Source organism: Bidens hawaiensis, unplaced genomic scaffold (genome assembly GCF_021521415.1).
Source record: "Bidens hawaiensis isolate Kalapana, Puna unplaced genomic scaffold, B.hawaiensis_p1.1 tig00002617_1, whole genome shotgun sequence".
NCBI lineage: Eukaryota > Viridiplantae > Streptophyta > Magnoliopsida > Asterales > Asteraceae > Bidens > Bidens hawaiensis.
In genome coordinates this window covers 2,010,224-2,082,312 of record NW_027491142.1, presented here as the reverse complement: position 1 = coordinate 2,082,312, position 72,089 = coordinate 2,010,224, and the positions used below count along the sequence as shown (strand labels likewise).

General features: G+C 36.8%; 1 protein-coding gene and 1 pseudogene across 1 annotated transcript; both read right to left on the bottom strand.

The window, feature by feature from the left end:
• Positions 1-22,144: 22,144 nt before the first annotated feature.
• LOC143620613 (uncharacterized) lies at positions 22,145-43,691 on the bottom strand. Its single transcript, XM_077092270.1, has 4 exons — positions 43,209-43,691; positions 42,839-43,178; positions 22,956-23,284; positions 22,145-22,201 (listed from the first exon to the last, which is right to left on the bottom strand). Exons 1-4 carry the CDS (start codon positions 43,683-43,685, stop codon positions 22,145-22,147), a joined length of 1,203 nt encoding a protein of 400 aa, XP_076948385.1. The 5' UTR covers positions 43,686-43,691.
• An 18,563-nt stretch (positions 43,692-62,254) lies between these two features.
• LOC143620573 (putative flavin-containing monooxygenase 1) lies at positions 62,255-66,833 on the bottom strand (annotated as a pseudogene).
• Between the last annotated feature and the right edge of the window lie 5,256 nt (positions 66,834-72,089).

The following is a 72,089-nucleotide window of genomic DNA, read 5'->3' as shown; positions in this document are numbered from 1 at the left end:
AACTGACCGAAATGTGAGGAAACAACTGACAACGAAACCAAATCATTGACCCAAACAAATTTAATACATTTTGAAAATGACTAGTTTTAGCCCAAGCCCGTTTTCTTTCGAGCCTAATTAATATTCTTTTTCAAGAAAACCTATTTTGACCCAAACCAAATTGATACACTTTTAAAACGACATGTATTGATTCAAAGTAATATTGCTTAAAATCCGTATTAACCTGAACCCGTATTGATCCGAACCATATTCATATTGTTTTCAAAAAATAGACTACTTTGACCTAAACCAAATAGTTACAATTTTTAAATGATCTGATTTGAACCATATCAAACAAAAATACTTTTAACACCACCCCTATTGACCCGAACCAAATTCATACTTAAAGAAAACATTTTGACCTAAACCAAATAATTACATTTTTATAGAGATCTGTTTTGGCCAAAATCAAACAAACACATTTTTAATAATGTAGTAAATACTAGCAGAGACAACTTTCTAGAATTGATTTGCTACTAAATATCTCCAATGATCACTTAGAGAGAGAGAGAGAGAGAGTATTCTTTTGTATAAATTGCGATGATCATGAATTGCACCATTAACATCTATATGCTAGCATAGTATGCAATGTAAGCAACAATAAACATGGTTAATAAGATTATTATCCTATAAAGTTTTAAAATTCTACCTTAGCCGACTCTTGACACTCAGAAAGATAGCAAAAAACAATCTCTAACGATAACATAAAATAATTATCATTCAAATTTTTAAAGTTTGGAACTTTAATTTAATCCGAACTGATTTAAAACTCTATACATATTGTTAAATAGCCCATAAATATAAACCATATAATTATATCTTTAAATAATTTCAACTTTCTAAAACATACATTTCAATCAATTAACCAAAAGCAACATATACCTGTTGGATTGTTTTCCTCCTGTTATATCCAGAAACAACATCATCAAGATTGACAATCTTCTGAATATTCATTTGCATATCATGGACCAGCTTAGATTGATCACCGTTCGCAAAAGAGCAAGAATGATCTCATTTATGCAATCGTTTAGAACCTTCTCATCGATAATTGTGGGATTACTCATCTGCAGGAAACCACGTGAGATGCTCTACTAACACCATCTTCGATGATCATTGAAATCAACATATGTAGCAATTAGGTTTGTGGCACCACAAAAAGGATTCTTTATAAAAATCAAATACTCACCTTTTAGATATAACCTACAATTTTCTTTCCTTGAAGTCGGCCACACAATTCGATACCTTCCTCTATCAATCAAATGCATATATGTCGATCTTGTTTCTCTTGAGGATTTGGTTCGGAGGAAGAGAATGATGAATGAGATCAGTACATGTCGATTAATGGTTTGAGATATAGGATTGAGTTTGCAATTGTAAAGATTAGGGTTTACAAAATAAAAGGAGGGGGATTTGAGAATTGGTATGCTGTTATTTATGAACATTTAAGGATATCCGGATTTGAGACTCATGTCCCGATTAAATCGATGAGAGGCCCCTACTCAGAATTCAAGCATTGGTGGCTTTAGAGGAGGTAGAGAGCGAAACGTAGGATTTTACGGTAGGAAATTATATAGATTGTTAGATATATATATATATGTGTGTGTGTAGATTGCTCCATTAATATATTTCTTGATGAACCTTATGTACATAAAAAAAATCACACAGAATGATAATAATATAAGATTAAAATCTATATCTAAATAAAATTTGAAAATAATAATACGTAGGCGTCAAGTTTTAATAGTATAATTATATCATTTATACACAGTTTAACTAGAAACATTTACCATTTCATATACGACCCAACTGAAATTGACATTCATTAAAACCCAACAAAAAGATATATAAAGTGATGAAAATATTTATATAAATTGGTATATAATTTAGACCACATTAATAAGATATGCCATGTCATGTAAACGTGAGGTACAAAAGAGCACCTGCTAAGTTGAGATAAAATGTACTGTTTGACAAAATTATATTTAGAACTCATGTCGACTGGGTTGTGGCATAGATTGCAAGCCGTCATGGAAATACCAAGGAAGTGATGCAAAATATCCTGTGCATATTGAGCTTGTGACAACGTCAGATCCTGATTATCCCGTCTAATCGAAATACCAAGGAAGTGATGGAGAGGCCCTAAATTTTTCATTGGAAACTCGCCACATAAGCGTACAATGATGCAATCGCGAAGGGTTTTTTTGGAAGTTGTAAGTAGAATGTCATCCACATAAAGTAATAAGAAAGCCATTCAGTCCCCATGGTGGTAAACAAATAAAGTGTTGTAGTCAATATTCTACGCAAGAGACAATTAAAATGAGGATACCCGGTTATACCAAGCCATAGGGGGTTGTTTCGGCCCTTAGAGAGACTTATTTAATTTGCACACATGATTAGAAAACTTTGAATTAACGAATACCGGAGGCTGCTGAACGAACATGGTTTCATGTAATTGACTATTTAAAAAAGCATTATTGGTGTCCAACTGATGTATAGGCCAGTCTCGTGAGACGGCTAAGGATAAAACTGAATGAACGATGTCGATTTAACAACTGGGCTAAAAGTCTTGGTACAATCAATCCCAACTATATGAGATTTGCCAATGCAAACCTAACGAGCTTTATATATCTCCAATGATCCGTCAACTTTAAATTTATGATGAAATAGCCACATGGATCGAATGACTAGCTTGTTCGTCGGACGAGGAATCAAATTCCATGTGTGATTACCCTTCAAAAAAACTAAATTCATTGTTCATGGCACACAATTAATTAGGATCAGATAAGGCTTTAAGGTAAGATGTGGGTAGCACCGTACAAGTGAGATATTGGTGGTGGTTGCAAGCTTATATTTGGGATTTGGCATAACATTTCCAGCTTTGGCACGATTGTTCATGGGATCAGCATTGGTTTGGGATATAGTTTGGGTAAGAGTGTTGGGTTGAGGTTGGGGCAGTGGATTGGTGTTGTTCTAAACAGGTGTCGTATGATAAATACGAGGGTGGATGTATTGTTAGTGTTAATTAATGAGGGAGGTGGTGTGTGTACTTGGTTAGATGATGGGTGGGCTTCGAGTATGGGAGTGGTTCGTTGGGCCAAGTTGGTGTTGTGGGGTTGAGATGGTGGGAATTGGAGATTGATGGCGGCAGTGGGGAGTAGTGTCACACCCTAATTTAGGGCCTGGAAGTGTGACACTCGTTGGTATCTGTTTTGTAAATATATCAGAGTTGCGGGTTTGTTTTAGCGGGAGACTTATTTATAATAAAATATTAATTTTCATTGAAAATCTCTCGAGGATTAATACTCGAGTCAATTTTTACAAAATATTTCTTATTTTACAAGGATTTTAGTAATCAAAATTGAGCCATCTTCGTGTAGCGGGAATCTAATTCCATCCGTAACTCCTAATTATTGTATAAGCATCATAACTTTGTAACCTGAAATGTGAGGGAAAATACGCCAATGATATGCTGGTGAAACGTTTGACTCTAAAATCTTTTAAATTATTGTTACAATAAAATTACAGTTTTCTGTACAAGTTCAACGGAAACACCTTTTATTTTCAGGACTTGTACCACTGCCATACACACACAATTCAAAGGTTCTTCGTGAGCTGATGCCCGACTGGTAATAGCTTGCCTGCTTGATTAGTTATGTTTGGATCCAGACATTTGTGAAATCGGTATAAGTTGCTTTCATTTTCTATTTTGTGTTATAATGATTTTAGAGATCATGTAATCTCATGTAAACGTTTGACTGACTCTTTAATAAAATAACCCGTTCATCTTATAGATTATAAATCAGTTTTGATTGTCTGTAAGGATTAACGTATTCACCTATACCGTCTTCGGTTCGTTTGAATATGTTCGTGAATGTATGATGTTAACCTATAATAAAATAGGTTTACATAAAACGTGGATCGTATCTCTTAATCCAGCTACAGACCGCACTGTCCTAGTTTTATCGTTTTAAACCTCATTTATAAAGAATGTTCAGTTTATAGGTTCAAAGTATAATTTCCTTCAAAATGATAAATTTTAGTTTGAGACAGGCCGTATCATAAATGAGGCAGTCCGTATATGTGTGACATGCTGTCACAAGTAAAATCTTGACATGTATCAAAATTTTTGGATGAGACGAATTGTATAATGATTAGACGGTCCGTCTAATCTCACTGTTTGCCTTGTTAAAGCTAAGAATGAATTTGACATCTTTCCGACGTCCGTTGATGTATTCTATGATCTTAAACATGAATGAAAACACGTATACTACTTATATAAATCATTTTGACTGAGGTTCCACCGATAATAGCTTGGATACTTTCTTAAACATAATAAACAAACTTAAACGAGTGATAAAACATGCCTACCTTATTTTCAACGTATATCAGAATCTAAGGATGATTGAGAATGGCTGCTAATACTTCTAGAATCCTAGATCACAACTCTTAATCGACCATAACCTTTTACTTTGGCTTGTTCTTGCCTAAACACAATTCAAACGATTAAACACTAGTTTAACATACTTTGAGAGTGTGAGAATGATTTAGGGAAGTGTTGTGCATGAAATGGACGTGATATGCTCTCCTTATATAGGCCATATCGCTTAGATGAGCCAACAATCAAGTTGTGACTCGTCGGGGTCGTGTTTTGACACCTCTTGTTGAGCTGGGTGGTGAGACGAAACGTTACAAAATGAGATGGTTTGTTTCATCCATTGTAGGCAGATAAGGCCACCCCTTCACAAAATAGTTGGCGTTTGTGACACCCTGTCACAAATGAAAACTTAATACCCATGTTAGGTTTGAGATGGGCCACTAGAAAATGAAATGGTCCGTCTCATCTAAAATTTGAAAAATTATAGATTTGACCCTGGACTTTAAGTTTAGAATAATGACCAAATGGTCCCTGAACTTTGAAAATTGGCAAAAATGGCACGATAGTTTTAGGAATGTTACAATTGGTTTGTCTAAGAAAGAGTAGGATGTTTGAGGAGGTAATGGTGGTGAAAGAGAAAGAGTTTTCCTCGAATTTAACATCACGTGATATGTGGACACGTCATATGTAATTTGTTTAATTGTCTATTAGAACCATGTAATATTCATAGCCAAAATTACTATGATTGGGGTTGTCAATAGGTTGTAGAGGTACAATACCAAACGATCTAATAGTGATGGACAAATACTCGATAAACGGAAAATTCTTTCTATTATAATTATGATAAGACGAACAAAATAGGGAATCAACTGTTTTATGACATTTGAAATTGGAAAAACGACTGAGATAATCTAACATGGTCGTATTGGTGTGCCTGAGACAATCATGCCTCGGAATAGTGGAGGACAAAGTCAGCAACGTAAACACGGGTGGGGTGAATGGGTACCATTTGTCGGAACTATTCTAACAAGAATGGAGGTGTACATCCTTGAGATCCTTGAGGGTCAAATTCAATAAAAACTTGGTTATCGATACTAAATTTGTGAAGTGGATTATATGGTTTAATTTGTAGGTTTTATTCAGGAGGATATGAAAGCCGTTACCGGATCCATTAGTTTGCAAACACTGGATATTACAAACAAAAATAGTGTGAGAGGATAATGAGAAAGGAGAAGTGATTTTACCAGCGTCTGTAGTAATATGATATGAAGCTCTTGTATCCTTGTTCCAGTATGGTTCTCTGATATCAAATTCTTGTTATAGTGCAGTCCTATTGACATTGGGGCTGAGTCCATTTAGATAGGATGTTCCAAATCTTGGTGACATGTATTGGGCCGATGTCATGTGGGGTTGGTGAGGAGATGGGAAGGGGGGGGGGGGGGGGGCAAAGGGTATGGTGTGGGTGGGGGATTCCACTTTTGGTTTTGGTAATATTGGGCTTGAGGAGAAGTAAAACCTAGTTGGTTGTCCATACGAACCAGGGAAACCAGAATGATATTGACCCAAGAATCCCTATATCTGCCATATATATCCCCACGGTTGCCTCTGCCACTGAATCAGCCACTGTCGCCGCGTCCCGTACCGCCGCTTTTCCTGCCACAAAAAGTAGGGTCATAGTTATTGCCCCGGTAGTTTGAATTCGATGGTGGGTGGGAAGATTAGTTCTGGTTAGGACCATCAGTGGGAGATTAAGAGGTGAGAAGAAGTGATTCACGGGAAGAATCGATCGTATTTCCAGTCCGAGCAGCCTGGCATTTTTGTTCCTTCTATACTATTTATTTGCTTTATCTCAAGTTGGACAACCATTGTTTATGATGGTGCCAATAGAGTCTAATTCCACCGGTAGCCCGCGAACCATTTGCATATCTAATTGAGTCGCACTAACCGGTTGTTCCAAATCTCCCAATTGAAAGGATATTTCTTTGAGTTTCTTATTGTAGTATACAAGGGTTGTAGCGGTGAAGTCAGAATCAAGGGCATCAACCCTAGATTGTCTGTCACACATGAAGATGTCATGGATTTTTGCGCATGCTTTGTGTGTTTGTGGGCGGTATCATTGTTTTCAATAATAGAAGAGAGTAGGTGTCTCGATATTTTACTATAGATCCATTGGAACCAATGAATCGATTTATGATCATTGCAGGATAGACGGGTCGTTTTAATCGGGTGGACAGGTTCTTTCAATGTGGTCAAGGACTGTATATGATTTGGCATTGAGTTTGAAGAGTTTGATCCAGGACGAGTATGTGATGTCGGTTCCATCAAGGGTAAGCATTTTTTTAATATTAGTAACTGTGTATGCAAGGTGTAGGGTAGGTTTCTTTCACAGGTCGATTGGTTGGAAGTATCGTCATCATCACCGGCCATGATGATATGATTAGGATTGTGTAAGAAAAACATTGTACTTAGAACCGAAGCTCTGGTACCATGAAATTTGGTGATTGTGTAATTCTCATTGTCCATAATTATTACAATTGTGAGATATATAAATTACAACAAAGTATGATTTCACAAATATCTTCTAATTTAAATAGCATATCTTCTGTTAATATAATTTGTATTAGCTTCTTCTTTATTACCTCAGTTTGGATGTTTGAGAGCGCAGTTGAGTTTTGCATGCATCCTTATAGTTTAGTGAAACTAGTCCTTGCATGTATTTTGGTTTAGAGTTCACAAAGTGATACGATAGCCGGTCGCCCCGTGTGATTTTTGTTATTATAGTGTAAAAATCCAAAACGACCCGTCTGAGTATATAGTGATAGTCAAGTAAGAAAATTTTTGACCTTTGTGAGAAAGTTTCTTCGTTCACCTTTTGTTTCGCTAGTAAGCCTATTTTTATTGATAGGAAGCTTAAGCTAACACTCTTCTCCAATTACAAGTAACATACAACTGAGCTCTTAGTTAAAAACAATGTGTCCAACGGCTACTGGTAGGACGAGGGTAAACCATTCCTATCACACCCCGACTTAGGGTGTCACAACCCAACCTAAGATGGAAATGCCGTGGCGCGAATTGATTGTTCACAACTCTCAAGTTACTATCATGAAATATTCAAAAATAACAATATCTATTAAATTAATTTAAGTATCCAATATTTCAAATAAACAAGTACATATTTTGGAAATAAAAACAACAATATAATCAAGTTTAAATTCAAATTTAACGTAAATCTTGATAATTTCCTAGCTTAAAGTATCAATAAATCTTCACCAATCTTGCAATCAGTTCAATCTAAAACCTACATATACGTATAAAATAAAAAACGATTTGTCAACACAAGGTTGAGTGAGTAAAACACCAGTCAGTTAGATACAATATAATATAAAAAGAGCAAAAATTGTCCTTATGAGATATACAATTAAGCCAATGAGAAATTAATCAGTGTCGGTATAACCATCGCCTTGCGAAGTGGGTTTTGGCTACTATGATGGTCGTATGATCATACTAATAGTGTGAATATGTGGACCTATCCGAATGTGTTCAAATAAACAAATTAACATATAGCCAGTTAGGAAAATAATTGATAGCACACAAGGTTCACAGTTTGCCAATGAGAATACTAATAATATATATAAATAATGTAAGATACGCATATGTCCCCAAAACATTTAAAATGAGTAAAATAGGGGAATGATTTACTCACCTTAAATAAGCAAAGTAATGAGTTTGATAAGAATGATCAATAAGCGTCTCGATCGTCGAGAAATATCAACAGAAAATCCTAAGTAAGAGTAATGACAGAAATAACTATAAATTAAAATATAAATTCCCTACAGATTTAAGATTGATCGGGTGTTTATGAAATAGTATAAGTTATTTTACTTATTTTATAAAGGTTATTTTTTAATTAAAATTACAATAATAACATATGACTATTTATATAAATAAATCCATTTATAAAATACTTAAATAAATAATTATATTTTAGCATGTTAAATAATAAGATATGTTCTAATTTATTTTACATTAAAGAAACTCTATTATAATTTATGTTGTTAAATCCTTAATACTTATTATTTACATATACATACATATATATATATACATATAAGTAATCTTATCAAAGTGCGGAAGAACAAATATCTAATAAGCCGGTTATGTTTAAATATTGATTATTTATTATATTTATATGATTTATAATGTATTTTTAATAATTAAAATAAATAATATATTACTCAAAAGATTCCAAAAATAACAGAACCCAAAATGGGTAGGAAGGCTCAAACCCACGCCCCCATGTTATCCAGACACAGAACACAAACACCCAACCAGCTGAACTGGGGTGTCAGTAGATTAAAACATAATAATAATAATAATTCTTAAACACACAGTCACAAACCCCAGTTCAAATAAGAACCCTAATAGTTCAATCGGGCAAATCGTTAATCGTTTGGCTGATTAACCATGGGGTTAATGTTCCTGACATTATGACGAACAGAAATATATAAAAAATTACCTTAAAAAATGTTAAAACGAGGGTCAATTTGATCAATATGCATACGGCAAGAACGAGGATCAAAACTAGTATAAGAAGGTTATAATAATAAAATTGATTATGGGGCTTCTATTCTCGAGGTCACAGGGACGAGGCGGGAACGATTAATTGAGTTAATATGATATCTAGATGTTATAATACCTAATATGATAATGACGATTTGTATAAAATGGTAAACGAGATCGTTTTGATCGATATTCTATAATTAAAACGCCGGTGTGATTGCTAAAGGTATTATAATGATCCGCAATTGATCAATTCCATGATTAGCACGAAGATTATAGTTTCAACACATCAACTGGACCGCGGGTTTGGTTCATACAGGTTGAAGGGTTGTATATAGTATTTGGGCAGGATTTCATTTTAGCCCATGGAATATAGGTGAGGATGCATAATAGGTTAAAACTTAGTTTAGGGTGTAATTTGAATATAATTCAATGTTATTTCTAATAAATTAATTAAATATAATAAACAAATAGTAATAAAATATTAATAAATTGGTAAATGCGATAATTTATTGATTAAATTACCCAATCTTACAAACGGGTCAGGTAACGGTTAACAAAATAATCAATGAAAAATCTGAGTTGTTACATAGGTTCTGGAAGTGTGCCCTGTAGTTGGTACCTATTTTGTAAATATATCCGACGTGCGGGTTGTTTTGGTGAATACGTCGTTTAATAATAAAATATTTATTTCAAAAACTTCTTGGATATTAAATACACGAGTGTTTGATTAACAACTTCTGTTTAAACTGTTACAATATTTTAATAATTAAAAGTTGAGCCATTTTCATATAGCGAGCATATAACTCCATGAGTTACTCTATTTCCTTGCTACATGTACTAAACTTGTTTCCCTTAAATTTTGGGAAAAATACGTCATCGATATGCTTGTGAATAGTTGACTCTACAATCATTTAACAAATCTTTAGCTGACATGATGGTTTTCTTGAACAAACTCAGCAAGAACGTCTCTTATTTTTGGGATTTGTATCACTTTCCACACATACACAATTCAAAGGTTCTCCAGGAATTTATGCTCATTGGAGAACTGGTTATGACTGCTTGTTCAGTTATGTTTGGATCCAGACGCATGTGTAATCAGTCTCAGTTTCTTTTATTTTCTATCTCGTATGTAAACAATCAGTTTTTCTTATTGACTTATTGTAAAAGGTTTAACATATTCACCTGTGATTGTCTGTTATGAATGATGTGGTGATCTCGTTTGAAAACCTTTGTGAATGAATGATGCTTGACCTATAATAAAATAGGCTTACATAAATACCATCATCTCCTGGTCTGGCTACAGACCTTTAGGCTGGTTTAGATAACTTTAAACCTTGACGTCACGGATATGCTGGTGAATCGTTGACTCTACAAACATTTAAAAAATCTTTAATTGTTTCTTGAACAAACTCGGCAGGAACGTCTTTATTCCTTGGATTTGTATCACTTTCCATACATACACAATTCAAAGGTTCTCTAGGAACTGATGCTCATTAGTGAACCGGTTATGACTGCTTGTTCAGTTATGTTTGGATCCAGACGCATGTGTAATCGGTCTCAGTTGCTTTTATTTTCTATCTTGTATGTGAGAGATCACATAATCTCTTATAAACATTTGACTGACTTTTTAAGATAAACAGTCTGTTTTTCTTATTGACTGATTGTAAAAGGTTTAACGTATTCACCTGTGATTGTCTGTTCTACATGATGTGGTGATCTCGTTTGAAAATATTTGTGAATGAATGATGCTTAACCTATTATAAAATAGGTTTACATAAATACCTAGATCGTATCTTGATCCGGCCACTTACCATTAGTCTGGTTTTGATAACTTTAAACCTTGATAGATCATTTGTTTGAATAATAAATTTAGACCTATAGTTTTTCCGTTTATTTACCAATTATGTGTTGAGTTTCTTCTTTGTGAAGAAACAACTATGATAGGTTTCTTCTTCAATAAGAAACGTCAATTGACTATAATCTTTGTATGCAAAATCTTACATTTCTTAGTCATGAAGAAACAATATTTTGGCTATACCCTTGTATATTAAGCTTTATTTTTCTTAATCATGAAGAAACTATATTTTAATTATACCCTATTGTATATAAATTTTATGTTTCTTAATTATAAAAAAACATTATTTTAACTTTAACCTTTGTATATATAAAGCTTATGTAAACATAAATTTGATAAAGGTTTGGGCTATACCCCCGACTATGGTCTAAGGCATATAATATAATAATAAAATAACTACTTAAGAGTAACCCCTACCTTACACGGGTATTCGGAGTTAAACGCCTAAGCTTGATCCAGCAACACTTCTACTATATGTCGCTAACTGGGGTTTAAACTATAAGAACCTTGAGACTTGGCATGCACAACGAGGATTGGCATGCAAAATGAGATTATGTGTGACAGAGATTATTTTGAGTTGTGAGAGGTAAGATGTCGTGAACCCCCTTATATAGGCGAATTTCATATCCCATTGCGTATCGCGATGGCCCTTTAAGGTGGTCATCGCGTCGCGTGATGACTCGGCGTTTGCACGTGCTACCACATGGCCTGCCACACATGCCACATGTTGAGACGTGGTGGGGCACGTGTCAACGGTTACTTAATGGAGTCATCACGTATCGTGATGCTGAAGGAACTTGGTTTTCGGGTAGTGCAATACCGCCCGAATAGGTTGTGTGAGGCTTCATCGCATATTGCGATAGGCTTGTCTCTTGCCCATAGTGATGCGCTTGTGCCTGTGCATGTGCGCGTTGGGTGCTTCGCACCCTCACTAAGACTACTGAGTGTGTCTTGCCATGATGTATATAAAAATATACATCTTTTAGCATCAAATAATCTTTAAAAAACTGTAACTTCTATCAAATAATATATTTCAAATAACTAATTATCATGTTAAAATGTTTTTTCAGGTGAATCCAAGCCTCAAACGAAGAAACGAATGAAAAGGCAAAGAAAGATCAAAGAAAACTCAAGAAAACAGCACAACACATCCCCATGCTACATGGAACATGCCCCCATGCTTTCCTATGCAAGTAAAGACAAAAATCAGCAAGAAAAGACAAAATACTAGACAGCTGTACACGGGGTCGTGCTTCAGAGAACATGGGGCCGCCGTGGCCACCTTTCAGATGAGACAAAAGAAAATATAACAGACGCCCAAAAACACAGGGTCGTGCCTCATGAAGCACGCCCTCGTGGTGAGTCAGCATGTACGATCTGACAGAGCATTAAATGCGAGTGGACAGCTAGACACGGGGGGTGTGCCTCATGGAGCACGGGGTCGTGCCTGGTCTCCCAGACAATCTATATATAATGGAGCATGTTTCAATCTTTGGGGTGCATGAAGAAGAATTCTATACATTCACTTAAAAAACACCCACATTACACTCATATTGAAGATCTTGTGGAGAGTTTGAAGGGTTGGAGGTCATCATCATCACCATCATTATCCATCACCATTGAAGAAGGAAGATTCATCCATATTTGGTTAGATTTTACTAGTTCAATCATGTGTTTGTCATCTTCATCTCTTTATATGTTCATAACCATGTTCATTATGAGCTAAAAATCCAATTACCATCTAATTTCTATGAAAAAGCTTTGTTTTATTTCACTAAAACTCCTTGCTTACTTAAATTGACATTCTCGTGGTAGACATGAGGTTATGCATGCTATTTTCTTTTATATCATAGGATATGTTCACTAAAAATGAGGGACTATGCTATCATACACTATTAAAGCAAGTCTATCACATATTTTCTTTATAATCATCAAGGAAGAATGAAGTGGATTCTTGATCTTAGATGGTAACCTTCATATAATTGATTTACTCATTTAGAATTTCTCTTCTTGTTCACCTATATATACATATATATATATACATATATATATATACATATATATATACATATATATATATATATATATATATATATTGTAAGGCCCCATTCCTGATTCCCTTCTTTGGCGTTGGATTTACTCATAAACACAGTTCTAAATATCATAGTTAATTAAAACTTTCGCAGAATATAAAAACTTTCAATAAACATTTCATAACATTTCAAAATTTTGTCTTAAACAAACATTCTTGTCTTACAAAATAAAACATCATTCATAATAATATCATAAATCTTCAGATGTCAGCTTCTTATTCGCTTGCCATGTGCCCTCTTCAAGCTAGCTACCTCATCCTACTCACCAGCGTGCATACTAAAAGTTAGCTATGCTGAGTGAGTTCTAGTTAATCAGGCAACATACAATACATTCACATGCTTACATTTATACATATCCAAAGATATATTACATATTTAGCCTGTTACCTTTCATTCATTCGTACATATATACTTTCTTCTTTCTTTCATACTTTCATATATTCGGTCATACATTCTTTCATACCATCACACTTTCATAATACACACATAACTATCTTTACCATCTCAGATATTTGTAGGGTCTCTTCCCTTCCTTCTCTATCTCATATATTATTAGGGTCTAGTCTCTTTCTTTTCTATCTCATATATTATTAGGGTCTTGTCCCTTTCTTCTCTATCTCATATATTATTAGGGTCTGGTCCCTTTATTCTCTATCTCAGACTTTATTAGGGTCTGGTCCCTTTCTTTTCTATCTCATATATTATTAGGGTCTGGTCCCTTCTATCTCAAATATTATTAGGGTCTGGTCCCTTCTTTCCGTACAATCATACATACACTTCTTTATACATACATTCTATTATATACATTCATACATATTCTTAATCATTCATATATCATTCATGCACCATATGTAAAACTCACCTTTCCTGGAGATACGTGCGATATTCGAAGATCGTTCATGTACTGACAAGCATTCATTCATGACCTCAATCATTTTCATATAAGTCATATAAGGAATACACTTACCACTTAGGATAAGTGTATTAACTAATCACATCGAGTATGCACATAGCCCCGAAAACATAACAAGGAAATGGGCTAGAAACTCACCTGAATGCGGTTACGTTCAGAGTTAATGGTAATTCCTTTCTTTAGTTGTGCGCGACTAACTGTATAACAATTACACGTATCAATTAACTATCACTACCCACATCGCATTTCTAGTTTAATTATAACCCTCAAAGAACGAGGGTACGGGGGCAGTGCCCCTAGCAGCGGAGTTCTAGGGGCGGCAGCCTCTAGCGGGGTCCAAGGGGCAGAGCCCCTGGCTGGGGTTAAGCTGCCAGGTTAGCTTGGAATTCTATAATAATATTTTATTGTTAACTCATTAATCCTTTAAGGTATCTTTCATCAATTAATAAAGACCAAGGGCTTCTATGTAATTAAATCATTCTTTTCTAAGTCCAGAGACCTTTCTGTCATTCTTTCAAAGTCTAATTCGTTATCCAGTTCTTTAACGAATGGGGCCTCATTCGTTGCTTCATAACGAGTGTGCTTCTTCATAAAGAATGGACTCATTCGTTACTTCATAACGAATGGCCACTTATGGACCTTCATAATGAATTGACCTTTATAACGAATGAACCTCTATAACAAATGAACCTTTATAATGAATGAGGGTTCATTCGTTAGTTCTCCGTTAATGAATGGCATAACGAATGGCAGTCCATTCGTTATTCTTTCCTTAACGAATGAGCATAGCTCATTCGATACACGTGCCTAAAGCTAGGGCAGAGAATGTCAGAAACATTCTCTGGCATTCCCTTACATTCCCAATCATACGCCGCCTTTCCGACGCCGTCATACCGGAAAAACGGGTAGTGGCCGAAAAAACGTGTTTCTACACCGTTTTTCGTCCCGGTCATTCTGGATCCGAGCTAGGGTGACTCCTAAGCTCGTCATTCGATCGGATTATACCCGATTCCATCCGAATCTCGTGACTTTAATGGTGAGGGTATCGATTAGTCATTCCGCGACTACATTTAGCGGTTTAGGATCCATTTAAGATCATACTATCATTACCTCGGATAAATTCTCAATTTTTCTTCCTTGGGTTAGGCTAAAGAGAGAAGAGAAGAGAGAGAGAGAGAGAGAGAGAGCGCTTAAGTGTGTGATTTGGGTGGTGTATGAAATGAGTGGAAATGGATGGATTATGGATAATTATGGTTTATATATTTTGGCTCATGGGCTTAAGCTCATGATCTTTCTTCCTTCCTTATTAATCCAAGTAAATTATCCACATTTATATAACCCAACTCATACTAACTAATATTATTATTTTATTAATCAAAACAGGAAACGGGGTGTTACATATATATATATATATATATATATATATATATATATATATATATATCTTATTCTAAAAAGTTTAAAAATCACCCCAAAAATGATTATCTTCTCTGGTTAAATTAAAGTGAAGATTTATTATTAGAAATATTTGTGTCCACAGATCAATACTTGGTTCTTACCAATACTATTCTACATATACGATAGGTACACTTACCTATTTTGTGTGTGTGTAGTCTTAGTAGAAATCACTTTTATAAATTTAAAACACGATCTTGTGCGAAAACTAAATTCCATAAATCATCCAACTTTTAAACACACCGCACACACATCAAGGTTTTTGCACCGTTGCCGGGGAAAAAGTACATTTCTAAGAACGATCCAAGTTTTAATTCAATCATTGTTTATAGGAAAATTGGATTTTAATAATCCCTATTGAATGATATTGGCCAATAATAATCCCTATTCATTTTATCGCCACTGGCGGTCCCAAATTCAAAAAAGTTGGCCCCCCAATGGTCCCCGTTAAAAAGGACTTAACGAAGTTATACTTTTTTCCGAATTTCAAACTAACTTTTTAGGGCTATTAATCAGAAGGAAGATGTGAGTCAAATGATATAAAACTTAGCTCCAAACAATGATCCAAACGACTTGAATTTGGTTAATTGTAAGTTCAAACACCCGAATTAAAGTATTGATTCGTCATTTTGAAGCACTGTTTTGAACTAAGTTTTACACCAATCGACTCGTATTCTCCTAACGATCAAAAGCCCTAAAACATTGGTTTAAAATTCAGAAAAACTATAACGTCGTTAAGTCAATTTTAACGGGGGACCATTGGAAACCAACTTTTTTAAATTTGGGGCCGCCAGTGGCGATAAAATGAATAGGGATTATTATCAGTCAATACCATTTAATAGGGATTATTAAAATCCAATATTCCTTGTTTATAAATTGTATAAATTTCTAACTTTTATTTTATCTTTTCCTACTAACTATTAAATTTTTTCTTATTTTAAGGCTAGCCTAACCTTTACTTTAGCTTAAATTTAACTAACCTTTCCTTTAGTTTTAATTTAAATAGTTTAAATTATATTTAATCCCATGTATGTCCTCTACATTCGAACCTGAGCTTGTTTCTCCAATTTCTGAACCCGAACGACTTTTTCGCCGAAGAATAAGCATACGGGCAACCGAAACCGCTGAAATAATCAAATACGAATCAGTAGGCGCCACAACATCGGAAGGAAATCAAACCGAAGAAATGATGGCAGCACCAAACAATGAACCAAACATGAGCCACTATGCCAAGCCAACCGTCGAAGGCTACGGCAATGGGGTGCCTCCGCCCGAAATTAACAAAAATTTTGAAATCAAATCAAGCACCATTCATATGGTGGAAAATTCAGTTAAATTTTATGGTCTCCTAGACGAAGACCCTCTTTCTCATATATCTCGATTCTTACGAATCTGCAGAACCTTTAAAATTCAAAAATGTTCAGAAGATCAGATCAAACTCAAACTATTTCATTTCTCTTTAAGGGGACAAGCCTGAGAATGGATAGAATCTCTTCATTCTAGTTCCATCACCAACTGGGACCAGATGGTTGAACAATTTCTCCTCAAATACTTTCCGCCTGATAAAACCGCAAAATATCAAGCCAGCATCACCGGATTCAGGACCGATTACACGCAACATGGGAGAAATACTAAATTCTTCTGAGAAGATGCCCACACCATGGACTGAACGTATGTTTACAAGTACAAACTTTTTTTGACGCACAATCCAGACAAAACAAACAGGCCTTCGACCAAGTCGCCGGTAGAGACCTGGGATCCAAATCACCTAACGAAGCATTTGAAATCATGGAGAATGCACCGAATAAGAGTTTCTCTTATAACCCACCAAGATCTACACCAACATATAAAGGAATGCACCACGCCAATTCCAACACTCTTATTACCGCACAGCTTGAAGCACTCTCTAAAAAATTCGAGCAACTTCAAGCCGAACTATCAAAAACCAAGATCACCTGTGACACATGTGGAGGAACACATAATACAGGTGACTGCAAACAAGTCCTTATGGCCATGGAAGAAGTTGACTTCATCGCCCGTCGTTATAACGCTTTCAGTAACAACTACAATCCAGGATGGAGAAACTACCTAAATTTCAGTTGGAAAAACGGAGGTAACACTCAAACCCTTCCCGGATTCGAAAATAGACCGATGAATCAATATTTCCAACCTAAACCTCAATTTCAAGAACAAAGTTCCAGTAGCAATCAAAATCCGAGCTACTCAAGAATTGAAGAAATGTTGACCCAAAACATAACCAAGATGAATTAAGCAGAAAATAAGGCCAACTTAAGGGACGTTGACATCAGCGGAGTATTGTTAAAGCATGAAGCTTACCTAAAAAGCCAACAAGCATCATTGTAGAATCTAGAAACTCAAATCGGACAGATTGCCCGACAATTGTCTGAAAGACCACCCGACGCTCTTCCAAGAAACACAATAACAAACCCAAATGCAACAGCAAACGCTGTTACATTGAGAAGTGGCACAACCACTATTGCCTCACCAACTTCAGAAACAGTTACGGAGAAGGAAGTTCTTGATGAAACGCAGGAAAAACTTATCCCAACAGGCACTGTGCAACCTAAGGAACCAGTCCGACTTGTGTTCCATAAATTCGATACCTTGGACAGCTAAAGCAGGAGAAATTGGAAGCTCAGTACGGGAAGCTTTTAGAACTCTTCAAAAGAACTCCACATCAACATCCCTTTCGTCGAAGCCATTTCTTAGATGACAAAATATGCAAAGTTTCTTATCTTAAAGAAGTACTGACCAACAAAAGGAAGCTGGAGGAGCTCTCCCATGCCACCTTAAGTGAAGAATGCCCAGCTGTCCTCCAAAACAAGTTGCTACCAAAAATGACCATTCCAGGGAGCTTTACTATCCCTTGTCTCATAGGAAATTTATCTGTTAGCAATGCCCTAGCCGACCTAGGAGCTAGTATTAATTTAATGCCTTATGCGGCTTTTGCAAAACTAGGGATATGAGAACCAAAGCCCACCCGCATGAGCATTCAGTTAGCTAACAGATCCGTTAAATATCCTTGGGGCATTGTTGAAAACATGCTTGTCAAAATTGACAAATTTGTTTTCCCAGTAGATTTTGTAATTTTAGACATGGAGGAAGACAAAGGTGTACCTCTGATTTTAGGAAGACCCTTTTTAGCCACTGCAAAGCCTATTATTGATGTTTGTACCGACAAACTCACTCTCAGGGTCAATGACGAGGCAATCATATTTGATATAGGAAAGTCTATGCAACATCAGCAACATCACGATGACACACTATATTGTGTTGATATCATCGATTCTATCGTGATTTGCTATGTGTGAGACTTCTCCATCACTAACACACTAGAAAAACAAATCTTAACCGAAACCATCACTAAACCCGATTTAGAAAACGAAGTGTCAGACTTAATATGTGAGATCACTGAGTGTAATGAGAAAGCAAAACCATCAATCAACGAACCACCAGCCTTGGAGCTAAAAGAACTCCCGAACCATCTCGAGTACGCCTTTCTAGAAAAAGATTCTTAACTCCCAGTAACTATTTCATCTCACATTTTCTAAAAAGAGAAATACTAACTTCTTAAGGTTCTAAAAAATCATAAGAAGGCTATCACATTGAAGATCATGGATATCAAGGGCATCAGTCCTTCCTTTTCAACTCACAAAATCCTAATGGAGGAATAGTACAAACCCGTGGTCCAACATCAAAGACGTCTTAGTCCCAAAATGCAAGATTGTAAGGCCCCGTTACCGGTTCCTCACAATTTAACGTTGGATTTACTCATAAACATAGTTCTAAATATCAGAGTTAATTAAAAACATACGCGGAACATAAAAATTTCATAAACATTGCATGGTAAATTCATAACATGTCTTAAAACATTACTTTGTCTTTCCAAATTCAAAACATAACTTATAAAACGTAGCAGATCTTCAGATGCCAGGCTTTTATTCTTCTTCCATGTGTCCCGCTCACGCCAACTGTCGCATCCTACTCACCTGCGTGCATACTAAAAGTCAGCTACGCTGAGTGAGTTCTAGTTAATCATACAACATACAATCTGTTCTCATACTTGCACACGTGCCCAAAGGGGTGTACATTAATCATACTTACTCTTCATATATAAATGTCCATCCTATTTAAAGAGCCTTCCGCCCTATAACCTCACATATATTATAAGGGTCCGGTCCCTAAAATCACAGATATTATATAAGATCTGGTCCCCGACATCACAGATATTATTAGGGTCTGGTCCCTATCATCACAGATATTATTAGGGTCTCGTCCCTACCATCACAGATATTATTAGGGTCTGGTCCCTGCCATCACAGATATTATTAGGGTCTGGTCCCTTTGTTTCGTGCAACTCTTCCATACCTGTTCTTACATACTTTCCTTAACAATACGTGTAATCTCCAAAGAGCGTTCACGTACCATCAACATATCATACATACATTATGCATACATCATATATACTCATACATACATCTTATCTTACCTCATACATACCAATCGTATCTCTAACTACCACCTGACGGTACATGCAATATCCGAAGATCGTTAACGCACCGTCAAGCAATTATCATACATAAATCATACAAGGCATACACTTACCACTTAAGGTAAGTGTATTAACTATAACATCGAGTATGCACACAGCCCCGAAAACATAACAAGGAAGTGGGGCTAGAAACTCACCTGAAGTCGGTTACGTTCACCGTTTATGGTAATCCCTTTCTTGAGCTGTACACGGCTAACTGTATAATATGTACATGCATTAATTAACTATCACTACTCATCTCGCGCTTCTAGTCTAATTATAACCCTCAACGAACGAGGGTCCAGGGGCAACGCCCCTGGCAGCGGAATTCTAGGGGCGGCAGCCCCTAGCGGGGTCCAAGGGGCAGAGCCCCTGGCTGGGGTTAAGCTTGATATTTATTTTAAAATATTTTGCTTGAGCATGTGGGTTGAGCTAAGTCAGGCCCAACAGCCCATTACAAGATCTGGGTTCTACTGGGCTCAAGCCCAAGCCAAACTGGGTGGCGGAGAACCCCTAGCAGAGAACCTTGTTCCTGGCCGAGAACCTGTTCTGACCGAGAACCTGTTCTGACCGAGAACCTGTTCTGGCCGAGAACCTTGGTTTGACCGAGAACCCACCTTGGCCGAAAACCCGATACAACCGAAAACCCACCTTAACAGAAAACTCGGGTTGGCCGAGAACACTATGGCCGAGAACCACATGGCCGAGAACCACATGGTTTGACCAAGGATCTTCACAGTTGGCCAAAAACCCCCAGCTCGACTTGTTTTTCTACCCTAGGTTCCCATCTTGCCCAGCCAACATGTTCTATGGCTCAAATCATGACCTTTAACCCTTTTATTATCATTACCCATAATTGTTTTACACTCGATGTCAGGTCATTTCGCATCGGATCTTAATCAATCATGTCATAACTCACACAAAATTAATCGTGTTGACAAGCGTGTTAATGACGGGTTACTATGTTTAGAAAGATGACCGTTTGTTAAAGGCGGAATCAATAACTAACATACGGTTGCAGTGAATATTCAAAAATACGAAGACACACGAAGGATTCACTCAAAAGATTTCCATTTATATAACGTTAATCATACAAAAGGATAATCGATTAGGGTTTAGGAGGAATCCTAGGACAGCCGTCACACACAAAATATTCTCTTATTTAATGTGTCGGTCTTATCCTCTCTGTCTCTCGTGTCTCTGGCGGCGTGCCCTAATTATTCTATTTATAGGCCTGCCAACCTAGGACAACTGTCATTCCTTCTAGAAACCCTATCCGATAATACATATTCAATTTACATATTCAAAAATTATACTAAGTGTAAAACAAGTCTTCCGGGTAGGCTATTCATTAAACTTCAGTCTCCGAGTACGCAGTGTACTCGGCCTTCCTTCAGACTTGGTAAACATAGAAGTGTACTCAGAATCAGTTTTCGGGTAGACTTTACTTAGAGAATATTTTACTAAGTAAAATATTCACCGAGTAGACTTCAATCTTCTTGGACTTATCAAACTTTGCTCGACAAATCCTTACGAGCAACCTTGTTCTTCTATGATCCTGTTCGGCTCATTTTCAGTTGAATAACTTATTGATAAGGCGTACTCGGGAGTACATACCTTGCTTGAGCAGAACCTTACTCGATATAACTTAGAGATATTCCATCAACTCATCAAGTATACTCGGACCATAATTATTAAAGAATACTTTGCCCGGTCTTCCAATTACTTGGCTTCTCAGACTTGGTTGACCAAACCTTACTCGGAAGAGTAAAATACTTGGTCTTGAAGAACAACCCTGCTTGACAAAGTGAACCTTACTCGGATATGCCAAATTAATGAACCTTACTCGGAAATCACTAAAAAGCATACCTTGCTCGGATATCCACTTAAGAAGATTATTTGAAGTAACCGTGCCCGGAAGGCAAAATCTCGTACTCGGCTAAGTAAAAGCTTACTCGAAGGTCCAAGGTGTACCCGGGTTCAATACTTAGCAGTTTCTGAGAAGGTTGAGAAGATTCCAATCTTCAATATTCTTCATTTAGGTCAAATCTCCTCATTTTGGTCAAACTCTTGACCCAACAATCTCCCCCCTAGATTGGAACACCTCAGCTGACCCAAAACACTCTAAGGTTACATACACTTAGCAAAATACACATCAAATTAAAGTTAAATTTCATAATTAAATTACATAAGCAAAAATTACATAAGCAAATCCTAAACATTCTTCAATTTAGCCAAAGATGCTTGTTTAGGCATGGAAAGTCCAACTTTTCTTGCTTTATTAAGAATTTTAGCAATTCTAATTGGTTAGCACTTGTAGGCCTTTGCCTTTCCTTACAATCAGCGAGATACAGTGCTGCAATCACAGTCAGTTGCCATAGATTGAATTTTCTGAAGTCATTTTTAGAGAAGATCTTCACAATCTCTCCATTTTCCAACATAACATTCAGATGTTCAGTCCTGGAATCATAGAATATTCCACTTGGCATAACATTGTGGTTGACTGATGGGTTTTTGGATTTTTCAGCAACATTTTCAGTGGGTTTATCCATCTTCAAGTGCATCTGCTTTGGTTTTTCCTGAGTAGATACAGACATCTTCCTTTTCTTTGTATTGTTCTGTTTTAAGGATGTTGTCTGTTTGCAGAATTTTTCTACATTGAATTTCCCCTTCACTGTCATCCTTGATAGATCATCCATCTTTTTGGACATTCCTTTGTTCTTACCAACCAGAGACTGAGCGGCTCCCTTTTTCAAGTTCAGCTGTTGTCCTTTCATTTTCTTGAAGTTGCTCAAAATCTCTTTTCTTGTCATTACTTTTACATATTCAAAAGGAATTCCATTCTTAATCAAAAATTTTGGTTTACCACCATATTTGCTTAAGAATTTTTGAATTTCCACTTCTTGTTCCAAATCATCTGTCAATTTCAAGCCTTTTAGTTTCTTGTCTTGAACAGTCTTTTCTTCACTCAGTGTTTTTGAAATTTTATCAATAACAGTATCTAGTTTCTCTTTCACTTCTGTTTCTGGTTCTTCTTGTTTAATCAACTTGAGTAGAGATACTAGTACACCATTTGGAATTTCTTTATCATTTAAGCAGTTGTCAATTACTTCTTGTGGGACTTCTCTCTGTTTATTTATCACTTCATCTCTTAGCCTTTTCTTATCTTCAAACATTTTCAACAAATTTTCTTGTTCTTCAAAGTCTTTGTCAGACACCATTCGACTCAGAAATTCTCTGTCATGAATTTTTGTCATTCTTTGCTCATAGACTCTTTTGGTTTCTGATTCAGATTCGTTCAGTTTATAGTCCATTGTATTCATTTCAAAGTCCATTTTCTTAATTTCAACATCCTCTTGTGCAATTTCTTGTCCTTTTAATTTCCTTCTTTCCTCACGATCCTTCCTTTCATTTTCTGGAACATTGTCAGCTTCATCATCTGAGCTGTCCTTTTCATAAATTGAGAGAAGCTTCAGCGAATTCTCCCCCTGATTCAGTGATTTCTCCCCCTGTTTTGGGGCAGCTGAGATCTTCTCAACCTCAGACATTAGGGATTGAACTCGTTGCAATGCGTTCTTCAGTTTTTCAGAAAGATGATGTTTGTAGGAATTGGAATTACTTGGTGTTGGATCCATTGCTGATTTTCTGTTACATCAATGAACACACAATTATCAGTTAGATCTGAAAGTAAAAAGAAATTAAGGTAAAAAAAATAATATTTCTATTCAAACCGTTGTCTTGAATAATATTGAAATCTGCACAAAAACACAAATGTGAGTTACTCTTGAAATGTGAATTTTTAAATTTTAAATAGCATATACAGGTCTTCTTTTAAAGAGAGTTAAGTTAAAAGTAAGGTACATATCTGCAGCTTTATCAGAAAAGAGTTATGAATAAAGGTCTGCATATTTTGCTTTTCTTCAGCAGTTCAGATAAAGTGAGAATCTTTAAAAGTGTTTTGTCTTTTATCACCTAACTTTCTTATCTATTCCAAGAATGGTTTCCTTATCCATTTAAAAGTGTGTCCAGAAATGGTAAAGTATGCAAAGATAAAGTTACCCAAGAATTTCTCTATTTCAAATTAAAACTTATCTATTACAAACTCTAAAAAGAATCATAATCAATTTTTATCATACTCACTCACATATTCAATCAATGCATTCATTCAAGTATGCTTGTATGAAGATTGTGCTCGAGCATTCTTTCAAATGTAAAGTGTGCTCGGACAACAATCTTATGCAAAGTATACCCGAATAACTTTCATATAATACAAAGTGTGCTCGAGACCAAATTCTAGCAGACAGTGTACTCGGAAGTTAGGTTTTGAAAATTACCAAGTATATTGAAGGAACATAAGTGTACCCGAAATATAAAGTGTGCTCGGAAAACAAAGTTTGCCCGAAAACACTTGTAATTTCAAAGAAATCACAAACACATATATCACAGAGCATGCTCGGAATGAAATTAAACACATAAACATTTAAGTGTGCTATAGTCTAAAATTTCATAGAGCTTGCTCAAAAATCCTAAGTTAGCACTAAGCTTGCTAGGATAAACACATTCAATCATCAGGTATGCCCTTGTTCGAGGGAACTTATCATATCAAACCATACCCGAAAAATGACAAACTTAAACAGTAACATCTAAGCGTGCCCGGAAAGATTAACAAACCTTTCCTAACAACATATTCACACAAAGCTTACTTGGTGTACTCACTTAAGTTCACAAAGTTTGCTTTAAAACACAATCAGCATATTACATGCATAGCTTATTCTAAGCTAACATAAAACATGCATAGCTTACTCGAAACAATAATTTCTTGTTAACAGTTAGCTATTTCAACACATAATCATCTCAAGACTTCAAGCTTGCTCGGAAAGTGAGTGCAACAGTGTAAACACTTCAAAGCATGCCCGAAAATCATAATGTTAGTCAAAAATGACTAAGCTTACTCGGAAAGGTTGAAAGTTGTCAAACCTTACCCGAAACAACATATTCACACATAATCAACTGTTCTGTACTCGGAAAGGTTATAATTCAATAACCTTACTCGAAAATACATATTCAAACAGTTTGTGCTCGAGAAGGTTAGAAATCAACAAACCTTACTCGAACTTACATATTCAACCATAATCAACTATTCTGTACTCGGAAAGGTTATAATTCAATAACCTTACCCGAAAATAAATATTCAAACAGTTTGTGCTCGAGAGGGTTAGAAATCATCAAACCTTACTCGAACTTACATATTCAGCCTATTTTAGGCAAAATGCAACACTTTTTGACTTAAACCACTTTTCAAAGACATTTCTAAGTTATGTATCATTTAAGAACATAGTTTAAGAGCAAACGGTGCATTTAGAGATCAAATTTCAGTTATACTTCATTTCAAAACAATTTCTTTTATAAACTGAAAAGATCTCAGGAATGGGATCATATTGACTAAGTAGCTATCTCATTACTTCACTCTCAGCATTATTATGATAACTTAGATAGGTTAACAGCAGGTATAAACTTAGCATGATTTTCATCTCTTTGGTGATATGATTAAGGTTCAATTTGAGCATAATGCAATAATGGTCAACACTGTGCTATGATGCCTCATATCTCTTCTCAAAGCTTATTTGGCTTTCCCCAGATCACCCCAATTTGACTCCAACCTCTTGTATTTGGTCAAAAATAGTTTCTTATGACAGAACTTATTGTATTTTTGTATTTTTAGACTCAAACATATATAGAGGTTGAACGTTGGACTTACAGTTAGCAACATGCCTTTCATTAAAGATCAGACAGATTTTGTCAACATCTTTGTAGTTCTTGTTGTAACCCTCTTGTTTGATAAAATATTTAAAACATTTATCAACTTTTGGTTGATTTATTCATTCTTCCCCTTGTTTTTGATATTTTCTCAAATTTTCTAAAAGCATGTTCTTTGTAATATTTAAAATGTTTCATTTTGGTTGACCAAATAACAACAGGCTCGTGTATGACTAGGTAATCACTTTTCTGCCATATCATTCGGAGAGATTTAACTTGAGACATGCAAAGCAACTATGCATCTCCACATAAAGATTAGCATATTCATTATGTTTATATCACATTAGATTTTACATCATCATGGGAAAGCAACCATACATGTTAATGACTATACTAAGGCCTTTTTAGCCTAATAATTCCATATGATCAGCTATGTAGTCAATGTACTATCATTTCCCAATAAACACAGTTTAATATTCAATCACCCCAATATCTCTTCATTGTCAGGTTAATGGCTATCCTGTTTGACCAGAAGTGGTCAACAGGACCAAACATACATGTGAATATATGTCCTTTCAAAGTCAGAGCTAATGACATAGTTTTAAGTGAAGGAATAAGAAACAAGTCATAATTGCCCCAAATGCATTCAGTTTTCAGGTCAATGGCTATCCTTTGAATCTAAGAGATTCAAGGACCAAACATACACAAGTGCATGTCCTTCCAACTGGGCAAATGACATAATTTTCAGCAAAAACAACTGTTTGAGATCTTTCTCTTTAAAAAATCCTTCTTTTAAGCTTCTTAAAAGCTTGAACTGAATAATCTTATCATATCTCAACACCATTAATCAACTTGCTCATGTTTTGATCAAAATATAGTGTTTATGCAAAATTCATTATAAATTTCATTGAATCACTTAATTTTGACATAAAAACACATTTTGACATAAACAGTTGCATCACATACTCAAATCTTAATCATTCTTTCATCATCAAGAAAAACAGACTGTAATCTCATTCAATGTCTATTCTATCTTAACAACTTCAGAAGATCAGATTAAGAACATATTCAAGTAATCATAAACATGTGATTACTCATGACATTATATAAGCAATTAAGCTCACCTAAACAGATCAAATTACTTATCATAACATCAAATCAGTTAACAAGATAGTCAAGAATTGTCATCAATTTCAAACAAATTGCACAGATAACCACCTATCAATTAACTTTAAAAACAGTGACATAATCAAAACATATTCAATCAACATTCAGTTGAAACATATTCAATATGTGTAATCTCTAAGAAAATAATCAGTTATCATAGAGAGACACACATAGAAAACAGTTAAGTCACATAGCATAGAACATACTCAGTAACTTATTTAGCAACATATTCAGCAACATATTCAGCAACATATTCAACAACATATTCAACATGTATAACCTCTTCTAAAATATTCAAGTAGCACATAGAGGTACACAACTAAGCAACATCCCTAATCAGATTTCATCAGAGTTGATCATCCCCAGGGCTTTCATAAGAAAGTTGAACCTGGTTCTATCAAGTGGTTTGGTGAATAGGTCAGCCAGATTATCACTTGTATCAACTCTTTGCATTTCAATCAAACCTTTTTCACTACAATCTCTGATGAAATGATGTCTGATTTCAATATGCTTAGTCTTAGAATGTTGCACAGGATTCTTAACAGTAAAATATGCAGCAGTATTATCAATCAGAATAGGGGTGTTTAGAAAGTTCAAACCATAGTCCAGCATCTGATTCTGAATCCAGAGAACTTGTGCACAGCATGCAGATGCAGCAACATATTCAGCTTCTGCAGTGGAGATTGACACTGTGGTCTGTTTCTTGCATTGCCATGACACTAGCCTTTCACCCAAAAACTGGCATCCCCTTGATGTTGACTTTCTACTCATATTGCATCCATCATAATCACTGTCTGTATATGCAATCAGATCAAAGGATTGGTTCTTTGGATACCAAATCCCTAAGTCTGGTCTTCCCTTCAAATATCTGAATATTCTTTTCACAGCATTCATATGGGAGACTTTTGGATTTGACTGGAACCTAGCACATACACACACAGCAAACATGATATCTGGTCTTGTTGCAGTCAGATACATCAGGAGATCCAATCTTTGCTCTGTATTCATGTTCATCAACTGACTCCCCCTTTTCATCAGCTATCATCTTTTCTTTGGTGTCCATTGGAGTTGAGGCAGCCTTGTAATCATGACAGTTGAACTTATTCAGAATGTCCTGCACATACTTAGCTTGGTGAATGAAGATTCCTTCATCCGTTTGTTGAACTTGTATTCCCAGAAAGAAATTCATTAAACCCATGGAACTCATGCTGTACTTGGACTTCATCACCTCTTCAAACTCCAAACACATATTTTCATTTGTAGATCCAAAGATGATATCATCAACATAGATTTGTACAAGCAGCAAATCTGACCCTTGTCTTTTGTAGAAGAGTATCTTGTCAATGGCTCCCCTTGTGAAGCCATTTTCAAGTAAGTGAGTTGATAACTCATCATACCATGCTCTAGGAGCCTGATGTAAACCATAAAGGGCTTTGTTTAGCTTATACACCCTGTTTGGATACATGGGATCCTCAAAACCTGGTGGTTGAGTCACATACACTTCTTCATCAATCTTTCCATTAAGGAATGCAGATTTGACATCAAGCTGGAATACTTTAATGTTCTTTGAGGCAGCATATGCAAGAAAAATCCTTATGGCTTCCAGTCTTGCAACTGGTGCAAACACTTCCTCAAAGTCTATCCCTTCCTTTTGAAGACATCTGTGACATTCATGACAAAACGAGGTACACTATATTCATTACGTAACAAGTAAACGATAAATCGGTTAATTCGTAGTGCTTAAACGAGTAACCGACCGATAATAATTATGACCCGTATACATACTGAGGGGTCATATACGAGTTATATATATGTTATAGAGGCTAACATATTGATATTTAGGCCCCAGTACGTTTAAAACTCTTTAAACGAAAAAGGTTTCGTTTATCGATACGCTATAAGCTTAAACGCAATCGTTAATATCAAAACAAGCATTGTAGCATCCGTTAAGCCGAAAAAGATTTATAAAACACTTATATGACATGTTCTAAGCAATCCGTGAAAATATTTTGGAATTTTACAACGAGTCGGTACGTTTTTCTTATTTTACAAAAATAAGCTGAAAAACACTCGTTTTTGCGCTATTTCTCACACCCGAATTAATTTTCTTGCGAAAAACCGAACCCGAACTAAACTTGAAGTGGGCTTTTCATGTTTGGGCTTGTATAATTAGAGTAATGGGCCAAAACAGCCCATTAAGGGCCCTTCTTTGGATTCCGATCGCCAGCCACCACACTACACATTTTTTTATATAACTTACACCTTAAGACTTTGTTATTCATTTTAACTCATGAAATTTTGAAGTCCAAGCAGCTCCACCTTCTGCTCTATCAACTTCCCTTCAAAACCCTAAGGAAAGATCAAGTTTTATGAAAATTTAACCAAGTTTGATTCATATAATTAACATGTAAACATGTTTTACATCAAAACATGGTTTTACTTGATTTTTAGGGTTTTTGGATGGTTAAACATGTTTAAGATACAGAAGTTGGTATCAGAGCCATTTGTTATAAAGAATTAGGATGTCCCTTAGGATACCCTAAGATAACCGTAGGCTCGATTAACTCTGGGAATAAAATAATATTAAATAAGATACACGAATGATTCTCGTGATGAACGCGAATGGACAAGTGGGTTATTATGGTCCGGAACGTAATAACAGACTTGTTTGTATGAGGAAATTCGAGAAGAAGTCGATAAACAATCGAATAGGTAAAAACAGCAACATATGTGTATAAAATATAATAATAGATAAATATTTGTGTATATAAACGATTATTTGTGCTTATGTGTATAAATACCTGCACGTATCTTACTATGATTAATATAGAAGGATGTTATTCTTATCACTAACAATTGTGCAGGAATATGTCAAGATCTACTGATCGTTTACCTAATACCCTACCAACAGAGCCTGAGGAGGAGGAGGAGGATCCGGAAGAGGAAACTGAGGAGGAACCAGAGGAAATGGAAGAAGGTGCAGATGCGGTAATTCCTCACGAGGTACCCGCAGATCAACCCGACTTATCGGGTTATCGTTGTGACACCTACCCCCCTAGGGAATCCCCTAGGAATGTTGCAGGACAGGGAGCAACTAGTGCTTATCATTCACCTGTTAGAGCACCCAGATCCCCTACTCCACCTGTACAGCATACACCAGTACCCCTACCCACTATTAGAAACCGTCAGACCGCTCACATTTCAGTGCGTCCACCTGAGCACACCTTTTCCCCACCTCGATCTACGTACCATAGGGGAGAAACATCACGTGTCCAGGTCACTGAGATACCTATTCCTACTTGGGGTTTACCCGCCCCGGTACCCGAGCCACCTCGTCATTCTGATTCAGCATGGTTTGGTTTAGCGACTGATCAGCTTTTAGACCAATCACATTCTATAAATAACCTAAACCTGCATAGACATGATATGTATGATCACATGCGGTACATGCAGCAAGAAATCAGAATTGTGCAAAGATCCAGTGCTCACAGCCACGGGCGTCAGGATCGGGCAATGATACTACTAGGAGTATGTTTAGCGGTTAATGCGGCCCTAGTGGCTGCTGTTGTTTGGTTGTGGCTTCATGTTACAAAGAATGGATAGGACATAATAGTCTAGTCTTATGTATATAGTCTTTTGATATCCCAAGCAGCATTTTGTTACAGCGTGTTGGGCTGACTTGGGAGTTGTTTGTGGTTTAGTACTATTTCAAGCACTGGCCCTTATCGGGTTAAGTCTACATGTCACTTAGTGACAAATTTTGATACGCATATACAAGCGCTGGCCTATACCAGGTTAAGCTTATGCGCTAATTTTGGATGCATATGTACAGTAATGATTATAATTAATACGAATGTGTTTTCTTTGGCATAGTTATGTGTTGTGAAAGTGTAATATCGTAAAGTTGTGCTGGTCATAGTGAAACAATATTGATTATTATATAATTGATTAATTTATAGAATGGCCCCGAAGAAAACAAACACTTTGTCTGAGGCGGAAGTGGCCGCAATGATTGCTCGTCAACTACAAGCAGTGATACCAACAATTGTAACACAAGTCACTGCAGGCATACGTGCTAACAATACTGTTAATCAACCTACGAGCACCACCACGGCCACTGTTAATACACCTCCGCCAGACACTAATGTAGCCCCGGGTGTTACTACCCCGGTGAATACTGATAATGTCATAAATAATAATAACACTCTCCCAACTATGAATGTCACTGGGAACCCAGAACCTGTTGTGCACCCTGATAATATCCCGAACCCTGTACCGGTTGTTAACACAACTAATAATGATAATACTCGGACCAATACCGATAATAACAATAATAATAACCGAGAACCCCCGCGTCAGGAGTACTCATACAAACAATTTACATTATGTAAACCGATTGAGTTTAAGGGTATTGAAGGACCTAGCGGGCTGGTCAAATGGATAGAAAAGACCGAATCAGTAATTAATATCAGTGAGTGTCCACCGAACCGCGTGGTCAGATTTGCTACCAGTATGTTTCTAGACCAAGCGCTGATGTGGTGGAACACGGTAGTCCAAATAAGGGGACAATATGCTATTAATCGTATGTCATGGACTGAATTAAAAACCCTCATGCTAGAGCATTTTTGTGCTAAAAGTGAGATTCAGAGGTTGGAACACGAGTTATGGAATCTGGAAATGAAAGGAGCGGACCATGTGGGATACACGAATCATTTTAACGAACTGTCCCGCTTAGTTCCATGGTTAGTTACACCGGAAGCGAAGCGAATTGAACGTTATATCTGGGGACTGACCCCTGCTGTGAGAAGTATAGTGAATTCAGTTGCCCACCCGACATTAGAAAGTGCTGTATCTCAAACGGGTGTCGTTACTTTTGATCTGATGAGAAGTGGAGTGATAAGGATGCCAGGTGAAACAACAAGTTTAAAACGAACTGATTATGGGACAAGAATGCAAGGAAACCCTCAAAACAAGCGGACTCGTCCGAATACCCGAAGTTATGCCATGACCAGTTCTAATGTAAAACAAGAGACCTATAAAGGGACGTTACCAAAGTGCAAAAGATGTAACTTTCATCATGTGGGTGATTGCAAACCGATCATTTGTCAAAAGTGTGGAAGAACGGGACACTATGCCCCCAACTGTAGAACCCTCACCAACACTGTTAACCGTCCACCGCAATCAACTCAACTCCCTCGACCTCAACCAACCCGCCCACAACTCAACCAACAAACCCCACCTACCACGAACCTCCGTGCCTGCTATGAATGTGGCAGTACGGAACACTTTCGGAGATACTGCCCCAATTTGAACCCGGGTGCAGTGAGAAGGCAGAACCAAGCACAAGCATCAACCTCCAACACAACTAGGGGACGTGCGTTTGTATTAGGACCGGGTGAAGCGCTTCATGATCCGAATGTGGTGACAGGTACATTCTTAGTTTCGGGTCAGTATGCTTCAGTTTTGTTTGATACGGGCGCCGATAGAAGTTTCGTATCTGTTAATTTCTTACCTTAGAAAATATGCCGGTTAGTGAACTAACAAAACCATATACTATAGAACTCGCTAACGGTAAGTCTATACTTGTTAACCGAATAGTCCGAGACTGTTCCCTTATCCTAAACGACCACCTATTCCTTATTGATTTACTTCCAGTGGAATTGGGAAGTTTCGATGTTATAGTCGGTATGGACTGGCTATCTAAGTATAAAGCTGAAATTGTCTGTAAGGATAAGACCGTTAGAATACCTCTTTCGAATGATGAAGCTATGATTGTTCAAGGTGAGAAATCTGGTACGGTACTGCCTCTCATATCTCAACTTAAGGCATTGAGATATTTACGCCAAGGTTGTACTTTATACTAGGCGAGTGTAACAGTTAAGGAACCCGAGGAAAAACGATTGGAAGACATCCCAGTGGTACACGAGTATTCAGATGTATTCCCCGATGAGTTGCCTGGTTTACCACCGACCCGACAAGTCGAATTCCGTATTAACTTGATACCGGGAGCAGCACCCATTGCTAAGGCACCTTATCGACTAGCACCTTCTGAAATGCAAGAACTGTCCAACCAGTTACAAGAATTACTGGACAGGGGTTTTATTCGCCCTAGTTACTCACCGTGGGGAGCACCAGTGTTATTTGTAAAGAAGAAAGATGGGAGTTTTCGAATGTGTATTGATTACCGGGAATTGAATAAAGTGACTATAAAGAATAGATACCCCTTACCTCGAATTGATGACTTGTTTGATCAGCTCCAAGGTGCGAAGTATTTTTCAAAAATTGATCTTAGATCTGGTTATCATCAAGTAAGAATTCAGGAAGAAGACGTACCAAAAACAGCTTTCCGAACTCGGTATGGTCACTATGAATTTTTGGTTATGCCGTTTGGGTTGACAAATGCACCCGCAGTGTTTATGGACCTCATGAACCGAATTTGCAAACCTTACCTTGACAAGTTCGTGATAGTGTTTATCGATGACATTTTGATATATTCGAGAAGTAAGGAGGAACACGAACAACATTTGCGGGAAATCTTAAAATTATTGAGGCAAGAGAAGTTATACGCAAAGTTGTCCAAATGTGAGTTTTGGCTACAAGAAGTACAGTTTTTGGGACACATTGTGAACCACCAAGGGATCCAAGTAGACCCAAGTAAAATTGAGGCCATTAAGAATTGGCAAGTGCCTAAGTCACCAAGAGAAATTCGTTAATTCTTAGGACTAGCCGGGTATTATAGAAGATTCATTGAAAACTTTTCAAGTATTGCACAACCTCTAACCCTCCTAACTCAAAAAAATCGAGCATATGAATGGGGAGAAGAACAAGAAATGGCCTTCCAAACGTTAAAACAGAAGTTATGTGAGGCTCCAATATTAAGCCTTCCAGATGGAACTGAAGAATTGGTGGTATATTGTGACGCATCTCGTAAAGGTTTTGGATGCGTATTGATGCAAAGAAAGAAAGTAATAGCATATGCTTCCCGACAACTAAAAGTACATGAAAAGAATTATACGACCCATGATTTGGAATTGGGAGCAGTTATCTTTGCATTGAAGATTTGGAGACATTACTTGTATGGCACTAAATGTACCATCTATACTGATCACAAAAGCCTACAACACATATTCGATCAGAAAGAGCTAAACATGAGACAAAGGAGATGGGTAGAACTGTTAAATGATTATGATTGTGAGATTAAATACCATCCGGGTAAGGCCAACGTAGTAGCTGATGCTTTAAGTCGAAAAGACAGAATCAGACCATTAAGGGTACGAGCACTCGGAATGATTGTTCAAAGTAGCCTAACCGAACAAGTTCGCGTTGCACAAGATGAGGCCTTGAAGGCAGATCAGCTAGAAAAAGAAGAACTACATGGAAATGAAAGGAATTTTGAGAAGAAAATTGATGAAGTATATTATTACAAAAACCGGGTCTGGATTCCAACACTTCATAAACTCCGAAAGTTGATTCTTGATGAAGCACACAAATCCAAATATTCTATTCATCCAGGTACTGATAAGATGTATAAGGATGTTAAAGAATTTTACTGGTGGCCTGGTATGAAAAAGGATATAGCCGTGTATGTAAGTAAATGTGCAACATGTGCAAGGGTAAAGGCGGAATACCAAAAACCTTCGGGAATGTTACAACAACCCGAAATCCCACAATGGAAATGGGAACAAATTACCATGGACTTTGTGACACACCTTCCTAAAACCTCTCGAGGACACAACGCAATTTGGGTAATTGTGGACCGGTTAACCAAATCCGCACACTTTATTCCCATCCGTAACAACTACACCACCGAAAAACTCGCTCAAATTTACATCGATGAAATAGTATCTCGACATGGAGTACCTCTTTCGATTATTTCCGATCGAGACAGTCACTTTACTTCACATTTCTGGCAAGCAGTACAAGAAGCCTTGGGAACCCGAATTGACCTCAGTACGGCTTACCATCCCCAAACTGATGGTCAATCCGAACGAACCATCCAAACTTTAGAAGATTTACTTCGTGCTTGTGTACTGGACTTCAAAGGGAATTGGGATCAACACCTCCCGCTCATTGAATTCTCTTTCAATAACAGTTATCACAGTAGTATACAAGCAGCACCTTATGAAGCTCTATACGGGCGAAAATGTAGATCACCACTATGTTGGACAGAAGTGGGTGATACTCAAATTTCAAGATCCGATTTAATTCAGGAAACCACCGATAAGATTCACCAATTTAAACAAAAATTGAAAGCTGCCCGTGACCGACAAAAGAGTTATGCCGATGTTCGCAGAAAACCGTTATCTTTTGAAATAGGTGATAAGGTATTTTTAAAAGTATCGCCATGAAAGGGTGTTATAAGATTTGGAAAGACTGGTAAACTAGCCCCGAGATACATCGGACCTTTTGAGATTGTCGCAAAAATTGGTCCCGTAGCTTACCGATTAAAACTACCCTTAGAACTGAGCACTATTCACGACGTGTTTCATGTATCGAATCTGAAAAAGTGTTTGACTGATGAAACGACAATAGTACCACTGGAAGATGTTCAGATCAACGAAAAGCTCAACTTCGTAGAGGAACCGGTAGAAATTGTAGACGGGAAAACCAAACAGTTACGACACAACAAAATTTCATTGGTAAAAGTTCGGTGGAATTCAAAACAAGGACCCGAATATACTTGGGAACGAAAGGACGAATTCCGAAAGAAATACCTACACCTGTTCCCTAAAAAGAAAACCGATAACACATTAAATTTCGAGGACGAAATTTCTTAACGGGGGGAGAATGTGACATTCATGACAAAACGAGGTACACTATATTCATTACGTAACAAGTAAACGATAAATCGGTTAATTCGTAGTGCTTAAACGAGTAACCGACCGATAATAATTATGACCCGTATACATACTGAGGGGTCATATACGAGTTATATATATGTTATAGAGGCTAACATATTGATATTTAGGCCCCAGTACGTTTAAAACTCTTTAAACGAAAAAGGTTTCGTTTATCGATACGCTATAAGCTTAAACGCAATCGTTAATATCAAAACAAGCATTGTAGCATCCGTTAAGCCGAAAAAGATTTATAAAACACTTATATGACATGTTCTAAGCAATCCGTGAAAATATTTTGGAATTTTACAACGAGTCGGTACGTTTTTCTTATTTTACAAAAATAAGCTGAAAAACACTCGTTTTTGCGCTATTTCTCACACCCGAATTAATTTTCTTGCGAAAAACCGAACCCGAACTAAACTTGAAGTGGGCTTTTCATGTTTGGGCTTGTATAATTAGAGTAATGGGCCAAAACAGCCCATTAAGGGCCCTTCTTTGGATTCCGATCGCCAGCCACCACACTACACATTTTTTTATATAACTTACACCTTAAGACTTTGTTATTCATTTTAACTCATGAAATTTTGAAGTCCAAGCAGCTCCACCTTCTGCTCTATCAACTTCCCTTCAAAACCCTAAGGTAAGATCAAGTTTTATAAAAATTTAACCAAGTTTGATTCATATAATTAACATATAAACATGTTTTAGTTAGTTTTAAACATGTTTAACCATCCAAAAACCCTAAAAATCAAGTAAAACCATGTTTTGATGTAAAACATGTTTACAAACCAGGAACATATACTTTTTTGGTCAAAAACGCGGATTAGAACATGAATACAACGTTTTTACAGTTAGAAAGTTCGATTTGAACCCAAAACCGAAACCCTAATTATCAAGGCTGTTACATGGATGATTTATGCTTGGTTTGATGTTATATGACATGTATATATACTGAGTTTGCAACCCGAGACCCGGAGAGTCGTTTAAACTAGCAAAATTCATCGAAAACCGACAAGGTAAACCCGTAACACTCGTTTAGGGGCTGTTTAGTATTAGGTTGTGACGTGCTTGTTGTTAGCTTGTGAAAACTTGCAGGGACATTAGGGATCAAATAAATGAGTCCCTGTTCAAATTTGGTAATTTTTCAATAAACGGAGAATATTTGGTGAATTTATTTCCGTTTATGAGCGTTTATTTGGGAAAAATAGCTAAACATATTGAAAAATTATGAAACTTGGTTTTGGAGTTTAATATGTGATGGTAAGATCACTGGTAAAGTTTGGGAATCATTGGAAATGTCTAAGTATGGTTTGTGCAATCATGGCTTAACCGAATTTTAACAGCCGAAAAACGCACAAAAAGGCATTTTATCAAAAGAGTTAGGTTCTGGAAATTTTGCAGGGGCTATGTAATAACATTGAGGCCATTTGTAAAAATTATCGGATTTTTCGGAGGTCGTTTGATATAAACGGGCCATTTATTACACGATTATAACCTATTAAATGAATTTTTATAAATAAATAATTAATCATAAAATTTCTGAAAATATTTTTATAAAATTCTCCATGTCTAAATGTGTTTTTACAAAAATTTACATAATTTATATATAAGTACATATTTAGTTATGATTAATCAAAGATTTAAATTATAATTGTTTTAACGAAACCGGCAGTTTTGTGTTTAACGGACTGACTGGTATGTCAAAATGTCAAAAGTGGTCAAATATCATATTTTTGAATGATATTGATAAAAACAAACTTTTTACGAGAATTCCGGACAAATCGGGTGGATTGTGCGCGTTTTGTATAATCAAACCCGTGTGAAAACGGAAACGAACCCTGCAATCAAACCAGACACCGAAACCTTAAAATTCTTTCATAAATCAAATTATTTTATCAATCAATATATTTACTTAAGTTTATGTGATCTTACCTAATCCCGAAACGTATAACGATCAACTGAGCTAGGCTCGGGAAACGGTGAAACTGAGCCAAATCCAGTTTTAAACATTTCATAGTATACAACGTCACAATCTAAGACTATGGTCATGTTCTGGACCTAACAGCTATACCTAGATTATCTATACAGCCCGACTTAGCTTGAACACTGTACTAGTAATAACGATACGATACCGTTTATAGGAATCAGGCTATAAACGAGGCATCTGACTTATTGATACGTGATTTCTGTGCGAACTACGATAAGGTGAGTTTCACGACCTCCACTTTCTAAACTGTTTTACGAACTTTTGGGGTGAAAAGCATGTTTACATATACTTCAATACTTGAAAACGTGTGATGATGTGGATTATCTAAGTACTAACACTTGACAAGTCCCCACAAACACAAGTGATTAACTTCGTGCCGGTGACGTGTGGATAGTACTATCGGTTTGACAAACCCAACTGACAGAGCCGGAGGGGTATGCCGGAACATATGTAAACCCAGTTGCACATTGTCATTATATTTTTACATACTGCTATGTGGTGTTAGACATAGTACATACTTGGGGCAAAGTGGCTGTTAAATGCCAACGGGAGTGCATGGGCAGTGGAGGCCATGTGTTTTAGCTCGTTTCGGTTTCACTTGTGGCTTAGTATAATACATCATACACAGACATATATACATAGACACTGTAAACTTTACGAACTCGTGTACTGATTTCATTGAAACTCGTGAAACTTGAAACTCACCAACTAGACGTAGTTGACCCGTTTTGACATGCTTTTCAGGTAAAGCAAAAGTGGAATGATTTGCTTACATGCTTGGTGTTAGAAGGAAAGTTGAATAGCTGTGAATAGACGCTGATATAATACTGAATAAAAAGCTCGTAAACCGGTTATGTGTTTTTCACCTAGTTTGTAAACATAGTACCTACCAATGTAATATGATGTAATTTAGCTGTTGAATTTCTTTATAAACAATGTGGTTGATACCAGTGTTATCTGTTACATTCCCGTATTACGCTTCCGCAACTACCTAGTCGGGATGTGACAACATCCCAGTGCTACAAGTCTAGCTTTGTTCTTAATCACCAAACTCCTTTCATCCCTATTGTTTCTGAACACCCATTTGGTTCCTATTGCATATCTGTCATGTGGCTTGTCTACAAGATCCCATACATGTAAATCTCTAAACTGGGCCAATTCCTCTTGCATTGCCTCTACCCAACTATTGTCTTTTAAAGCTTGAGCAATATTCTTTGGTTCTAATTGGGATAGAAAGCAAGAGTACAGACAGATGTTAGCTATCTCAGAATGACTCCTTGTTACTCTTTCATGCAGGTCACCAATGATATTTCCAGCAGGATGATTCTTTTCAACAGTAGGAGTTTGTATTATCATATTTGTAGACAAATTTGTGTCAAGATTTGTTTCATTGATTTCAGGTTCTTCAATGATCAAATCAGCTTCTGCATCATGAAACACTGGTGTTTCATCATTGTGTTGTCTTGAAGTGGATGCACCATTGTTTCCCAGATTCAAACTTTGAAATAAGTCTTGAAATCTTGCTGTTGTTGCAGCTTCTTCATCATTTGTTTTGTTGCCTGTGTCACTCCCATTATGAACATGATCATTTTGTACATCAGTACTATCTTGACTTGTCATTTCCTGATCTTGTTCAATGTCATTGTTTGATGAGCTATTCACAAAAGTGTATTCCTTTTCTTTCCTGACAACCTTTTTCCACAATTCTTCTAAGTCCAGTTCTTTCTTCTTATTTTCTTCAAGTACACTGGTCTTGTAGAATGTATCATCAAAGTCTTCAGAATAAATCTTGAATGACTTTATCAATTTTTCATGATCAAACAGCCATGTTGCACCACTGACTGTGTTGAATTGATTCTCATTAAAAATAATGTCAGATGACACACTCATGTGATCTTTCACATAAACTCTGTAAGCCTTTGAGTGAGTAGAATATCCAACAAAGAAACAGTCTAGTGACTTAGTTTGAAACTTGTTCAAATAGTCTCTAGTGTTCAATAAGAAACATTTGCAGCCAAAGGGCTTGAAGAACTTGATGTAAGGCTTTCTATTGTTGAAAATCTCATATGGAGTTTTATCATGCCTTTTGTTCACAAGCACTCTGTTCTGAACATAACAAGCAGTGTTGATTGCTTCAGCCCCGAATGTGACAGGTAAGTTAGCATCAGCCAACATGGTTCTTGCAGCTTCTATTAGTGTTCTGTTTCTCCTTTCTACAACACCATTTTGTTCAGGAGTTCTTGGAGCTGAAAATTGTTGCAGTATTCCTTTCATAGCACAAAATTCTTCCATAACTCCATTCTTGAACTCAGTACCATTTTCACTTCTCAGCATCTTCACTTTCTTATTCAGCTTGTTTTCAATCATTGTGACACAACCCTTAATCAACTCAGCAGTCTCATCTTTGGTACTTAGGAAATAAACCCAAGTATATCTTGAATAGTCATCAATGATCACCAAACAGTATCTTTTCTTTCCAATACTTGGTACACTCACAGGACCAAAAAGATCCATGTGAAGTAACTCAAGTGGTTGATCAATTGAGTTGATGAGCTTTGTCTTATGAGTAGACTTGTGTTGTTTTCCCTTCTGACATGAGTCACAATGATCATCTGACTTAAATTCTCTTGTAGGTAAACCAATCACATGTTCACCCTTGACCAGTCTATTCATATTCTTTAAGTTCACATGACACAACTTCCTATGCCACAATTTAGATTCATTTTCAGTGGCTTTGGAAACAAAACATGCACCACCTCTTGAAATAGCATCTTTCATATTCAACTCATACAAGTTGCCTTTTCTTGGTGCCATCATCATAATCATTTCAGGTGGGATCACAAACTCAGGTTTTAAGATGAAACAATGAGAATCATCAAAACTGACTTTGTAACCCTTATCACACATTTGAGATATACTCAACAAATTGTATTGTAGTCCCTCAACATGAAAGACATTGTCAAAAGACACCTTCCCATTTGTCAATATCCCTTTACCCACAATCTTTCCTCCATTTTCATCACTCCCAAAGGCAACTGAACCCTCATACTTCTCTACATAATTCAAGTGACCTCTTGTCACAAGTCATGTGCCTAGAACAACCACTATCCATATACCATATATCATTCAATGGAGTGGCCTGTTCCTGCACAAAGAGAAATTTGATTAGTTCAGTGATGAGATGCAAGCTTCTTCAACTTGCAACTTATCAGTGTCAATTTCAGTGGCAGCTTGGGAAGTGAGTGTAGTAGGTTCAGGATCTTCATGAGTGATCTCCAAGTTGTCTGAATGGTCAGTTTCATAACCAAACTCTCTTGGTGTCTTGACAAGTGAAGCTGAATTGTCAAGCTCAACTGAGGCAGTTCTCTTTTCTTGTAAGACATAGTCCTTAGATTCTGAGAAGTCTCTTACATCAGTCACAGCTTCAATTTTAGCTTCAGTTCTAGGTTTCCATGTGAAACCTTGTGGTTCATATCCATGTTTTAACAAGAACTTTTCATCACCAGTGAGTACAGCTTGTTTCTTTCTTTGATATACAGTTTTTCTTTTTGATTTCTCACTGCCTGATGATTCTTGTGACTCATCAGACTTGACTGAATGAGTATTTTTGGTAAATTTCAATGACTGGTTTTCCCTTATCACCTGCTTTTGCTTCTGAGGTGATTTACTTCTTCTCACATTTTCAGTCATATGCGTCTTCTTCTTTGTCTCAGCCTTCACTTCAACTCTTGTCTCTATTCTATTCACATTTCCCTTTCCCAAATACAAGGCATACTTCTCTTTGTACAAAACAAAATCTTGACCAAACTTTGTTCCATTTGGGACATGAAATGGCTGAAACTTGAGTCTCTCATTACATGAATCAGTATGGTGTCCATATTCATCACACTTTCTACACCACACCTTTCTTTTGAACATCTCATGTTCTTTTGGTCTCCTGAATTTTTCACTTGGTTTGGGCTCTCTTACACCAATTGTCTTTTTGTTTTTCAGATTGTCAAAATCAATTGAGAATGGTACAAACTCAGCCATTCTAATGTCACTTCTTTCCACATTCCCTTTAACAAAGACAACCTTTTTCAAGTTCAGTGGTTGATCATCTTCATTCTCTCTATATCTTGACTTCCTTCTTTCATATTCCTCAACAGTTTCTACCTCACCCACATCAAAGTCTTCAACACTTGAAAAGATAGGATAAATAGGAGTAATATATTCTATATCCATTTCTTCCTTATTTACCTTCTTTTTCTTGTTCTTTTCTAATTTTTCCAAAAACTTTTTGCTTGGAGGTCTGACAGCATTGTAACACACATTCTTCTTTTCACTAATGTCAAAAGAAAAATGTTCTCTTTTCATTTGCTCATTCATTCTTTTCATTTTATGTGTAACTGGAGGATACTTTGGAAGTTGATCAACAGATTCAGGCTTTCTATATTTTCTTCCTTTTTCAGCAGCTTGAATTTCTTTTTCAGTAATTTGATCACTCAAATCACTCAGATCATCTTGATCCAACTCATCTGAATCAAAGTCATCTTCATAGACTTGAACTCCAATTGACTTTTCCTCTTTCATTTCTTTCTTCATAACAAATTCACCATCTTCACTCACCTCAACATTCTTGTACAAATCTGCAACATCTTCTTTGTCTTGAAACACATCTTTGAATTGTTGTAGATAAGCACTTCCCTTCTCTTTGTCAACTTTAGGCATAAAGTTGTTGTTGAATGGTGGTGGAACAGCCTTGTACTTTTCATCTTCTTTTACTTTATTTAGAATTCCACAAATGTTTCCAGTTGAAACTAAGTTCTTTAGGAATTCATTTTCAGTTTGCAGCTTTGTATTCAGCACCTTTTCATCAATCACCATCTTCTTCAACCCATTAATTTCTGTTGTGAATCTTGTCTGAGCTCTATAGCTATTCATACAATCCTCTTCCAGATAGGATAAATAGGAGTAATATATTCTATATCCATTTCTTCCTTATTTACCTTCTTTTTCTTGTTCTTTTCTAATTTTTCCAAAAACTTTTTGCGTGGAGGTCTGACAGCATTGTAACACACATTCTTCTTTTCACCAATGTCAAAAGAAAAATGTTCTCTTTTCATTTGCTCATTCATTCTTTTCATTTTATGTGTAACTGGAGGATACTTTGGAAGTTGATCAACAGATTCAGGCTTTCTATATTTTCTTCCTTTTTCAGCAGCTTGAATTTCTTTTTCAGTAATTTGATCACTCAAATCACTCAGATCATCTTGATCCAACTCATCTGAATCAAAGTCATCTTCAGAGACTTGAACTCCAATTGACTTTTCCTCTTTCATTTCTTTCTTCATAACAAATTCACCATCTTCACTCACCTCAACATTCTTGTACAAATCTGCAACATCTTCTTTGTCTTGAAATACATCTTTAAATTGTTGTAGATAAGCACTTCTCTTCTCTTTGTCAACTTTAGGCATAAAGTTGTTGTTGAATGGTGGTGGAACAGCCTTGTACTTTTCATCTTCTTTTACTTTATTCAGAATTCCACAAATGTTTCCAGTTGAAACTAAGTTCTTTAGAAATTCATTTTCAGTTTGCAGCTTTGTATTCAGCACCTTTTCATCAATCACCATCTTCTTCAACCCACTAATTTCTGTTGTGAATCTTGTCTGAGCTCTATAGCTATTCATACAATCCTCTTCCAAACTTTTCATTCTCTCCTCACTAACAATCTCACTTGCCTCATAAGCATTGATAATGCTTTGCTTCTTAAAACACTCACTTTCCAGTTTACCAATCTTTTCTTTTAATTCATTGACAAGTTTAGGTAAATCAGCATTAGGATCAGAATGTACCTTAGATGAAGATGCAGAGTCTATGGCCATGAATGCCACATTAGCTCTTCTGATATCATCTACTATATCTTCCTCATGGTTACTCCAGTCAAAGCTTCCCTCATGCTGAGTAGTTACTGCCACATTGCCTTGATTTCTTGGTTGATTTTGGTTTGCTGGAATGTTGTGAGTTGCAGGGATTTGAACAGCTTGATTCTGATTGTTGTTCATTTGATATACTTGATTCTGATTCATGCCCTGCTGGTTGTTCATCTGAGGCTGATAGTGGTTATTAAAATTGGGATTGAAGTTGTTGTTTGGATGGAAGTTGTTGTTGTTGGGATTGAATCCTTGGTTATTGTTGAAGTTCTGCTGGTTGTTGTTTCTATGCACATTCTGCTGGTATTGTTGTTGGTTTCTAGGCTATTGGAACTGATTGACTTGAAAGTTCCTTGGCAAATTGCACTCTCTTGCAAAGTGTCCAGGCTGTTGACAGTTGTAGCAGATAGCCTTGGACTTATCAAATCCTATTCTCTCATTTGGACCAGAAACTAGTGATCTACCAGTTCTGTTATACAGTCTCTTGCTTCTTAATGCCAACATTGCAGCTTGCCATTTGAGATCCATGTCTTCAAGGTCATCAGCATCTATTTGTTCCAAATCATCCTGCACTACACTTGTGTGAATCATGTTTTTGGCCACAAATGCATTGTAGGACTCAGTGAACATAGACATTAGGGCTTGTGCATCATTCCCTTGAACATGCCCTGCACCAGCACTTTGAGCATTTCAATTTCCCACAGAGGCTGAATCATCATCAATTAATTGAACATTAAACCTCTGTTGACCACCTTGACTGCTTGAACCACCTCCAATGAATGACCTAGCAGTCTCATTGTTGTGATCACTTGGTTCTTCAATGATGGGAATTTGTTGTTGATTCTTTGTTGTAAGATTCCCCATTGGAGCAATTAAAGCATTTGACACATTGAAACTTGGTTTATCTTCCTTGATCATTTCATTTTCAATCATTTCAAGTTCAGCAGCTTGAAGAAAACATACTACATCATCCAATTTCAATTCATTGATATTTTGCTTTTGAAGGATGAATTTGCAAGCAGTATACCATTCTTTTGGCATTGAGTTGAGCAACTTTGTATTTAAATCAAAGTCAGTCATTACATAGTCAGTTGTTCTCAACTCATTCACAATACTCAGAAAATGTTCTAGTATTGACTTCAACCTTTCACCATCTCTATACTTGAATCTTTCTAACTGTTGCTTCAGTCTTTGCTTCTTAATGTTCTTTAATTCAGTGTTCCCTTCATACATCTCAAGGATTGCATCATACATTGCCTTAGCACTTTGATGATGTGCAACCTTTGTGAGGATTTCCCAAGACAGACCAAGTTTGAGCATAGCCAATGCCTTGTCATCAACCTTTCTCATTGTCTCTATAACGGCAGCAATAGCATTTGCATTAGCACCTTCTTCAACAGCAGCTTGTGGTCCATTCTTGATAGAATTCCACATATCCACATCATTATAACAAACAGCAGCCTCAAAAAGCACTTTCCACTTGGTAAAGTTCTCCTGACCACACAATCTAGGTATCTTATTAGTAGACACCTCTTGTTCCTCATATCCAGACATTTTCTTAAAATAAAAGTTAAGATCTTATCAAAAGTAGATTAAAAGAATCAGATCTGAGAATAAATTCTTAGATCTGAGGTGTCTGATTTGAATAGAACAAGATTCAACAATAAAAATCAAAGCTTTAAGTGAAATAAGGAAAAGAAAACACCTAAAACTTGTAGATCTGGAAGAAAAATGAAGAACAAAGCTTCTGACGTCACAAATCAATCGAACAGTGCTCTGCTTACGTCATTCTTCTTCAAAACTTAATCAGCAACAATCTTTCTAAAAATAGCAGCAACAAGCTCTGATACCACTTGTCAGGTCGTTTCGGATCGGATCTTAATCAATCATGTCATAACTCACACAAAATTAATCGTGTTGACAAGCGAGTTAATGACGGGTTACTATGTTTAGAAAGATGACCGTTTGTTAAAGGCGGAATCAATAACAAACATACGGTTGCAGTGAATATTCAAAAATACGAAGACACGCGAAGGATTCACTCAAAAGATTTCCATTTATATAACGTTAATCAAACAAAAGGATAATCGATTAGGGTTTAGGAGGAATCCTAGGACAGTCGCCACACACAAAATATTCTCTTAATTAATGTGTCGGTCTTATCCTCTCTGTCTCTCGTGTCTCTGGCGGCGTGCCCTAATTATTCTATTTATAGGCCTGCCAACCTAGGACAGCTGTCATTCCTTCTAGAAACCTTATCCGATAGTACATATTCAAATTACATATTCAAAAATTATACTAAGTGTAAAACAAGTCTTCCGGGTAGGCTTTTCATTAAACTTCAGTCTCCGAGTACGCATTGTACTCGGCCTTCCTTCAGACTTGGTAAACATAGAAGTGTACTCGGAATCAGTTTCCGGGTAGACTTTACTTAGAGAATATTTTACTAAGTAAAATATTCACCGAGTAGACTTCAATCTTCTTGGACTTATCAAACTTTGCTCGACAAATCCTTACGAGCAACCTTGTTCTTCTATGATCCTGTTCGGCTCATTTTCAGTTGAATAACTTATTGATAAGGCGTACTCGGGAGTACATACCTTGCTTGAGCAGAACCTTACTCGATATAACTTAGAGATATTCCATCAACTCATCAAGTATACTCGGACCATAATTATTAAAGAATACCTTGCCCGGTCTTCCAATTACTTGGCTTCTCAGACTTGGTTGACCAAACCTTACTCGGAAGAGTAAAATACTTGGTCTTGAAGAACAACCCTGCTTGACAAAGTGAACCTTACTCAGATATGCCAAATTAACGAACCTTACTCGGAAATCACTAAAAAGCATACCTTGCTCGGATATCCACTTAAGAAGATTATTTGAAGTAAACCGTGCCCGGAAGGCAAAATCTCGTACTCGGCTAAGTAAAAGCTTACTCGAAGGTCCAAGGTGTACCCGGGTTCAATACTTAGCAGTTTCTGAGAAGGTTGAGAAGATTCCAATCTTCAATATTCTTCATTTAGGTCAAATCTCCTCATTTAGGTCAAACTCTTGACCCAACACTCGATAGTAGTCCTTCATCAAGCTCTAGTCTATTTTAGGTACAAAGTTTGAACCTTTAGGCACAAAACGTCTTTTAGGCTAGACCTAGGGTTTACTCGACGAACCGGTCATAACCTTAAACTTGCTAGTTCCATTTTAGTCATCAAGTTTGCAACTTTATGAACTAACTAAACCCGATTCATTCTATGTTTAAGTTTCATGATCATTCGTTTGTAAAAACATAAGCTTTAAGGTCTAGAACATACCTTTATACGGTTTTTAGGTCACGACTAGATTTGATTATGAGCTTGGATCGTTTATCTAGCTTGAGTAAGGAAGATAAACCAAGGACCTATGCTCGTTTGATCTCGGATCTCGTTTCCTTCTCTTGCAGCCGAAAATAGAAAGTTTATGGAGGTGTAAGGAGAATAAGATGGATAAAGTGGATAAAAATGGAAAGATTTAGGGTTTAAGGGATATTTATACTCCCATAAGCCCATGGACCTAAGGCCCATCTTTCCCTTTTGGTCCATGTTTAATCCATCTAATTAACTTACTTATCTTACCATCCTTATTATTATTTAATTTACCATCTTAAGTAAACTTGATTATTATAAGGAATAATATAAAATATTATTATTTGAGATTTTTGGGATGTTACAAAGATGTGGTGAAGAAAGAAGTATTTAAACTCCTTGATGCCTGATTAATCTACCCAATCTTATATTCACCTTAGCTTAGTCCTGTTCAAGTAGTACCCAAGAATAGAGGAATGACAGTAGTAATGAACGAGAAGGACGAGCTAATATCAATGAGGACCATCACTGGCTGGCAAGTTTGCATTGACTACCGGAAGCTTAATGACGCCACAAGAAAATATTATTTTCCACTTTCTTTTATCAATCAAATGCTTGAATGTTTGTCTGGAAATATGTTCTATTGTTTTCTTGATGGATTCTTCTAATACTTTCATATTCCCATTGCTCCTGCAGATCATGAGAAAACCACCTTTACATGTCCTTATGGCAACTTTGCCTACCTAAGAATGCCATTTGGACTATGTAACGTTTCGGCCACCTTACAACGTTGCATGGTGGCCATCTTTCATGAAATGATCGACCACTCTTTGGAAGTTTTCATGGACGACTTCTCAGTATTTGGAGACTCCTTAGATCATTGTCTAAGAAACATAGATAGAGTGCTAGCTAGTTGTGAAGAAGTGAACTTAGTACTCAACTAGAAAAATGTCACTTTATGGTCAAAGAGGGCATTGTTCTCGGTCATAAGATATCCCAATAAGGACTAGAAGTTGATAGAGCAAAAATCAAAACTATATCCAAACTTCTGCCACCAACTTCAGTCAAAGCCATTAGAAGTTTTCTAGGTCACGCGGGATTCTATCGACGCTTAATAAAAGACTTTTCCAAAATTGCTAGACCTATGACCAAACTTCTGGAGAATGATGCACCATTCGTCTTCTCTGAAGAATCTGTTGAATTGTTCAACATATTAAAAGACAATCTAGTCAATGCGCCAATCATGACTACACCCGATTGGACCCTTAAATTCGAAATCATGTGCAATACAAGTGACTTTGCAACGTACTCGGACAACACAAAGAAAAGCATTTTTACCCAATTTACTATGCTAGTAAAACTCTTAATGATGCACAAGAAAATTACACCGCAATAGAAAAAGAGTTATTTGCCATAGTTTTTTCCTTTGAAAAATTTAGATCCAGCCTTGTTCTTTCCAAAACCATCATTTACACCGACCATGCCGCCATACAATACCTCTTCAACAAGCAAGATGCAAAACCCATACTTAACCGATGGATTCTACTACTCCAATTCGACATAGAAGTTAAGGACAAAAGGAGAGCAGAGAATGTAACTGCATACCATCTTTCCCGTTTAGAATGCCCAGCTTCAGAAGAAATTCACAAGGAAATTATCGATGATAATTTTCCATACGAAGTTCTCATGCATATCCAAGAATTCATTAAAGAAGAGGATGAAAGTCCTTGGTTTTTCGATTTCCTAAACTATCTAGCTTGTAGAGTCATAAGAAAAGGGCTAACTCATTAACAAAGGAAGAAATTATTGTCCGACCTTAAGTTCTATTTCTGGGAGACCCTTACTTGTTTTGGATAAGAGCCAATCATGTTGTTCGTAGGTGTGTATCAGGAAAGGAAACCTTAGATATTTTCAAACACTGCCATGAAGGACCAACTGGTGGACACCACAGTACCACCACCACGGTCAGAAAAGTGTTCAATGCAGGATTCTTTTGGCCCATCATATATAAATACACACATTCTTTGATCGAAGCATGCGATACTTGTTAAAGAGCCGAAAACATCTCAGCCAAAAATGAGATGGCTAAAAAAGGCATCCAAATTTGTGAGGTCTTTGATGTATGGGAAATATATTTCATGGGCTCAATTCCTAACTCATTTGGAAATAAATACATCCTAGTAGCAGTTGACTACGTGTCTAAATGGGTTGAAGCATAAGCTCGACCAACTAACGATGCTCGGGTTGTTGTACGATTTCTAAAAAAGTTATTTTCACGATTCGGTACTCCAAAAGCCTTAATTAGCGACAGAGGTGCTCACTTCTGCAACATCTAATGGACAAATTCCTCGCACGATATGGAGTTCACCACCATTTGGCAACACCATACCATCCGTAGACCAGTGGGCAAGTGGAAGTCTCGAATCGAGGAATTAAAAGGATCCTCAAAAGAACTATTGGGATAAATTGCAAAAATTGAGCAGAAAAATTAGATGATGCTTTGTGGGCCCTTAGGACGACCTACAAAACCCCCCATAGGAACAACACCTTCAAACTTGTTTATGGTAAAGCATGTCATCTACCCGTAGAACTAAAACACAAAGCTTAATGGGCTCTTAGAACAATGAACTTTGATCTAATGTCCGCCTATAAAAACCGAGAAGATCAGATTCACGAGCTAGAAGAACTAAGAGCACTGGCCTACGAAAATTCCTGGTCTTACAAAGAAAAGACTAAAAGTTTGCACGACGCCCATTGAAAAGGGAACAAGAAATTTTAAATTGGCGATCATGTACTGTTATATAACACATGTTTAGGCTTTTCCCATGAAACTTGAAATCTCGTTGGACAGGCCCATACATAGTTAAAAAAATTTTGATTGTGGGACAGTTGATATTTCAAATTTTGATGGCCACAAGTTCAAAGTTAATGGACATCGATTAAAACCATACATCATCGATGGACCATTCGAGGCTGTCTTGGAGGTAGTAATCCTCCACCAGAACCGATAAACATACTGGAAGTAGGGTCTGGCCAAGACCCTAATTAAACCAGGCCTTGTATATATATTCCCTTGTTTTTGTTATATATATATATATATATATATCAAAACACGGGGGCGTGTGCCACAAATTGCGGGTCGGAGTTTTCGCTGCAAAAATTTCAGTCAGTCTGACTCGTAACAGAAATGTCAGATTAAAGCACGGTGTCGTGTTCCCTGAAACATGGGGCCGTTTTTGGAAACTGTTTCGCTATAAATTGCATCTCTTGCCAATGAATTTCTCACCAAACCATACACCAATTCTCACCTCCAAGAAATCACAATGCCTACTGAGATGAGCAATGAGAATCCCATTCCTCGCCAACCGAGAAACGAAACCCGACATCCTTCCAAAACCGAGCTGCTACTCAAACTTCAAGAGCTCGTTAAGAAACTCACCGAAATAAATCTCCTCGCAGAGATGCGTCTAATTCAACTCACCGAGTCGGTGGAAAGTATGAAGATGGAATTACGAGACATCAACAAACAACTGTAGTTTCAAGTCCTATGTTTCACCTACTTTCCTCCACCCGGATCGTTTGATGCTGGAGACCCGTTCAATGAAATCTAGAGTCGTTTGTATCTTTTCATCTCTAATCAAGTGCAATAAGCACAAGTTTGGGACTTTCGGGCTTAACCCGACTTTATATTATGTTCTAGGATATTCGGGTTCATCCCGATTCCATGAATAGGACCTATTTATTAATGAAAATAATTTTAGTAAGTAAAGTGTGTTCAATTAACATCTTGAACATCGTTCTGGAAAAATTCTTGCTCTCGCGTTTTGCTAAAAATCAAGAATAAAATTTTCCAGTGGCTTGAAACACAGGTCGTGTATCAGTGTACACGGGGCCGTGTCACCCTAGAATCTTCAGCATGATACGCGCTGACACCATGCAATTCTCAGCATTAGAAACATTTATCCCTCAAAAGCACGGGGCCGTGTAACAAGTTACACGGGGTTGTGCCCGACGTCCAGTCCCTCTATATAATGCAAACACACTTCACTATTTCAATAATACCAAACCAAAAATATCCCAAATGGATAACAAAAGTACAGAATGGAAGCAGTGAAAAAGTTCAAGAATGGTGAAAATTCATCACATCTTGAACAAGAAATCACAAGGCTCCAAAGTGTGGTGAGGGACCTAGTCAAAAGCAACATTCAAGCAGAGGATCACTTGATCGAAATGACAAACAAAATCAAACAACTGAGGTTCGAGAACTTCCACATCATTGAGAGCGACAACAAGGATGTGGACTTCAAGCTCAACTTCCTTACCCGAGAAATCAGAAAGCCCAACAAACAGCTTTCCGAGCTCTTAGAAGCCAAGAGAGTCCCACCACACATTCAATACTTGTTTGGGGATGGTGGTTGTTAGTAGTTTCAAGTAGGATAAGCCTTGTTTTGCTTCCTTACACTTTGTTATCGATTAAGCTAGTTTTATGCTTTCGGTTCGTTTTGTTTTATTTTATTTTCGGTGTAATGTTTAAGAAGTTAATGAAATTCCTTAGGACTTTTATGTCTTAGAACTTAAATCTTCAGTAAAATCAGTTAAAAATGACCAAGCTCATTAAATAAACAAAAAAAATGACCTAACTGCCCAATGCAGCACGGGCCGTGCTTCTTGAAGCACGGGTCCGTGCCCCACTTAAAAGTACAATTAGGGATTTTTTATAAAATACCAAATTTCTCATAACTTAACTCTAAAAACACAAGCCACCTCCATTTGAAAACCAGCGACCAACCATCCTTTCTTTCAATCTTTACTTTAATTCTTCAAATTCAAGACAAAGGTATGTCAATTCAATGATTCTAGGGTTCTAATTTACCATTCTAAGTCAAAATCGGGTTAGATGTAAGCTTCGAACCCGAATATCATACATATTTCATTGTTGAATCGGGTCAAAACCCGAATAATAGGATGCTTAATTGTTATAATCTAGGGTTTTGATTTGTCAAAAGAGGTTTGAACCGATTAGGACATAGAATTGAAAGATTTTTTTGAAAGAAAATCATTCGGGTTCGGGTTTTGAACAATCCATATCGTATAAATCAAACTCGTATGATATTTCTTAAGAACCGGGCTGAAATGCAAGTTTGAATCGTGACACTTTCGAAATTCAGATTAAAAATACGGCTGTGTTTCTGCAAAACACGCCCCCATGGTCAAATGTAGGTCTACCTTGCTCAAAATTGTTCAAAATAGTCAAAGCTGTCAAAATCCCAAAAACATGGGGGGGTGCTTTGGCTTCTGTTCCATATTTTCAGTTAAACTTTATGATTATTTGCCTAATCTTGTTCTAAATTTCAGATGGCTGAGTATGAAGACGATGTCCACGTGTTCCTCATCTTTCCAGAACGCTTGAGACGGGATGAAACCACACGTCAGAGAATGATATATCTAGACAGAAGAGAATCAGAACCAAACTTTTACGCATGTACCGAAACTTTGCAACAAGTGAACCAACTTGGAAGGTATCAAAGGCTTGTGAAAGGCCCACGGGCACGTGTTTTTAACCAAAAGGGAAAATCGGTAACTGAACTTACCAAATATTTTTGGGCTTCATTCTTGATTAAGAAGAAGGATTTGGATATGTGGGACAACACTATATCCAGTTTAGGATCGGGGGAGAATGGTATACCACTTCGGTAACACAATTGGGGATTGACATGGGAATCTATACGCCGACAAAACCGACACTGCTTTATGGTATGAAGCAGGGACGAGTTTCTCGGACGAGGATGATCAAGATACTGGTGAAGCAGGAAACACCATATTAGAGGCATGGGAACAACTAAGCTATGGGAATGAACAATACACACCAAGTAGCACCAAATCACCGCTCTACGCGACCTGTTGATGTGTTACATTCAACGCTTGTTGAGCCACACAGTGACACAGCGTGGCTAGAACTAGGGGGTCATGGGTTTGAGGGATTTGTGGGCCTTTTACTGTATAAATAACGAGGTATCGTGCAACATTACTTACATGTTCTGTCGGTTGTTCAAAACAAATGGTAACACAAAAAGGCCCATTACCTCGATTTTTGGTGGTGCTTGGATTTATAAGCTTTACAAAGCCTATGGTGCCGACTAGAGAAGGAACACGAAGCCCGAGGCCGATACCACTTGATCTGGGCCTCTGTATCAGTATGAAAATGGTCCAACAAATTGAATGAGACCCACCATAGTGGAAGTTCCAGGATGCCTACAACCAAATTTGGGATTTAGAGGATCCTGCCAAGATGACCATTCAAGATATACATGAGAGGAGGACATGATGTAGAAACCCGTTACGGATCTAGCCGCTAATACGATACATTGATTATGTACAAGATCTAAACATTAAATTATTACTTTATTGATAAATATAGATGAATACATTATGGTGGATGGAAATAACTTATGGAGAGCATAATTTAGATCTAGATCTCTCTCTAAATATGTACACCTACAAATGAGCATGGATATGCCTATTTATAGGCCAAAGCACCAGTTCGTTAACTTATGTCTAATTCGTTATATCTTCATAAACGAATTAGACTCCATTTGTTATGATTCCATAACGAATGATGATAACTTAACGAACCAGCCTCCATTCGTTATATTACATAACGAATGGGATTATAAACTTAACGAACTAGCCTAGATTACTAACGAATGGACGCATTCGCTATACAATCCATAGCGAATGGCCATTTTACAATAAATAAACAATCTAGACTATGTATACATTATTCGAATGCTACGGACAACAATTTTGCACTAACAGACACCCCCTTTTCCGTAGCTATCGAATAATTTAATCTTGAATATTTTAACTGCAAATCACCAGTCACAAAACCGTGCACTAACAGACACCCCCTTGACTGATGATTTTCAGGCTTGTGCAAACAGACAATCTTTAAATCTTTTCAGCAAACCAACAACCTATAGCTTCTCATATCAGATCACCCCCTCATTGTTAGCAACTCTTGGAGATCATCCCGATCATCCATTGGCGTATGGTATGGTTCAATCTTTCAACAATCAGCAGCAAGTCATCAGCTATCCGTCAACACCGGTAAAGGAAAACATATCTTTACGTTTAACCTCATCACACATCTTCATGAAAAACCCGATCATTCAACATCTTTCACTTCGATTTTCTCTCTCTTGATAATGTGTATCCAAATATACTCTTTGAAGCTCTTCCACATCCCGTTCGCAAAGATGCACTAATGTTTGAGCATATGATTCAGAGTTCCAACCTCCATTAATAAACCCTAAATGATCAAATTCTTCAATCCAATGACAAGACTCGTATATTCTTCAGTAATCCGCCTTTTACTCGTAGCCAACATAGTCAGGATCAAAGTCCCTTAGAAAGAAGTAAACGGACAGACACTCGTATCCCACATAGTCAGGTTTCCATCTTGAACAAATCATTCACCAATCGAAGAACAATTGCAGTCTTGAACTTAGTCAAACATAGCTTTGTAAGCATGAAAATTACCACCCGAATTGCAGTAATTTTTCAAGAAACCTTGCAAACGTAGGAAGATACAATCCAAATAATCTCAAATAAAAGTTTTATCTCCCCCTTTTCTTGACAAATTCGGTAAGGTCTTAGATAATCTTCAAGGTTCATAAACAAACACACTCCTCCTTAAATTACACGAGATCTCCCCTCGACCAGTCGAAACGCATAAACAATCACCCGGAAAATATATTACCAAAATTTTTCCCGCCATTTTACTTTTTTTTTTTACGAATTGCCTCTCTAATTCGTTATAAATAATCATCCCATTCGTTAACTTAGTTCGTGCTCTTCAACTCGTTAACTTAATCACCATTCGTTATACACTTAACGAATCAACTTAATTCGTTATAAATTACCAACTCCAATTCTTTATAACAGTTACACGAATGGCCTCCCATTCGTTAAGATTTCACTTCGTTATAATAGTTAACGAATCACCTTAATTAGTTACCAATACCTTAACGAATCACCTTCACGAAATAACTTAACGAATTTCCTTAATTCGTTACCTTTAACTTAACGAATTAACTTAATGAATCTTCTTGATTCGTTACATTTAACTTAACGAATCAGCTTCACGAATTACCTTAATTCGTTATGTTTACCTTAACGAATTGCTACAGTAGATTCGTTAGACTCCTTAACGAATTAGCTACAGTAACAACGAATCAGGTTGTTGGATCTGTAACTGCTCGCCGGAAAAACGAATTTCGCCGGAAAAAGTGGTTATCTTACCGGAAAAACTCAGATCTGGCCGGAAACTGCATTTTCAAGCTGTATCCATGGCAGATCCATCATAAACACATAATTAACCATGAAAATCTACCCGAACACTCGGTTTTTCACCACGATTCCGAATCCATCGTCCAAATAACTTAACGATTACTTATTCATCACCAAATAACTCAACCCAAAACCATGATCTTTCATGGCAAAACCTTCAATACACCATAATTAACCACCAAAATCCACAGAAACATGCGGATTTCAATAATAAACACAAATCCATCATCCAATTAACTTAACAATCACTAAATCATCATAAACCGAATCAAAAGTTAACATGCTCTTCCATGGTGAATCACTCAATACACCATAACTTAACACCAAATTACACAGGAAGTTCCCTCTTCCATCCATAAACACGAATTCACACTCAAATCCACCAATAACACACTAATTTACTCCAGATCTGACCAAAACCTGAAGAACACGAAAAATACGAAAAACTCAGATTCATACCTTAATCGAAGTATCGAGAGCAGCTCCTGCTCTGATACCACTATAGAAACCCGTTAAGGATCTAGCCGCCATGATACATCGATTATACAATACGAATCTAAGATACATTAAATATATAGTTTATTGATAAATATGGAGAGAATACATTATGGTGGATAAATACATAACTTAGAGAGAATATAACTTAGATCTAGGACCTCACACCTCTCATATGTGTGATCTCACATAATTATGAATGGGAGCATCCTATATATAGGTTGCACACTCACATTCGTTAACATAAGCCTAATTCGCTATGTTTAGGCTAATCACTTAACGAACCAGTTCTCATTCGTTATGCTACCATAACGAATGAGCATATACCTTAACGAACTAGCCTAGCATATAACGAATGGACCTCATTCGCTATACAAACCATAGCGAATGGGCCATTTACAATAAATAAACAATCTAGACTATGTATAACTTATTCGAATGCTACGGACAACCATTTCGTGCACTAACAGACACCCCCTTTTCCGTAGCTATCGAATACTTTAATCTTGAATACTTTAACTGCAAATCACCAGTCACAAACCGTGCACTAACAGACACCCCCTTTTCCGTAGCTATCGAATACTTTAATCTTGAATACTTTAACTGCAAATCACCAGTCACAAACCGTGCTCTAACAGACACCCCCTTGACTGATGATTTTCGAGCTTGTGCAAACGGACAATCTTTAAATCTTTTCAGCAAACCAACAACCTGTAGCTTCTCATATCAGATCACCCCCTCATTGTGAGCAACTCTTGGAAATCATCCCGATCATCCATTGGCATATGATACGGTTCAATCTTTCAACAATCAGCAGCAAGTCATCAGCTATCCGTCAACACCGGTAAAAGAAAAACATATCTTTACGTTTAACCTCGTCACACATCTTCATGAACAACTCGATCATTCAACATCTTAACAATCACTAAATCATCATAAACCGAATCAAAAGTTAACATGCTCTTCCATGGTGAATCACTCAATACACCATAACTTAACACCAAATTACACAGGAAGTTCCCTCTTCCATCCATAAACACGAATTCACACTCAAATCCACCAATAACACACTAATTTACTCCAGATCTGACCAAAACCCGAAGAACACGAAAAATACGAAAAACTCATATTCATACCTTAATCGAAGTATCGAGAGCAGATCCTGCTCTGATACCACCGTAGAAACCCATTACGGATCTAGCCGCTAATACGATACATCGATTATGTACAAGATCTAAACGTTAAATTATTACTTTATTGATAAATATAGATGAATACATTATGGTGGATGGAAATAACTTATGGAGAGCATAATTTAGATCTAGATCTCTCTCTAAATATGTACACCTACAAATGAGCATGGATTTGCCTATTTATAGGGCAAAGCACCAGTTCGTTAACTTATGTCTAATTCGTTATATCTTCATAAACGAATTAGACTCCATTCGTTATGATTCCATAACGAATGATGATAACTTAACGAACCAGCCTCCATTCGTTATATTACATAACGAATGGGATTATAAACTTAACGAACTAGCCTTGATTACTAACGAATGGACGCATTCGCTATACAATCCATAGCGAATGGCCATTTTACAATAAATAAACAATCTAGACTATGTATACATTATTCGAATGCTACGGACAACAATTTCGTGCACTAACACATGATCACCACCCAGACAGGCCTGCCGCCCCACATACTCTTAGTAGGGCGACTCATCATCATCACGCGCCGACCCCAACTCGTCACATAATTGCCAGTACTCTTTTGAGGGGCTATATGGGCTCATTGACTGTTCTCAGACTCGCACCATTTCTTCATTTGACAGGTTATCAGGATAGATCGCTACATATAACGCACAGCGTGCCACAGAGTATGCAGAAACGATGCGGGATATTCATCATCTAAGTGAGCATCGGCATTGGGGACCCTTTGAACCAGAACATCCGGGCAACTGACGAGCAGTAGGTCTGGGTATGGACATAGGCATGGGTGGTAGTATTTGATGACATTATTATTATTATTATTATTATTATTATTATTATTATTATTATTATTATTATTATTATTATTATTATTATTATTATTATGGTTGTTTAAGACAGTTTTACTTTGGTTTGTTTGTTGTTTGATATGGTTGGTTGTACCTAGCCATTAGACTTGAGACTTATTTAGCCCGTGGGGCGGGGTTTGGATGATTCCACACCCAATTTTGTGTATTATTATGCTTTGGATGTTTGTTGGGTATGTGCGGTTTTTATTATTTAGGTACACTACAGGAAAACGAACGAAAAACAGGGGACGCTCTGTCGAAATTTCGTTAGCTCGTAGGGAAGTTCCTTTCCATTTACCTGCCACATTTCAATTTGAATCTTTTTATGAACTTTTTTATGAATCTTTTCACATTGAGGACAATGTGAGATTCAAGTGTGGGGAGGGGAATTATTTAACCAATTTCTTGCTCAATTAATTATAAAATTCTCTAAATAACAACAATTTTGTAGCAAACAAAGACTATTTTGTGACAAAACAAAAAAGAATATCCAAGAAATTTTTTTGCAAATAACCAACTAAAAATGTACTTTAACCAAAAGAAAGTGAAAAAGAAAAAGAAGTTTTTTTATAGTGAGAATAAATTTATGCAAAATATAACGTTTACACCCAATCCCTTCGTTACTATGAGATAAACCTCATGCCATATAAATATTTTTTTCGGAAGCATTGAGTGAGTCATGTGTTTCGTGTGATTTAGAACGTGTCTCAAGTATTCTTTTCAAGACCGCACGAAGCGTTGTATAAAGAAGAATGTAATATTATCACAACTCCCTCAAACCATTCTCCAAAGTGCAACACAACACCCAAAAAACTTACCACTTTATCCCTCTCACCGGTAAAATACAACATTGGTCGTTTACCAGCAGACCCTAAAGAACTGGAAATGCATTCCTTCGATTTCAATTTCATTTGCTGCATACATTTTGCAAAACCTAGGTTGCCTCCAAAACTAAGGGAGAGAATTTTTCTCTTTAGTAATGAGGTGAGGAAAAAGTGGCGTCAAGACGAACAAAGGCCACCATTTAGTGGAATTTCCAAAAGCGCAATGAAAAGAAGAGAAAAAAGATACGAACGATGCTCAGGGTGTAAAAACTGGTCCCACGAAGGAAGATGTAGAAAAAGTCAAGATCAGTCTCAATATGAATATACCGAACAAATAAGGCTGGGGGCTATTAGGCTCAAAGCCAAACGATCCATTAGAGTTGGGAGTAAAGTTCAGAACATGATTGAGGAAGAACTTATTCACATCCTCGACAAAACTGGTCTTGACGATATGACCTTAAAAGAGTCACTAGGTTTGTAAAAAAAAAAATCATCAGCAATAGGGAGAAAATAAGCTAACCATTGAAGAAATTTTAAAACTCCCGATAATCAGTAGAAGTTGTATTTACTATCCTCACCATCATTAAGCTTAACCCTTGAACCACCACAAAACGCCAAATTCCTACTCTCAAAAAACCAACCCTTATTACCTTATGATTTATGCAACCCTTCACAAAGGGGAGAATTGAACTTGTTACAAGCTTATTTTTCACATGTCACATTTTGTCTAAGAGTGATCACACACATACATCACATGTATGATCAAATATAAAGCCGAGTGTGAGTGAACATTCTGAGAATATGACGTTTTGCATAAACAGAAGCTCATAAAAACAAATCAACTTTTTATATATCACTACATATATTCCTAGGGTTTAAGGTTGGTTATTTTGTTCCCATTTTCTCGAAATTATTTTGGGGATGTTTAAGCTATGGTCCTAATTTGCTATTTATAGAGATTATTTATAAGTAGCTTGCTTGAGGACAAGCTAGGTTCAAGTATGGGGATATTTGATGTATATAGAATTATACATCTTTTAGCATAAAAAAATCTCTAAAAAACTGTAACTTCTATCAAATAATATAATCCAAATAACTACTTATCATGTTAAAATGTATTTTCAGGTGAATCCAAGCCTCAAAAGAAGAAATGAATTTAAAGGAAAAGAAAAATCAAAGATAATCCAAGAAAACGGGAAAACACACCCCCATGCTTCATGGAACACGCCCCATGCTTTCCTATGCAAGTAAAGACAAAAATCTGCAAGAAAAAGAGAAAATGTTGGACAGCCGGACACGGAGCCGTGCTTCAGAGAACATGGGGCCGTGGTCACCTTTCAAAAAAGATAAAAGAAAATATAACATACACCCAAAAACGCGAGGTCTTGCATCATGAAGCACGCCCCCATGGTGAGTCAGCATGTATGATCTGACAGAGCATTTGCGAGTGCACGGCTTAACACGGGGGCGTGCCTCATGGAGCACAAGGTCGTGCCTGGTCTCCTAGACAGTCTATAAATAGTGGAACATGTTGCATCCATTTGGAGTGCTTCAAAAAGAATTCTATATGGGTTTCACTTATAAAAACACCCACATTACACTCATATTGAAGATCTTGTGGAGAGTTTGAAGGCTTGGAGGTCATCATCATCATCATCATCATAACCATCATTATCCATCACCATTCAAGAATGAAGATTCATCCATATTTTGGTTAGATTGCTCTAGTTCAATCATGTGTTTGTCATCTTCATCTCTTTTTATGTTCATAACCATGCTCATTATGAGCTAAAACTCCAATAACCATCTAATTTCTATGAAAAAGGTTTGTTTTACTTGATGATTATATTAAATATGTGATTTAGATTTAGTAAAATACATGGTTATTTTGCAGTTATTCTTTGATAAAAAAATGTTTTATCACTTTAACTCAACACATCAAGGTTAATGATTAACAATAATTCATGAATCACTCATGTTTTTGAGACTAGAAATGGTAAAAAGAATATCTTGATAACTTATCTAAGATAAAACGTGGATCCTTATATTGTACTTAGAAATGATGAGATATAAGCTATGACATATTTCTCTAGTTTTGGTAATTCTGAAATAACATTGTTAACACGATTGCTTAAGTTATCATACTAGTTAAAGAAATCATATGTTAAAGGAATGTGTAATTATAACCTACTTAAATCAACCGAGGGGAGGTTGTGTGACTAAACTATAACCACCCGAAGTTGTTAGAATTGGTATTTGAGAAATCGAAGTCAATCTTAATCTTTATACTTTACTAAAACTACTTGCTTACTTAAATTGACATTCTCGTGGAAGACATGAAGTTAAACATGCTACTTTATTTTATATTATAGGATATGTTCACTTAAAAATGAGGGACTATTCTATCATACACTATTAAAGCAAGTTTATCACATATTTTCTTTTTAATCATCAAGGAAGAATGAATGGTAATCTTCACATAATTAATTTACCCATTTAGAATTTCTCTTTTTGTTCACCTAGATTTTATATATATATATATATATATATATATATATATATATATATAGGTATTGGATCATTTCAGAAGTTTTTTTACAGCGAGAAGTAAAGGTGTAACTCCATTAATCCCTAATTTCACTCCATTTCTTATGTGTAGGTGTGTTGTATAGGTGCGCATGTACGTGTGTAGGTACGTATGTTTGTATATGTATATGTATATGTATGTTTGTATGTGTGTAGTACGTAGGTTTCAATGTGGCTCGGTACATTTGTATGTGTATAGGTAGGTTTGAATGTGTATTAAGACATAAATACAACCAACCTACATACATGTATGTAACATCATAAGAAAGAGAGTGAAAAATTAGGGATTAATGGAGTTACACATTCACTTCTCGCACTTTTCGCTGTAATATCACTTCTCGCAAGATCCATCCCCTATATATATATATATATATATATATCTTATTCTAAAATGTTTAAAAATCACCCCAAAAATTATTATCTTCTCTAATTAAATTAAAATGAAGATTTATTATTAGAAATATTTGTGTCCACGGATCAATACTTGGTTCTTACCAATACTATTTTACATATACGATAGGTACACTTGCCTATTTTGTGTGTGTTTAGTCTTAGTAGAAATCACTTTTATAAATTTAAAACACGATCTTGTGCGGAAACTAAATTCCATAAATTATCCAACTTTTAAACACACCGGACACACAACATCATGCCACATAAGAATATTATCATGTGTACCCATCTCCTTATAAGGAGCTCACAAGTTTTATAATCTATCAATGTGGAACAAGTTCTCTTTTTCTTTTTATATCCATGTGGGATAACTCCACTTTCTTCCTACACCAACATGATAAGGTTTTTTTTTCCCTCAACGTGGGATTCTTCCAATTTCTTATTCTCCATTACTCTTTTTGAGAATATTTTTGGTCCTTTATCTTTCACATGTTATCACACATAAACTGAAATTTTTCGGGATGTTACAATTCCTCTTTGCTAAATTCAGAAATTTTTCAAAATTAACAGTTTAACACAATGTAGAAATTTATTACGATATTAGATGGTAATACTCTGATAATTACCTTATTACAATAACATAATATCTCAATCACACAACTACAAGTTTTCCCAGATGGTTCGCCTCATTTCAATCATATTTCGGCGTAGTCCATGGGAGCATAAGCTTCAAATAGGTTAGCTAGCAGTCCTTTTTTTCTCATTGGGTTCATTCCCATGTCTTTGCATAGTAGATCATTATACCAAATCTCTATACCACCAAAGAAGGATCGAGAATGGAATTCTCCAAATGACTGCTTGATACATTCATCCCAGCGGACGATGTCTTTCTGCATCTCTTTAACACTTGGTAACTTAACTGCACCTTCAAGAAGCACCGCCACCCAACGACACCTCATTTCAGAGGTGTAAAGGCTTGAAAGACCATCAGAAAATCCGACCACAGCAAGTTGCGGTATCCGGGGATGAATGGATTCCCTATCGATAATATGAAATTTAGTAAATATTCTCGGTATTTTTATTGGCGAAATGTTTGTGATTCAAATATACGCACGAGTTTCATTGAATCCCGTAGCAAAAATAACTACGTCCGCTTCTATGTGTGTGTTGTCGTCACCGATTAAAATACCTTTCTCATAAAACTCAAAACTTGGAGATTTCTTCAACTTGATGCTTCCCTGGTCGAGCGCATCAAAGAAGTTATCGGGATCTAGCATATACAAAACCAATCCTGAGGAGAAGTCGTTTAGGAGGCTATGTTGTGGCACCATGTCGTACTTGGAGAGTGGAAGTGTCATTTTGGCATGGCTTTCGACAAGTGTCCATATTCCCCAACGCTATTAAATACATATATAATAGGTTAGAATCCCATATATGACGTGGGTTGAATATATCATAAAATGTGGAATGTTGTTTATAAAAATAAACAAAATTGTAAAATATACTTATGTATATACAATATTTCCTGGTTTTAAGGTGTGTTATACACTTGTTGAATAGATGATACTATAAAAAGCAACAAAAACATGAATATCTAAATATTTCTTTGTATGAAAAATTACCTTTGATTGTTTGTTTAATTGTTGTAAGTAAAGAAACAATTTAAAAACTAACATTATCACAGTTTTATTTTGATACGTCATGCTGAACGTACCCTCTTTTCTACTTGTCATACCCTTCATCTAGACTTTCAATTCATTTAATAATTTTATTTGACATATTACTCCCCTCTAACATGTTTTAAATTTTATAATACAAAATTTGTGCAATTTATTACGTAAATACACTATTTATTTATTTATTTATTTTATTAACAAACATTAAGAAATTTGTTTTAAAAAATACAAACTATCTTCAAAAACTATTATAAAAACACTCTAAACATTGAAAACAATTATAGAAAAAACAAATGTATTAAAAAATTATAAAAAATGTTTAATTTAATTAAGAAAAAAAAATTTCGTTATTTAAAACAAAAATGAAAAAAAATGTTTTAAAACTATAAAAAAAATAGTAAAAAATATTCTTAAAAAATGTGTCTAAAGGAAATAATAATAAAAGATAAAAAAATGACAAAAAATCAAAAAGGTTTGAATTAGATAAATGTGAAATTTGAATGAGGATGTATATTTAATAAAAATGTAATAAAGAGGGTACGTTTAGCAGCACCAGATTTTGATATGCTTTATTTGTATATATTTAAATACTGATAAAATAATTATAGCCGAATGTTAACAAAAGTATGAAAAACTGAAAATATAATACAATGACAAATATTTAATCTAAATCTATTGGTTAATTTAGTGTGGTTTTTCAAATATGTTATTAAGACCACGCATAGTGGTAGATTTGTAGATGACGTTTTTGCCCACAACTCACCCATATACCCCCCCCCCCCAAGTTGTGAGTGATATTTTGGCGTTCAAGGTTGTGTACACAATGTTGTAACATAAATTGAGAGAGACGGGGTGTTGTTGGTGTGGGGGGGGGGGGGGGAACATTAATTGTTACATAAGAGTTGTGAACTTTTTATTAACGCATCACTTTTTACAAAACCTTGCAATGATGATTGGGATGCTACTTGTCGTACAACGCCCCTACATGAGGAATTTTAACTACGCATGATCTAAAAAAATTCGAATTCTAGGATACCATAAATAATTGAAAAGGCTAAGAATAAAGTATACAATGAATAATGATAAGTAAAAAAACTGTTCCCTAAAGCTAAGGCTAAACGTAGTGGGCGCAATTGAGGGAGAAAATGGGGCGATTTGGGGGGGGGGGGGGGACACCGCCCCCGGGTGATATTGGGGCGATAAGGGGCGGGGGCGAGAGGCTCTCGTCGCCGGAAGGAGGAAAAATATTATTATTTTAATAATAATACCGTTGGCAACGGTCAAAAATAAAAAAAAACTAATTAAAACAATATATATATATATATAAACATATACCTTCTTCTCCATTTCATACACAATTCATGCTCAAATTCTTCAAAAAAAACTAGTTAAATGAATCCTAGAAACAACCCGAACCAACTGAACCACCCATTCCCTCCTTTCGAAACCCATGTCGTGGAACTCATCGTTACCATGAGAGAAATCATCAAAAAACACAAAAAGATTGCCGAGGAACTCAACACTACCATGAGAGAAACCAACAAACAACACGAAAAGATTGCCGCTATGTTGAAATTGCGGGAAATGAGTAAAGAATATGAATCCCTCAAAGCGGGCGGGTTACACAAAGAGGCCACATTATTGGAACGACGACGCATTGAAAAATGCGTGAATATTATGGATATTACTTTTTTGTTAGTTATGTATTTTTTTTTATTTTTAGTTATGTATTTTTTTTAGTTTTTTTTCTGTATTTCTTTTTAATTTTAATACATTTTTATTTAATTATATGTTTAGTTTAATTATACAAAGAAAATAATAAAAAAATATTGTGGACCCAGTTTGTACCCCTACACCATTACACCCTAAAAACAAATTCTCACCCCTTACTGACTGGGCGACACGTGTCGCAATTTGCCCCAATTTGTAGCTCATCCACCACGCATAGCCTAATTACTTATTTAATATGATACAGAGAAGGTTTAGATCATCTGAATGTTCATTGATGTGAACACAATTTGCATATTCACAAATAACTTACTACTGGTGAGAGTAATGTTGCTAGAAGACTAAGCAGAAAGCTTTCGCCTGGCTTATGAACGGAAAGCACTGTGGTTCGACTGAACATCATATTCACCAAGGGGATTCCCAAGGGAAACCACTCTGATAGCTTCCAATGATCGCGTTTGTACACTACCGTACATGGATGTTCTGGCCCTACCAAACAACATGCACTGGGAAAGTTAAGGATGGCTAGTAACTAACTGCATCATTAGAATGTGGCGATAACTAACCGTTGATTGTTGAGCACTCCCTTGCAATGTCATGACCTGTTTTCCCAAACCCCACAACAACCACCTTCTTTCCTTTCACAAACTCTTCAGCTTTGTCGTGATCCATGGCCGCATATTCCATGGAATGTATGGCCTGTCCTCGGAAAACTTCTGGGCCTTTTCCGGCTGGAAATTGAGGCATGTTTGGAGCATCTTTGAATCTTCCCACACACAAAATCACAAAGTCCACAGTGTAAACCTAGTTGTTCCAAACATCAATGACTTTCAAAGATTAATTTATCTATTTATCTTTATTGAGATACGTAATTTTGAAAGATTGATTAGCCACAGTTTTAAAAAGATTTACAAATGGAGTTCCGTTCTTAGAAAGGGTGACGTCGATCTCCAACCCTTTTTACCTTTTATTTTTTTTTTTTTTTTTTTTGAAAGGCTTTTACCTTTTAGTTAACTTCTATTTTAATTTACCTTACACGAGTAGAGGAAAGTACGATGCTAGGCGTGGAAGAGCTTTTTGTATGCTTTCAGAGAGAAAGCCTTCACAGCGGAGGAGAAAGCAAGATAGAAAGCTTCCTCCGAAGCTTTCTATCTGAGTAGTCACTACGGCCTACCCTATCGCTGAGTCTTTGGAAGCGGTTTCACTCCTTTATAGGTCGGAACTCTGGAACCTAAAGACTTTCTGATTTCAGTTTACATTAAATATTTTATTTATTTTTTTATCTCTAATACCATGTAATATTTGTTTTCTAAAAAATTTATATACATAATTTTATTTTGTTTTTATCTACGTTTTAATATAAATTTAAAATTATTTGTGATATAATTGTCCCACACTTGGACATTCAATTGACCATGCATGCACGCACGCATATATACCTGAGTGGTCGCAGTTTGAGTGTTGTCAACCGTAACTTTCCACTTGCCTTCCGGTGGAAATGCTTCTACGGTCCCATTCCAAAGCGACCACACATCCGATGATGGTCCATCGTAGGCGATCCCCTTGACACGGGAATGGAACTTGATGTGGGGCATGAGATTGAAATGGATGGCATACGATCGGATGTAATCTATCATCTCTTGTTGGGTGGGGAAGTCGTCGGTAACCGAAGCCGGCCAAGGGAAATCAGAAAACTGATACATGGCTTTAGGTATCTGTAGCCTGGTGGTTTTGATGGTTTTAGCCCATACTCCACCGATGTCGGATTTGAAGTCGAAGACAATGGGTTGAAGCCTTTAGAGAGACAGTATTTACAGGCAAGAACACCACTGTTTCCTGCCCCCACAATGGCTATCTGTTTCGTCTCCATATTGAAGGAATATTTGATCAAATCTTGCTTCTATTGATATGTTATTTCTTGGATTTTTATAGTGTTTTTTCATACTCAAAAGTTTTGTACTTTTATGTTATTTTTACTTTTCTTGATTTGAATAAAACGCACCCCTTCTGGATGCATGTAAAGTATCGGTCCTGATTTGCCATCGAAGTTTCAAACAAAGACAATTAAAGGATTTATTTTAAAAGTAATTATGTATCAATTAAATCATATATTTAGTTATGCATATTCCTTTTTCAGGCTTAATGTAATGTGATAAGTTATATCATATGAAAAAGGAATTACAATATATAAAACTCATATCATGCCGGAAAGAAATATAGAGTATATGAACCACGAGTTTTGAATGTCGGATTGATCCGTCATGAAAACTTATTTATTAATTATTACCATACCGTATTTTCTCTTCAATCTGTTTTTTTTATAACGGTGATTTTATATAAAACACACAAACCGCAAGAATCACGATTTCAATCTATTTTTCATCCAAAATGTGGAGTCCTCCTTCATTTTTTCCACCATATTATAATTAGTTTCGGAATAATGCGTGGTATTAAAAACCCCATCATTCCTACACTTCCATATAGTCCATAGTCACCAAGAACGTACACTGCTTGAATCGCCTTCTTCTTCTTCTTTGACGCAATACCTTGTGTTTCCCAAAATCTTATCATTTCAGTGACCGAGTACACATTCACGGGGATTTGAATATTAAGCCAAAAGCTAACCTGTCACCATATTGACTTTGCCACCAATCCCACCATACACAATATAAGTAAATGATCCACTGATTCTTGCACAAACCCACAATTAGCAATAAAATATCCATCTGAAGAAACACGGATCTACTCCCCTAGATTAGGGGTGAGCAACTTAACTGCCATAACCATTTAACCGAACCATAACCGACATAACCGAACCGATTTTAACCGATAACCGACATAACCGATGGGTCGGTTTAGTGAATTTTCAAAAACCGCCAAATATAGGTCGGTTTTGGTTAAAGATAATTCCAAACCCGCCATAACCGAACCGACCCATTTATTTAACCAACAATAAGTTCGAGGCTAACTTCCACCGAACATATGATCGGAATACACCATTTTGATGGTTGTTCAACGTTTGTTATTGAGTTAACTTGGAATTTCATTGTTGGGTTATATATTGCCATTTTTTTTTAAATATATGGTATTAGTATTATGGATTATATATTTTGTTAGACAATGTAATGTCATTTTTTTGTAATATTTGGTACCAAACTTTTAGCCGTAGATACATTGTTTTGGCTATGGTTAACCGACCCAAACGTACCGACTCGTTTTAACCTTCAAAACCGATTAACCGAAACCGCCATAATGGATCGGTTATGGTTATGGATATCCGTTAACCGTTATATCGGTTATGGTTATGGGTTTGACTCAAAACCGCCTCAAACCGACCCATGCACACTCCTACCCTAGATGAGTCCTAGATCCAATGAGTCAACAGGGTAGGATACGGTTAGCTGCCAATACGATATGAACATAATTCCCCAAATTCCAATGGCGTGAACCTGCAAAACCGACACCGTGAGCTCGTTTCGGGAAGGATAAGAGGGGGGTCTTCCCGTAACCACCCTCCGGCGTGAGAATAAGTACTCTTCTGTAGAAGATAAGCACTTAGGTAAATTGAGAAAGTACAATGGGAGTGAATGCCTACCTCATGATGATCGAGAAGGTATTTATAGCCGAAGGGTGTGGGGAAGTGATTGGGCCAGCTGTCCCTTTAGAAGATGCTTTCATAACCGTCTGGACACGTGTCCTCATATGATAGGTTAAGCCTATGCGTTGCATGTGCATGTATAACAACCTGGACACGTGTCTCTCTAACATTGGTTAACGGGGTAATATTGGCCATGTGCACGGTTATAACGACTTTGCCAAGTGTCATTAGTTGATTGGCCAAGTGATCACATATTGCTCAAGAAAGCATCTTTGATAAATATTCTAGAAGGTAATTAGTTGACAACAGCTGTCCCAGGGCATTACCTCGTGGTCATTTACGCGGAAGGATATTCCTTCTTGCGGATGACTTTTGAGGGTGCCAGGATGCTTTCGCATGTGCCATGAGGGTGTTTCTTCCTCAGATGATTTATGCGGATGGTTCATATGTCCCGCGGGTGACTTGTGACGTGCTCTTGGTTGACCCGCGAGTGTTACTTAAGGGTATTTGGGTCTTTTTAGTACCCTACCTCTATACTACCCAAGTTACACCATGGTACGCCAAATATTCTTTTGTAGGCATGCGATCAATATTTATATACCTTGGAAAATAATTTTAGTTTTAATGGAACACGATTGTTCCAAGAAAATCCACAAATTAAGAACCCGTAACATCTTCTAAATCATTCCTCACTTCCTTTCATTAAAATCTACTTCACCATCCTTAAAAATCAACTACAAGTCTACAATAGTTTTTTTTTTTTTCTCTTTTTTGTTCGGCTATGTTGAAAAGCTCACCATATTTATCACAAAGAGGCCCACAACCGGCCTGAAGAAACACGGATCCGTTCCCCGGATATGGGTCCTGGATCCAATGAGTCTACGGGGTAAAGTACGATAATTACAACTAAGATATGAGTATAGCTTCCCAATGTCCAATGACCGGAACCTGCAAAACAAACACCGTGAGTCTCGTTACAGGAAGGACAAGAGGGGGGGTCTTCCTGTAACCACCCTCCGGCGTGAGAATCAGTATCGTTCGTAAGGGAGAAAGTACTGAAGTAAATAGATTAAGTGTAGTCAGAATGTAGATGAGTGAATGAATACCTCATACCGTTTGACAAGGTATTTATAGCCGAAGGGTGTAGGAAGATGATTGGGCCAGCTGTCTTCTTCTAGAAGATCTTTGATAACTGCCTGGACACGTGTCTTCTTGCGATAGGTTGAGCTATACGTCCCATGTGCATGGGTGTAACAACCTGGACACGCGTCGTCTAATGATAGGATGGATTGCACCCTGGCCATGTGCACGGTTATAACAAACTGGCCTGGTGTCCTTTATTTATTGGCTGTTCAGTCACGTATTCCCCAAGTAAGAATCATGAACCTTCTTCTAGAGAGTATTTGAGTGATGACAGCTGTCCCGCTGGCATTGTATTCCGGATGTTTAGGCGGACAGACGTCCCGTCCTGCGGACGACTTTTGAGGATGTCAGGATCTTTCTGCGCATGTTGTGAGGACGTTCCTCCTCATTCGTGATATGCGGGTGGTCCATGTGCCCCGCGGGTGGTTGATAATAGGATTCTCTGTGGCCCGCGGGTGGTACTTAAGGGTATTTGGATCTTTTTGGTACCCTACCTCTACAAGTCCCCCCAAACCAGTGTTTTATTCTGTGTGAAATCTTTATGCGGGTGAAATTCTGGACTTAATGCGTTTTGGGGATTTTTATTGTTCAGAAATTAGGTAAAAAATATCTTCTGATGGTATTGATAATCATGAAAAAGGACAAGTTGACCACTCGCAGGCGCGTGAACAGGTGATGAGACGTTTTTTACGGCTGTCACTGTACCCGACTGTACAACTTTTTCTCTTTTTCGAATTTCCCGTGTGACGTGGCAGTCACTGGTTGGGTGATGTTTTTCTCTCTCTACTGTTCATATCCCATCGCATTAATTGCGATGGGTATAAATAAGGAGAGACTCCTTTCCTTAGAAGTTTTATCGTTCCTTTTCTCTGATTATCTTCTTATTTTCTCTCTGATAAAGCATCGAATTCTTTCTTATATGTCCTCCTTAAATCTTCCTAAAATGTCGAATGTTCAGACTGAAGTTGATGAGATAGAGATTGCATGGGACAGCTTAGAATATGAAAAGTTACTGGAGACGCATGGTATTCCACCCGAGTGGGAACCAGAGTTTCCTTCTATCGGTTCTATAGCCAGTTTCCCACCGCCTGGGAAAATGGCTTTGTATGCTGATTATTTTGTTCATGGGAACTTCCATTTACCCATAACGAGATTTCTCCAGAAGGTGTTAACTGCCTACGGAATCCATTTATCTCAATTGCATCCTTGTGCTATGATGCGAATTCGTCATTATGAATTCGTATGCATAGCACGTGACATGGGGCCACATATTGATCGATTTCTAGTTTTTTACCATCTTGCCATTCGTGATGGTTGGTATACGTGTCAGGGGTTTTCTGACCGAAGCATAGGATATGAGGTTGAAAACATATCTAAAGACTGGCGGAATAAGTTCTTTTGGATTTCTGAGGACGTGGTGCCGTTAAACATGGTTCGCCGTCCGGTGAATTCTGCCCTTCCGGACCTTGTTACTGTTAATCATGAAGGTCAAGAATGGTATCGTGTACTTACGATGGAACCATCACCAATGCGAGCATTGCCAGAAGAAGCCCTGGTGTGGGCAGGCATGAGTCGCTTATGGGCCTCAGAATTTATGGAGCCCATTTTTGTTGACTTATATGAACGTAAGTTATTCTTACTGTTTTTTCTTCTTTTTGCGATGTATTCTATAATTAATTTTTTTTTTATTTTCCTCAGGTCGGGGTTCGATGTTCAATGCCCTTTTTGAGGACAGGGGCTGTGTCCGACATGGCATCCGGATGCCAATGGCATGCCTATTCTCGAGAAAACCAAGTCCCGCTTCCTTTTTCCAAAGAAGGTGTGGGCTGAGCCGACTATCTCGAATGCCATCATTGAAACAGGTGCGTATGTTTTGAACTCTCATCCGCTTTTTGCTAATACTTCTGACGGGACGGTCGCCACTTTATTGTCGAGTGATGATGACGGCGATAGTTCTGATTTCTCGATCTCCGAAAGAGAGAGGGAATCTGATGACGATACATCTGAACCTTCATCTGTCTCCCATTTGTTGGCAGAATTGGAGAAAAAGAGAGCTTTTATGGCTTACCAAGCAGGACAAGCGGGTGGCAAGACTGCGGATGCTGAGGCGGGACCTTCAAAGAAGAAACGAAAAACCCATCGTCCTAAGAAGCCACAGTACAGTCTTGCCGATCGTATTGACACGGTGGAAGGTATATATTAATCCTTTTAAGTGTTATACTTCATAAAATGTGTATCTAAAAATAGCTTTTGTTTTTGTAGATCCGATGATCTTTGGGGAAGATGTCTCTGAGAAGTTTCCTACACCTACCCCTCAAACTGAACAGCGACCATCCCCTTTTCCAGGGAAGAATGTGGAGGATAATCCTTCGACTCCTCCTAGCA

What these genes read in the sequence shown, in the direction of transcription:
- LOC143620613 (XM_077092270.1), bottom strand. Translation starts at nt 43,685, where the DNA reads ATGAACAACCAGCAGGGCATGAATCAGAATCAAGTATATCAAATGAAC. An exon ending in GTTGGATCAAGATGATCTGA is followed by an intron (nt 23,285 to 42,838) that starts GTGATTTGAGTG and finishes AGGACAGCTCAG; the next exon opens with ATGATGAAGCTGACAATGTT. An exon ending in AGAGAGAAGTCCCACAAGAA is followed by an intron (nt 22,202 to 22,955) that starts GTAATTGACAAC and finishes CTGTGATTGCAG; the next exon opens with CACTGTATCTCGCTGATTGT.